Genomic DNA, 72089 nt, shown 5'->3' on the forward strand with positions numbered 1-72089 from the left:
CAAGTATTTGGTTCAGATTCACACCGAAATGACGAAAAGTTGTATTAGTGCCTATTGCACACTAAGTTAAGAAATGTGCATACATTGAGATCACCCCAAGTATGGGTTGGGATTTTGGAAATCCCGTGTGATGCAATGACTCGCGTCAAGAAATAAACAAAATATGAAATATGCATATAATATAATTGTGGAATGTTGGGTATGCCTGAAAGATGGTATATGTTACTAGATTTTCCCCAAAGTTCTGGGTACACCTGAAAGACGGTGTATGTTACTAGATCCAAACAAAGCAAGAATGAAAATTATGCATATATATAAAATAATTAAGGGATTCTGGGTATACCTGAAAGAAGGTATTTGTTATTGGTATCTCGGGATACTGGGTATACCTGACAACGGTATATGTTACTGGTTTCTCAGGGCTCTAAGTACACCTGAAAGATGATGTATGTTACTGGACCCATGGTCTACCTTGGAGAGGCTAGATGATACAAGCTAGGTAGGACAATTTTTATTTTGGTGAGAGCGAGGCGTCTCACCCGATCCTCAGTCATTGGAGTTAGGGGGCCAGGACTACCAATTTGTCTTAGGTGGTAGATCCAAGTCTTTTGCAGAAGTACAGGGTGCATCCTAATTCTAGTCCTTGCCATTGTGGAGTACTCTCTTGATCATGAACTGTTTCCTTTGGATATCCGTACGGCTAGTCACACGGGTTATAAAATAATAGACCCCCGTGTGGTCTCGGTTCGCTACGGTGTCGAATGTCTGTGCATACCTACAATGTAATTGACAAGATGAAACATAATGTTAGTGCATTAAGAAATATCTTTAAGTAGTTGCATACTGCTCGATGTTGAAATTGTTGGAGTAAGTTGTGACTCCTATAGAGCATGATTCAAATCGGTTTTTCCTTTACATGAAAAGTGTGATAACTTATGAACAATGTGTTGAATAGTGATATTTGTGCTTTATGCACACTTTACATGAAATGCTTTAGTTAAGTCAGGTGTACATCTACATTAGTTCCAAAGTTGTTATTACTTATATGAATATGGTTTATGCATATGATAGATCGTGCTTTGATATTAATGGAATATATCATGAGATACTTGACTTTAGTGACCTGTACATTTATCAATTGTTAAATGATTATTAATTCTATCTAAACATGTTACATATATACTTGTATACATGACATTGTGCACATTCATATGGATATTATGCTTCTTAATCAGACATGGTAGTCTGACTCCTTCTGGATTAATATTTTCAGAAAAACTGTATGGCGAGCAATTACGGTCGTCGTTGCAGACAGTGCTATGTGACCATATCTTCTTCGAATGTCTTGAGGATTTCTGACTTGTAATAAATCTTCAAGTTGTAAATGATAACTTGTATTATTTCAATGCAAGAATTTATTTTACTTAAATGCCTTGAGTCTGTGCTATTACTTGTAACCCGCCCAAATAATTTGACTAAGGATTTAATAAAGCTTTTCCGTGTTGTTTAGAAAAAAAAATTTATTCCAAAATTTTAAAGCTAAATATTTGGGGCGTTACACATCAAGTATTGCAATGCATTCAAATAGAGGTTTGTATTACAAGATTTTGCTCACTAGCTTGAGAATTCTTCCTCGTCACTTGTTTGACTTTCATATTCTTCTTCTTCTTCTTCATTGTTTACCCATCCACTTGATATATCATTTGGATCACATTCTTCTATGAATGTTTCATCGGCCAATGGAGATATTACATGCATATCATGCGCAACATCGTGACCATAAGCAAAGTCATAGATATCATCTGATTGATAGTAATCACTGTCTTCAGCTAATTTGTCTTCCTGTAACTGATCATACTCAGGGTATAGTTTGGACTTCACCTTGCAAACTGCACACCATTCATTTCTATATGACTTTTTTATACTCAGATATGAAGTATAATAAACTTGTTGAGCTTGCGAGGCTAATATGAATGGTTCATATGTTCCAAACCTTGATTTATGATTCACCTCCACAATGTATGTAGCTTTGTCGAGTCTTGTTGCAGTTGGATCAAACCAATGACACTTGAATAAAGTTACCCTATTATTTATGCCTAAGTAAGTCAACTCCATTATTTCCGGTATAACATCATAGTAATCATGTTCATTTTCACCGTATCTGCTACCCTTGACACACACGCCACTATTCATCGTTGATTTGTTTATACCCTAATCTTTTGTATGGAATCGATAACCATTTATGATGTACCCGTTGTAGCATTGCACAACTTTGGTCAAACCATTTTCTAAATCACATATTCCTTGATCTTTAACATCACCATGGTGGACCTACGCAAAGACATAAACAATGATTGTGATCACGGCCAATTAAGTAACTTAGTATTGTTTACAAGTACAAGATTTATGTTAGCGTCTTTACCAACTGTTTCAACCACTCCACAAACTTAGTTTCACGTTCTTTTTGTACTTCTGCATCAGTGAGATGTAAAACTTTTTTTTGCAACTCCAGATCAAATCGTCTGCAAACCACAAATACTTATATTACCGAACCATGTATGCACGTATAGAACATAAAAGAATTTATAATTATATTGCGTCTACATATACTTACTCGATGTATGGGTCGATCGCTGAGCAATTAAAAAGAATATAGATGTGTGTTGCGTCTTGCTCTTGATCTGTCAAGAGCCTTGATCGGCAACTACCAAATGCATGCCCAAGTGGTTGAAATATCGACAGCTTGTCAGTTACAGTTACTTGTTCTCCATCATCGTTACAGGGCAGGCATGTGTAACGTGTTGAAATGTGAGGTTCAAAGTACATAGATGAGAAATTTGAAATCTCTTCTAAAGTGTACGCCTCACAAATAGAGCCTTCTACTCTTGCTTTATTACAAACCTTTTTTTTTGAGGTCGAACATGCATTTGGCAAAAATATACATTTCAAATTTTAAATATCTGTCATTAAAGAGACAAATATAAAAAAACATATACCTTTCAAATATGTACATCCATCAATATTTCACAGGGCCACCAACCCTTAGTTCATATGACAAATGTATGATCAAATATTCCATAACATTGAAAAATGCTGGTGGAAATATCTTTTCTAGCAGACAAACTGTGGTGATGACAGAGTCCTCGAGATTCTTTACATCAGATACTACGACTTCCGATGCACACAATGCTCTAAAAAATCCACTCAACTCAGACAATACCCCCCATATAGGTTTGTCTAACATATCATGGAATGCCAGGGGTATCAATCATTGCATAAAGATATAACAATCATGGCTCTTCAACCCATATAATTGTCCATCGTCAATCTTCACAGCCCGAGCAATGTTAGAGACATATCCATCTGGAAATCTCAATTGTCTCAACTATTGACATACATGTTTTATTTGATCAGATCCAAGCACGTACTTTGCCTTTGGTTTCAGTACTTTGCCATTATACTCTTTGAGTTCCAATTCTGGTCTTTTACATATTACTTTTAAATCCATACGGGCCTTCGGATTATCCTTCATTTTTCCTTTAACATTCATTACTGTATTGAACACATTATCAAACACATTTTTCTCCACATGCATCACATCCAAATTATGTCGTATCAATAGGGTCGGCCAATACAGTAGTTCCCCAAAAATAGATTTCTTCGTCCAATTGTAATCCTTCCCAAATTCACAGAAGGGTGTAGGACTGCGGGCATTTGTTAATACATCTGGAAAGTATCACAATCTTCTTAGAATCTCTATGCCAGACAATCTTGTGGATGAACCTTCTATTTCAGTTGTGCCTGCTTTAAACACATTATTTTGTCGTCGAAACGGATAGTCGCTGGGTAGAAATCGACGATGACACTCAAACCAGTAAGACTTCCTTCCATGCGTCAATCTAAAAGCTTTGAAATCCTCCATGCAGTACGAACATGCCAACTTTCTATGTGTGCTCCAACCAGATAGCATACTATATGCAGAGAAGTCACTGATTGTTCATAGAACAACGACCTTCATGTTGAAATTTTGTTTTTTGTGGGCTTCATACGTGGTAACATCGTCATCCCACAGTACTTTTAGTTCATCAATCAATGACCTTAAATATACATCAAGATTTTGGCCAGGTGAGGTCAGACTAGAGATCACTAGAGATAAGAAAAGATTTGGACGTTTCATACACAACCTTGGTGGAAGGTTGTATGGAGTTACAAATACTGGCCAACATGAGTATGAAGTTGATCTACCCCCAAATGGATTAAATCCATCTGTACATAGACCGAGTCTAACATTTCGCATTTCCATTGCGAAGTTTTGATGAGTACGATCAAAGTGCTTCCAAGCTTCAGCGTCAATAGGATGTGTGATCTTGTTTTCATCGTGTCGAACTTTATTTGCATGTCATCTCATGTGTTTAGTTGTCCTTGAAGACATATATAATTGTTGCAATCTATGAGTGATAGGAAAGTAGCGGAGCGACTTGTATGAAACTTTCTTTGATCTCGTGCTACCATTGCCTCTTGTCTTTGGCTTGAACCGAAGATGCCCACATGACAGGCATGATATGTTGTTTTCTTGATCCTTGAAATACAACATACAATGATTTGGACAAACATCAATCTTTTTGTACCCCATACCTAGAGCGTTGACCATAACTTTCACACGATAGAAATTTTGTGACAATTTCTCATTTTTAGGCAACATACTCTTCACAATCATGCACAAACGGTCAAAACATGATTGACTCAAATTATACTCGGACTTCAAATTCATTAGTTGAAGAACTGCAAACAAGATAGTGTGACTCTCGCAACCGTTCAAAAGTGACTCATCAACATCTCTAAGTAAATCATAAAATTTACTAGCTGCATCCTTTGGTAATTCTTTATCTACGACAGTTCTTACATCACTAGGACTCATAGCAGAACCCAGTTCTGTTCCTGCGGCATCAAATATCAAATCCATATATGGATTATCGTGCACCACATTCACATGTGCATCAAAATTGTTTCTAAATTCTTCTCCATGAAACGTCCAATTCTGATAATCACTCACAAAACCCTTCCTGTATAGGTGATGTCTAACGCCATGAGGTTCTACAAATCGATTATTCTTACAAATCTTGCAGGGACACCTAATCCGACCTATGAGATCCACTGTACTGACACTTGCCGTTGCAAATTCAATAAAACTTTCAACACCATCCATATATTCGTGCGATAACTCATTATTCACTATCCTACGGTACATCTATTCACGGTTTGCAGTCATTTTCTTATGATGTTACGAATAATAACCTAACCAATTAAAAGAGAACCATCAAAATGCTTTGATAAAGAAAATATCAAATTTATCATGCAATATATGATGTCATACAATAACAAGAATTATGATGCATGCATTGATAACTTAATATTTTCATGTGCAAACTATTAATGACACAATACAATCATTTGAAGCATGCTTTCATTATACAATTTCACATGGAAGCCATAATCAAATTGAAAGTAACTACATACAAGCATGGATACAATTACATCAAACATTACAATACATCGTAATCATTCATATCAAACAAATGGCAAACATGTACCTCCATCAAACACACTTCAATATTCCACTAACTACTACCATGCCTAGCATGGACTCCGTACTCCAAAAATAAGAACACTTCCGTATTCATACATTAAAATCATGCTCAGCATGATCTCCGAACTCCAACAAAGCAACCCTAAATATCAACAACTAAGTGAGTGTGTCAGCAATAAAGTGTTACATCTAATAAATTAAATAACATATGATACGCTTGAATCACTTACTCACCACGGGTATTTATCCGATTTGCAATTTTTTTGTCACTTACTTACCACGGGTGGGTGAGCACAAGCTGGTTCCATTGAGAAATCTGCACAAAAAAAACACTGTTTTAAAATTAAGTCACAAAAAAAAATGAGTCAAATGAAAATATTTTGCATAGGCCTTGAGAAGCCCAATACGCAATGACCTACCGAAACCGCAGGGGGTCGACCCCCTGCAGGAACACAGGGGGTCGACCCCTTGTCGGAAATTGCAGGGGGTCGACCCCCTGCCGAAACATAGGAGGTTGACCCCCTGCGTTTCGGCAGGGGAGTCGACCCTCTACCGGAACATAGGGGGTTAACCTCATGCCTGTTCCGGCAAGGGATCGACCCCCTGTCTGTTCTGGCAGGGGGTGAACCCTCTGCGGGAACAGGTAGGGGGTCGACCCCCTGCCTTTCCGGCAAGGGGTTAACCCCCTGCAGGAACAGGCAGGGGGTCGACCCCCTGTCGAAAAAAGCATGGGGGTCGACCCCCTGCCGGAAAACGCAGGGGGGAGGGGGGGGACCCCCTTAATACCTGTCTCCGGGCGGCGGGGCCTGCAGACGACGGACGGTGGGGCCGACGAACGACGGGAGCGTGAGTAACGAAAGAAGAAAAGGAAAAGAGGTCTGGGATTAGGTTTATGCGACAATTCGCGATGGCTTGGCGACTGATTAATTCCGTCGCTAAGCTATCGTAAATCAAATTTACGAACATAGCGACGAAATATATTCTGTCGCCAATTCCGTCACTAATTAGCAACGGAAAATAGTTCTTCGCAAATGACGTCGCTAAATGTTGCGTCCGTTACGACAAAATATTTTGTCGCAAAATCCGTCACTAATTAGCAACGGTTTTTGCGACGGGATATCTTTCGTCGCTATGTTCCTAAATTTCATTGATTATAGCGACGGATGTTTTTCTCTCGTTAATCCGTCGCTAACTAGCGACGGAATTATTCTGTCACGAAATTCCGTCATTAACAACCTATTTGCTTGTAGTGCACGATGATAGTTTCAGTATATAGCAGTCGCCTCACGGCGATAGACTGTCGAAAAAATAGTCACCTCACGGTGTCTGTCGTCATTGACCTGTGACTTACGTCGCCCCACGGTGACCATCGCAGTCGACTGTCAGCGCAAAAATTGCCAACAGGCCCAAGCCTGTAGATACGCCGAAAAAATGCTTGAACCACGCGCAACGAAAGTGTGGTAGGCTCATAACCCAATGTTGGTGTATCTGCAGAATCAAACACAGAAAGCAGACCTGAAGACGCCATGGTGTGCGAGTGTGGATGCTCGATGTGTTTTCCTTAGTCGGTTGACGCCCACGATGAGCCTAGGCCTTAACCTTATGTAGAATTTGGGTAGGCTAATAGCTATGAATGTCTCATCATCTTCATGACAGCCTACTCTCTTATATAACTGGAGAAAAAGACACTTATGTGAATGTGGTCTCTCCACACTCACATAACTCCTACCCACTAACTCTCCATTATGTGGCTTAGTAAGAGTCTCACTAATGATGTCAAACTGGATCACCTAATGAGTTGAACCCAGATCCGTTATGTCCAACAAAATAGTGATTATTGGTCATGCGTATCATATTCAGCACTACAAAAGAAACAATTTGAAAAGCAACGCCCTCTATCATTTTGGACGGAACAACAACACATAAATCTTCCTGTCATAAAGTTACTGATTCCAGGGGAGTGGTTGGAATGGAAAGAAGTTTTGAAGAATAGGACACTTTATTAGCTGACATTTGAAACTGTTGGCATTTAAAAATCACACCAATGTGTTGAGGTGCCATCCAATTGATGACCACAGTTTTTTGTGCCCAATCTATTTTGCTTTAACATGATTTCAACATAGAGCTTTTATTAAATGATAGTTCATAGATTGGGAACCAAATCATGCATCACGTTTGAGCATCTTTGTTTTCTACTGTTGTTAAACAAATAGTGAGGGGTGCCCTACGGCTTGGTGATAATAAGGGGTACCCAACCAAAAGTAGTGTATGTTGCAACCATATTCGTTGCTTGCACCAACCAAGCATTCCCTCTGTTCCCTTTTCATCCTAGGACAGGCATGAGCTTGGGTATCACAGCGATGCTTGATGCCTTGGGGACCATATTAATGGTTTAGGTGGATGATGAGTTCGGTGTGAAAAATGGTTGTAGTTTTATTTATCCCAATGTGGGGCATGGATAGAACTACAAAATCCAACCATTTAAGAGCGGATTGAGTAAAATGGCGTTTCACAAGGTTGAAATAAAATGCCAATACAGGACATGACACCTGTACTCGTTCTGCTGGTGATCAGTTCCTCTAGGCAAGATAGGTGGCACTTTCATAAGGATGTCCATGGATCGGATTTTCTGATATTCAACTGGATCTAACTGCATTTAGTCAGATTTTTAAGCACAAAACATATTTGATTGTAATCAGATTCAGATATGGTTTTGAATTTTGCTATTGAATCAGACCGATAAGCGGATTTGATGGATATTTTCATCCAATTACTTGTAAAAATTCAGACATGATGTGAGCTTTTCTCCATCTGAATTCTAATCTCCGATTAGCCTGAATATGGTATTTCGCCGTATCCGGACTGAATCCAAACCGTTTACATGCCTACACTTTCATGTTGACCTTTTACATAAAACATTTTATCTGATCTGCTTCCCAACCATTCTGCCTTTAGTAGAAAGACAAGGGGTTTTCACTTGGTACCAGCATGAGGGCCGATCAGGTGCAATTGCATTGCACAAAAAAATGTGATGCTCCACTGCCTGGCTGCATAACACCTGTCCAACTCGGACTATGGGACCCACGAACATTAGCCATTCTTGGCACATTTTGTGGGACCCAGCAACACGCATCGTGCAAAGAGATGTGGTGTCACATTGAATTTGTGCAATGGCATTGCACCTGATTCCAACTTGGATACGTGTTAAAATGCCATATCACCCAGAATTTCCTGCTGCCTCCGAGAAGTGTTGTATAAATCTGAAAGTCCATGAGATAACAGATCTTTTGGAGTGCCTACAACTACCCAAATCTGGTCTTTCGTGTGCCATCCAAACACCCTCATTAGGAACCTCATAAAAGAGAACAAAAGGAAGCAGGGTAAGCAAGAAAGAACCTTTAAAAGGCGCTTTTGACATAGCAAAGTTATGCGGAGAATACAAAGAATTCATGTGAAACTTTACAATTTGTCTGGGCTGCACCAAATCTTGAATGAATGGAAAAGCATGTTTAGGTAGCAAGGCACATATAATTCCTCTCTTGGCTATTTACATATATGATCGTGGACCACGAATCACAGACGTGAAGAAACACCAACTACCAAATTGTGACCATGGCTTGGCCGCCTTCAAGGTCTCTTCTTCCTCTGGGTCTCTTCCTCTTTCTTTACCTGGTTCAATCATTTCCTTTAACACACTACCCTGTTTCTCAAAATGAATATGATCGCGTCGACGGATCGATATCGATCCTTGGCATCGCAATGAACGCGACGATCGGTAAGGTTCAAACGGCGATCAACTCGATCTATGGCTTCATGCCATTGTCAGTGGATCAAAGAGAGCAAACTGCAGTGAGGGATTGCATAGAGCTTCTTGACCTCTCAGCCCAAGAACTCACTTGGTCTTTGTCAAAACTGAACACATTGCACTCTAGGTCTTCATCAGCAGATGTGGTCTCATGGCTGAGTGCTGCATTAGGCAACCAAGATACGTGCCTAGAAGGCTTCATGGGCACACGCAGCCAAGTAGGGGAGTACATAAAGGGGCACTTGGACCATATAACACTAGTAGTAGGTAGTATGTTAGCAATGGTGCGTAATGTGCACAGCCTGCCTATAGAACCGGCCACCTGGGTCAATTTCTCGACCGTCGACCATGGTTTTCCGGCCTGGTTTCATGCCGATGACCGGCAGTTCTTCCGCATGGGACCGAAGCAAAATGTTGATGCCGTGGTTGCGATGGATGGTAACGGGAATTACACCTCTATCATGGAAGCCATAGATGCTGCTCCTAACCATAGTGCTAGGAAGTATGTGATTCATGTGAAGCGTGGGGTGTATAGAGAATATGTGCAGATAAAGAAGAAGAAGACCAACATAGTCTTGATTGGCGAGGGGAGGGGAGTCACAGTTATCTCTGGAAACAGGAACTTCTTGCAGGGATTCACCACCTTCCGCAGTGCCACATTTGGTAATCTCTCTCTCTCTCTCTCTCACAATTGAGCTCATCAAAATGTTGGATTTGGGTTCACCCTTGCGGCTTAAAAATTGGATCCGGATTTGGATCATTCACGATCCAGATTTTATCAAATCTAGTTCAACCATGATATTAATGTGTCAACTTTATACTTTGTTAATTCTAAAAGTACCGCTGATTCTATCCATCTGGCAGTGTGATATCATGGAACTTGATTTATGGGTTTGATCCTGATTCGTACTCACGGGCTTTCTTCCCGGGTTGGCCTGGGTAGGGATCCAAACCCATTCACAGACATGGCACAGACGAGCCGTTTCCTCTTTGCAGTTCTTCCTCCTTTCTTCTTTTGAGATGAATCCGTTTGTCATCGTCTGCAGCTATCTCGGGAGCAGGCTTCGTAGCCCGAGACATCACGTTCCGAAACACGGCCGGGCCACAGAGTGGCCAAGCCGTGGCCCTGCGGGTCGACTCGGACCGGTCGGCCTTCTTCGGGTGCAGCATAGAGGGCTACCAGGACACACTCTACTCCCACTCCCTCCGCCAATTCTACCGCGAATGCTTCATCTACGGCACCGTCGACTTCATCTTCGGCAACGGTGCGGCCGTCTTCCAGAACTGCAACATCTACGCTCGGAAGCCGCTTCCCAACCAGAAGATCTCCATCACCGCACAGGGACGTAAGGACGCTAATCAGAATACTGGCTTTGTCATACACAACTCCTGGATCCACCCGACTTCGGACCTAGCCCCGGTCGTCTCGAATTACCCGGCCTACCTGGGCCGACCTTGGAAACCGTATGCCCGGACAGTCTTCATGCAGACCTTCATGGGCAACCTCATCCAGCCTGAAGGGTGGCTCGAGTGGGTTGACCACGCTTATGATGCCACGGTCTACTATGGGGAGTATGAGAACCATGGACCGGGTTCGAACCTTAGAGGCCGGGTCAAGTGGCAGGGTTTTCACGTGCTTGGATCCGAGTTGCAGGCGAGAGCTTTCACCGTCGGTACTTTTATCGATGGAAGTGCATGGCTGCCCCAGACCGGTGTGCCGTTCTTGGCCGGGCTCCACAGTTGAAGGATTAGCATTTAACAGCTTATTTAATTGTATCTAATTTGTTGAATATTGTTGTTAGTTTTGGAATTGGCCTGATGTAAACCCAATCTTTTGTGTCTAAATTAATGGTGATTTCTCTTGGTAGAGTAATTAATTAGGCGTGGATGTTATTTGTGGGGGAGGTAAAGATGATACGGACGACTAGACCATGCCAACGCTCAAGGTAGGTTAGGCCAGCCCAGCCTAACTAGACCACAACAAGTTATATAAGGCTGGGAAAGACCACAGTAAGTCAGTTATATCCAGGGGTGTCAACAGTCAGGTTTGGCTGGGACCCAGGTAGAACCAGACCTGGTCCTGATTTTCGGGTATGATATTGGGTCCGGATCCAGGTCTAATCAGACCCAGACTAAGAGAAACCATACCCGGCCCAGATAAGAACTACATGAACCAGACCAGGTAAAACAATATTTTTTATCATTTTTACATTGAAATTTTTTGGGTCTTAATCGAAATTCAGGTCGGGGCCAGGTCTGGTATAAAATTTCACAAACTATACCCGGATCCATGTATTAATCGAACCTGATTCGGGTCTTAATCAGGTCTTCTTATTTATCACCATATCCAGACCCTATAAGGTTTGGTACGGGTCAGGTCCAGGTAAAACTGACCGTTGACACCCCTAGTTATATCCCACGAGAACTTTGATCTCTCTCTCTCTCTCTCTCTCTCTCTCTCTCTCTCTCTCTCTCTCTTCACCCTTGCCCTCTGTCACCGACCTCCAACGCCGGCTCTTCCTTCGACCAGGGTCACCGTCGTTAGAGTTTGGAGGCCGACTTTCGTTTTGGGTAGTTCGCCCTCCTTCTCTCTCTCTCCATATATATATATATATATATATATATATATATATATATATATATATATATATATATATATATATATATATATATATATATATATATATATATATATATATATATATGTCTCTCTCTCGCGACCTCCTTTCCAATGCACCTCATTGCCCTGGGGCCACCATCGTCAGAGAGAGACCCCTGCAATGATCGTCCCTTGCCGGAGAGATCCATTATTGAAGATTATTGAACCCCCGCTCACGCCAGACCTCCTCCACGGATTACCATTGTCGGAGTTTGACCCGCCAGAGAGAGAGAGCGGAACCCTACTTTCCCCTTTCCTCGCTATACATCCTCTTTGCCCGTTGCGCCCTCTCTCAACTGTTGCTCCTCCATTGCCAGACCACCGTCATCCTTCTCAAATACAGCTACCTGTGAACCATCTTCCTCAAAACCCTCGCACCTTCTCCTATCCACCTGATCCCTTTACCACCATCTTCCTCGAAACCCTCTAACACTGAAAAGGATGACTCCCATACCTAAAGAAAAATCATCGGGTGGCAGAGTTCAGGTTTTGATCGAGAGGGGTTTAAGCGACGGGGTTTGATCGTCAGGTTTCGGTAGTTCTTGATCGATAGGGGTATGAGCGAAGGGTCGACAGGGTTCTACAATGAGCATCCATTGTTTCCCTCATGACAAAGAAGAGACATATGAAAGAGGCATTGAAGATGAAATAGTCCACCCCAACCTTCCCTCTTTGGCACTTGGGCCATCAACGCTGCTGCAACTTAAGCGCATCCAACATCGCCATCTCCGATCGGTTGGGCACGTCAAACACCGTCGGAGGCCCTAGCCTGTGCTGAGTTTCGTCGGAGGAGCTAAGCACCGATAGAGTCCCCAACCCTCATAGGTGTGCCTCTTTCTCTCTCTCTCTCGAGCTCCCCTCTCTTTTCCTCTCTGCAACCCCAACACCAGGGGATCAGGATGCAAAGATGGAGGCTTCGACCTCTCGTAGTATCTGCGTTCTGTTTGGTTGATCGTCTTCCTCAATGGAGCTTCTTTCCACTCTTCGACTAGGCTTAATGAGCGATTCCTTCTTCCCAGCGGTGGATTGATCATCTGATCGTCTATCGACGTTCTTCCATGACAATCAGAGCATCTGCCTTCGGAATTAGGACTTCGGGCTCCATTGTTTCCTTTCATGGTTTGTTGTTAGCACAAGTCCATGTTTTTTCCCATCTCTCTCTCTCATCTCTTTCCCTTTTTTAGAGATTTGTAGGCCCCACCATCGATGCTCTTATTTATCTAGATGTTCGTGGTTTTGTTATGCACCCCTCATCGAGCTTTTTCTGGGGGCTTGCTTCTGATCTCTCGTTGAGGGTCAATGAGTGAGCCCTCAATTTCATTAAGGAGGTTGTCAATGACTGGGGTGCAGCCTTTGTGCTACTTCGGTGGGGATTCGATGTTGTCCTGCCTTTCAGACTCAAATATCGGTTCTTCTCTAAGCTTTCAGAGATCCTCTGATCTTACTTAGATGTGGGCTCCCTTCGTATTTTGGGCATCAGGCATTTTCTACTAGCGATTAGACGGGAGCCTCTAGAATCGTGCTCTGCTAAGGCGATGCTTGTTTTGCTTTTCTTCATCCGTGAGCTTCCGGAATGGGTTGCTGATCGGGGATGGTAGCAGGTCTCATCTTCTTGGCAAAGCTCCTTCCAAGTTGTTCTCTCCAGATCTCAGTTGAGTCATGCTAGGCTGAGGGATTGGTGGTGTGCTACTTGTTTCTCTCTGGACTTTTAGAAACACCTTGATTATCATAAGTGTGGCTCATCTTTTCTCTCTCGTCGTCACCCAGTCTAGAAGCAAAGGCGATTAAGCACCTCATATCCCTATTCATCGGGGAAGACTCTTGTCACTCAAGATTTTTATGGGTTGGGGTGTCATCCTACAAGTCAAAATTCTAAATGGCGTCCCTGACAATTATTCTTCTGGCCGTGGGTGCAGATTGGCGATCTTCAGAAGCCAGTGAATTCATTTTATACAGTCAAGATTGGATCTATCTAGGTCCTGGTCCGACTGCAACATTTCGGGTTTTATTTTCCATTGTATGCTCTGGTTATGCTAGCCCCATCTCCGACGTATGATGGCATCTCTCAGCCGTCGAAAGTTCTGCCAGGGGTGCCCCCCCAAAAATCTCGCTCTGCCATCAATGTTTCATCTCTTGGAAATTTGTCGCTCATTATTTCTTTTGTATGGAGCTCGGTGTCTGATTCTTATTGCACTGATTCCTGAGGTAGATTGGCAGCGCTATTGGGTAGGCATGCTCGTAAGGAGCATAGGATGATTTTGCCTTCATCGTCATCAAAAGTTCTGCCAAGAGTGGGCCCACATAAATTTGGCCTTGCTAGCAATGTTTTCTCTCCTGGAGTTCATTTACTCATTATTTCTCATGCTCGGGGCTTGGTGTCTGCTTCTAATTGTGCCTCTTCTCGTAATAGCTTAGAGGCACGGTTGGGCACGCTTGTGTGTGGTGGGCAAAGAACAATTTTGCCATCGTCCCTCATTATTTTTCCCTTCAGACGTTTTGATTATTTGGTTATCAATCTTTTTGCGTTTAATGCCAGAACCAACCTAGCAATCAGATGCATGGTGCTTGGCTTTTCAATTTCGCGTCATCTTCCTTTATCACATTATGTCTTTGAGGTTTTTTCTTCTGCCCCAACTTTTGATCTTTCGCCAAACAGTGTTTCATTCGGTAGTCCAGCGTGGGGTCAGGTTAGCCACTTGTTTACGCCTTTGCTTCGGCAGCGTTCCAATCCACAACCCCTGGGTGTTGAGGTTGTCGACGTTGCTGGATATCTCTCTCCTTATCGCAGTTGCAAGCTATATCTGCTGGCATGGATTCTATGATTTCAACTATCTCTGCTATTATTGGGGACTCTCTTTGCCACTTCGATGGAACAGACTGTGAGCAGATGGGCATTTTCAATGGTCACTAGAGGTCGTTTGTTAGTGTCGGGAGTGTTCAACAAATCATAAATGGTCAGCGAAAAAGTAGGAGGTCTTCCTCAATTGTTTCGGCTATCGATGTTAGGTATCTAAGAAGGTCATCTCGGTCCCACCAGCCCCAGGTTTTTCCAGATTTTGTGCCATAAAAACTGTTTATTGGAATATTAGGGGCCTGAATTGTCCCACGAAATGCCTGTTTTTGGCTAATTGGGTTAGGGAGGAGAAGCCCGACTTGCTTGCTTGCTTTATGTGAAACTAAAATGGAAGTCATCCCCTTCGCGATCACCACTAGCATCTGGCAGGGAGCTGATCATTTCTTTAAGCCTGCGGTCAACCATGCGGGAGGTATCCTTATCTTGAGGAAGCAGTCTTTAAATTTATCTCAGCTGGACATGGGTATTTTAACTTTGTCTGTTGCTTTCAATTTGCAGGCAGTTGGTAGAAGGGTCGTGGTTTCAGTTGTTTATGGCCCTAATCTAACTGCCATGAGACCCGCATTCTAGGATGACTTAGATAGGGTCATTGTTTCTAGCGCGGAGTGTCACCTTCTTATGGGGGATTTCACTTGTTTGCTATATATTCATGACTCTAATAACCTTGTCATTCCTAATCCCTCTGTGTGAGGTTTCCAAGACTTTGTTCATCGGTATCTCCTATACCCTATCCCTTTAATCAGGGAGCATTTCTCTTGGTCGAATAGGTGGTCTCGCCCGTATTGTCGGGTTCTTGACAGGGTTTTTGTCACTCCTAATTTACTGGACTTCATTCCCGACGTTAAGTATGCGTTGCTTGCTCCCTCAATCTCGGACCATGAGCAAATCATCACTCATTGGGGGGATGACTTTAAATCCACCAGGAGCTTTGTGTTTGAAGAATGGTGGCTCTAGGAGCTAGATTTTCACATGGTTATTGCTATTTCTTGGAACAAACCTTCTGATGAGCATTGGGCGGCTCTCTGGGTCCAAAAGAAGCTTTCTCGTCTAGCTAAGGATATCAAGGTCTGGCTTCATAGTCATAATATAGAGAGATTTCAGCAAATGGCTGCATGGGATCATGAGATTTCTGCGTTGTATCAGTCTATGTCTTCCTCTGACTCTCTCTGATTTGCAACTTCTCAGTTTTCAGGTCAAGTCCTTAGAGTTAACTATGTTCTTGAAAAGCTGAAGGGTCAAAGAGGAAATTCATTGGAAACAGAGATCTAGGGTGAAATGGCTTGCGACTGGTGATAGCAACACTAAATTTTTTCACTCATATGCTGCCCATCGTCATAGGAGGAAGATTGTTCCTTTCATCTTTATTGGGGGTGTTCCCTATCTCAATCAGCATGTTAATCAGGCAGTCACGCTGTATTTTAAGGCTTTATATTATGCTTTGTTTGCTGCGAAGGGTGTCATTGGTAATGTCCTAGTTGGGTCGATTCAGCATGAACAAGCTAGATTTATGCAAAGGAGGTTCTCTGAAGATGAGATTTTTAGGGCCATTAAGGATCTATTAGGTTGGAAAGCACCTGGTATTGACGACTTTCATGTCGACTTTTTCAGAATCTTTTGGGATTGTGTTGAGTTAGACGTGGTGAGCATGTTTGACGAGTTCTATCGTAACTCCAGATTGCCTTATCATTTTCGCGTAGCTATTATTTTGCTTATTCCAAAAGACGATGGGGCCACTGATATTTCTCGGTTCTGACCGATCTTGGTTATGAGTGCTCTCTATTGGATGTTTGCCAAGGTTTTGACAAATTGGATGAAATCGGTGGCTCACCAAATTTTTTAAGACTCTCAGTTTGCCTTCATCCGTAATAAGAGGGTCCAGCACTCGATCATCATGGCGTCCAAGGTTGTTCATTCCTTGCAGCATAGCAGTCAGCTGTATTTTGTCCTTAAATTAGATTTTCACAAAACTTTTGATTTCGTGCATTAACCCTTCTTATTTCAAACGTTATCAAATTTTGGTATTGGTCATCATTTTTCTGGTTGTGTGAGGGAGCTAGTCTCAAATGCCTGGGCCATGTTAAATATCAATGGTGTTAGAGGAGACCGGTTCAAGTTGGGGTGAGGTCTGCGGCAAGGGTGCCCTCTCTCGCCTTTGTTGTTCAATGTGATTGTTGAGGGTCTTGTGGCCTTGATTAAGAGGGCCGCGACATCACGATTCATTGATCCTTTGCAGGTTCCGGACTTCCCTAGTCATATTCTTACTTATTCTGATAATATGATCATTTTTTGTCGTGTAAATGTTCAACAGATGCTTAGGTTCAAGCTTATCCTTCATTTCTTCCTCTCTCTATTTGGGTTTTCTCTGAATGAGAACAAATGCTCTCTTACTATGTTCAATGTTCAGTTCACTATGCTTGCAGCTGGGAGGAGGATTTATAATTACATTATTTCTGAGTTGTCTATAATGTACCTGGGCTTGCCGTTACAAGTGAAGTGTCTCTCTTCTGCTGCATGGGCTCTGACGCTTCAAAAAGTGAAGTGCAAATTACTATTGTGGCAGTCGTCTTATCTCTCTATTGCTGGCCGTATGACTTTTGTCAAACATATTTTTTCCACTATTCCAGATTTTTTCATGTCTATGTTTGTGATGCCTGTGAGAGTGGAGAAGCAGCTGACGTGCTTGCTGGCAGGTTTTCTATGGTTTGGGTGTCAACTCAAGGGTAAACACAACTTGATTAGTTGGTGTTTGGTGGTCTTACCTTGGCATATGGTTGGCTTAGGCGCTCATGCGCCCAGACTGCAGAGCATTGTTCTTATCGCCAAGCAATGTTGGCTAGCCCTCCAACCAGATAACCCTTGTGCTCGTTTGCTTCTTACTAAATATGGGGCTCCTGCTCTTATCCCAATTCGCTTGGGAACCCGGGGTTTGACATTCTCGCACTTGCATAAATTATGGTTGAGGGCTTTAGCCTTCTTCAGAGACCATTTTGAGGACTCCAAAAAATTTGGTCATTAGTTGCACTGGGCGCTGGCGCCAAGCAGGGAGTTTCTCACCTCCAAAGTCTATAGATCGTTGCTCTTCCCGAGGGCTGATTGGTTGCCCGAGAGTGTGCTTTGTGCGAAGGAACATTCTCCCCATTCTTGGGTCCTGGCTTGGTTAATTTTGCACGATAGGATTCAGACCTACAGTAATTTAAAGAAGTGAGGCCTTCAACTCTCGAGTTAGTGTGTGCTTTGTCAAACTGCGAAAGAATCTACATTTCACTTGTTCTGGTCTTGCCTAATATTTGTGGAACTCTTTAACAGAACCTAGAGGCATCCAGAAGTGTTTGTTAAGGAGGAGTTCTTTGCACTCGATCTGATTTTGGGCCCGGTTTGTATTAGACATAACACAAGGTGGAGGTTGATCTGGCAGACATGGTTGCTTACCTCTTTGTGGTTTGTTTGGATGGCACACAACAATGCTCATTTTTGTCAAATTCTAGTTAACATCCATTATCTGGTGCATAAAATTTTGGTGAATGTTTATGCGATCCTGTGTATGCATCTTAGGGATCTCCCGCTCCCTCCTATTGACGCTCTCCCTCTTTTGCCGCCCTCTAGGCCAGCGGCGCCCGTTTTGTTTGTCTGATTCATGGGTTCAACATTTTGTTCATGAGTGGTAATGTTGTACTTCTTTGCTCTCTCTCTCTCTCTCTCTCTTTGTGTGTGTGTATAGACCCCACTTAACTTCTAAACATGGTACAACTTAAATGAGTCCATATTAAACAAAGTTGAAGTTTGGATCCAGTTTCAGATAGAATATCTGTAATCCAAACTTGATTGAGTATGAACTATCCACTTATATAGATATCAATATCCAACACATACCATTGCTTAAAAATGATATATGGGTCCAATGGGTATCATTACTTAAAAACAATATATGGATCCAATAGGTTTGGATACAGAGTCAAACATAATACGAAGTCTGGATATGGCTTGACTCCAACTCTCATAGTGTAAAACTAGCACGGCAAATTGGACTATCTCCCCTTTATATAGTATGAAACAAACACCAATAAGTACTCCATGGGATTTAAAACACTATGATTCATTTTCATATGCAATTTACTTTCATATATGAAAACGGATCCTTATTTCCAAACCTTTATGGGATAACTCTATAAAGTAGGAATTACAAGCAGCAAGCAAAAGTAGTCCCTTAGTTATGCCGTTTAGTTGCCTACATAGGGCAACTCTATTAGCATGATAGAAGGATCATGAAGATTTAGTGGAAGTTCGTTTGAAATGGTCCAACCCGAACTTCCAATTAACACATGAAGATGGATCAGATCTCTCTAAGAATCGATGTTGTTGGAAACCGATTTGGGCTGAGTCGAGCCCAAACCCCTTCGATTTTTTGGTTAATTATTTTAATTTTCGAGAATTTTTTCATTTAAAACACATGAAAGGAATATTGATGACATTTTAAAAATATGCCAACTTTATTCCCATATTTTTCAAAGTGGCCTAAGCTGAAAAGTGATGATATTTACCCTAAAACAAATTTAAATGTTTCTTTATTATGAATTTCAATAATTCTAACATCTTATAGCTGACATTTTTGAAATTTTCTGATTTTTGTTAAAAATCATTGTTCAAATGGTCCGATTCAAGTCGATTCGATTTGACTTGATTCAGTCCTATTTTCCATTTTTTTTTAAAACAGATTCTGACAATATTGCTAAAACAGAAGGAATTGCCTTGTATGATATCAAGGATTTTAAATTACCCGAAGCCCAAACTTTTGGACAATCGGCATCTTGTTCTAATTAGACGTGAGCAGATTTTACTGATATTTAAAGAACAAAATTTTTCAATTTTCTAGCTACATTTCGAGTGCAAAAAAATTGAAAGAGTGAGATTTATGACTGTGGTTCGAAATTAGTAGGGCTAACAAGTTATTAGCTTAATGGAATACCAACAAGTAACATTATGAGAGAGAGAGAGTGTGTGTGTGTCATACATAGGGGTGTCAATGGATCGGGTTTGACCCGGATCCAACCCGTACCAAACCCTATAGAGTCAGTGTTTGGTGATAAATAAGGAGGTCCGATTTGAATCCCGGTCAGACTTGGACCAGATTTTCAGGTATGGTATCGGGTCTGAACCTGGGTCTAATTGGATCTACTGTAAGAGATATACCCAGACCCCATGAACCAGACCTGGACCATATCCGGTAAAATAATATTTTTTATCAATTTTACATTGAAAAATTGTGAGTCTTAATGGAAACTTGCGTCGGCCGCGAGTCTGGAATAAAATTTTACAAGCCATAACCGGGTCCATGTATTAATCTGACCTTCAGATCCATATCCGGGTCTTAATCGAGTCTTCTTATTTGTCACCATACCCAGATCCTATAGGGTTTGGTTTGGATTGGGTCTGGGTAAACCCGACCAGTTGACACCCCTACTCCAACCCAAATGGAACACAAACATGTAAGCCTGGCCCTGCCTGCCAGCACTTGCTTCCTATAGATAGAGGGAAGCAAACAACTCCGGCGAAGAGGACACACCCTCCTGCTACCGACACCTACCACTGGAGTTAATCCAGGATGTATGTTAATCCCACATGGAACGGAGGTCGGATCAGGTGCAATCACATTGCACACCAACAGTGTACCGCTGCACCGGACTTATCAGCTGTGGGGGCGAACATTGAGACGGTGTGCAATGTGTAGTGACTGTAGTCTATGGGATGAAATGATCTTGGCTGTCCATTGTGTCCTGTGACGCAAATGCCACCAAAAGGGGAAAAAATCAAAACAAGAGATATGAAGAGACAGGTTTCATGTTCTCTACGATGCAACCTTTGTCTGTTCTGTCTCTTCATCATTTGGTCTTGCTTGGATTTGGATTAGACATCCGACCAACTTTGAACTCATTTTAACTTGATGTTGGTTATTTATCCCAGATCAAGATATAGGGGTCACCGATATGTACATTCGTACAAAATGGTATAAGGAAAAAAGGGATATTGATAACAATCACTCTTGGGCGTGTTTGATAGCACTGCAGAGAAAAGTTGAGCCCCCAGGGGTCGGACTCTTTTTCTCAAGAACACCCCTCCCCCAAACTGGTGGAGTATTTTTTGCCCGTTTGATGACCACCCAAAGGGCTCATGTCAAAACATGCAAAAAACTCACTGGGAAGCTTTTTTCGACACCATCAAACGCACCCTTAAGGCATGTTTGGAAGCTAGAAAATGGTAGGAAAACTGCAAGAAAAAAAATGACAACTTTTCCAACAATTTCAAACCCTAGAAAAATTTTGAAAAAAAAGTTTTTCTAAAAAGTCTGATTTTTTTACTATCAAAATTTCTTTTTGATGAGGGCAACATCCGCCCACAACACATCTCATCCCATGGACTGCCACAAAAAGAGCTTACTTCATCTTCATCTTCATCTTTCATCTTCCTTCCACTTACTATGGTTTCTACGTCTCTCTCTCTCTCTGGTATGCTTGAACCACCTTTCTCTCTCACTAAGATAGAGCTGATCAACTTTCTCTCTCTCATTTTTTTTACATTTTTCATTCAATTTTTCTCATGCTAGACAAACAAGTAAAAATTTGTCATATCAAAACTTATCATAAGCAAACATTTCTTCAGGTGAGAATTTTCTTGCTTTCAAATGTACCCTTGATGAATATCTATCCCAAACTGATAGGAACTTACCCGTTTGTGGCCCTACTTCAGGACAAGAAAGATCATTACTTGCTTTCCACAGTTCTATATCTCTTGATTAAGATGCTTGATCTGAAATCAGATTTGATTATATTTGCAACGACAAGGATATGTCCATTTTATTTGATACATATCTGAATCTGATCTGAACCTGGCCCATTTGATTTCCTACCCAAAGACAAGAAAAATCATGCTCTATTGCTTTCTACAGTTTTCCTCGCCCCCAAAAAACAAAAAAGTCCATACAAAACATTCAAGAAAACTATTTGAAATGAAAAAAAAAATCAGGAATTTCCAAAAAATAGCATAAAATCAAAGCTACTCATCTATAAGGGTTCCACACACCGAACTAGGTGGGTTAACTTAAAAAGTTCATGAGTTCAATGCTGGGGTGTGTATTCTTAGCCCCCATGGTTGAAGCAAACAGAAAACTATCCTTGATGGGCAGGGGGAGTACTAATGGAGTTTTACACTACAAATGCCGAAATAAGGCCACTGTCAAAGTGGCACCTCTCGGTCCGTGACGAGACGTCTGAACCAATGTTATCAGTATCGGAAGAAAATCGATACGATACTAATCTGAATTGTCTATTTTTTAATAAATATAAAAAAATGTTTAAAATGATTTTTCAATGCTATTTTAATATTATTTTAAAGTTTTTAACACATGTCACGTTCTGATGAAAACAAAATATTTTCCATCCTATTCAGAACGATTCACTTGAGAATCGGTATCGGCCCCCGATTCACCTGAATCGTTGGCCAAACGATTCAGGGCCGATACCGATAGTGACAACATTGGTCCGAACCATAACGGTGGTTTTCTTCTTGTTAAGGCTCTGCTTGTCTGGTAGGAGCAGCTATTGCACGTCACCTTGTGTTGGGACGTTGCATGTTCAAAACCTTATAACTGCTAGGGGCCTGCCAAACCCCAGCTTGACTATCAAAAGAAGTAAAATAAAATAAAGAGGGCTAAGGTGAATCAACAAGAATGTTGATGCGTTAATCGAGCCAGAACTTTGTGTTGGGATGAAGAAATTGATTTTCATACCAAAAATAGAAAACAGATCATCCAATTTTTTGAGAAAAAAAAATCAGATTTTTCCACAACAAGAGAACAAAATCATGCAAATGCCAATGCAATTTGCACTTAGAGGCATTCAGAGTCTTCATACTACTGATTTGTGTAAGAATATGGCATATGAGGACCCAAAATTTTGTCTTAGAGTTGCATGTGAATTTCATCTCTTTTCCATGAAATCCGGTTTCAAGATACTCCAAGCATCAAATGAGATTTTTGTCATCATGATTGAATCCACATTGGGAGGTGGCCAGTAAAGACAACATGGTTGGTATCTAAAGACTAGAGGTAAAAGCAAATATCTTGAAGAATTCCTACAAATATAAAATATCTGGGTACACAATTCAAATAAAAAAAACCATCACTAAAGGGTGAAAAGTGAGAGAAACCTCATGTTGGTTTGACTACATAGATATAATTGGTTGGTTTACAAAATAATGAAACAAACACCATGCACAGTCAAAAATATGGTTTTTGGGAAAACCATGAGATTTTTTTTTGGATTTATAACCCGAAGAAACCGCACCGACAAGAATACCTGGTCGCGTTGGCTCAGCTTGCCATACTTATGATCGTCATGCCGGCAGCATAAAACTCCGAGGCTAGGATCCCTACCCCGGGGTCTATGCTACGCATTGGCTTACACAGTGGGGCAATGCCATGGGAATCGAACCTTGACTGCCCATCTAGCAGTCAAGGCCCCCACTCCAGTACGCCAAACCCGCATGGGGTTGGAAAAGGTTGAGATATTTTCGAAAATTTCATTTTTTCCCAAAAAATATAAAGAAAATGTTGATACATATAAAAATATAATAGACTTATAAATAAAGCAAGATATTAAGAACCTTTTTTTCATGTGCTAAACATTGTTCAAAAAATTATTTTCAAAATAAGCATTTTTTGTTTTAAAATTTTGGGGTTTTCAGCATAATATGGGCCATTGAAAATGTTGTGTTCAAATCACGATATTTTCAAACTATCGGAATATTCTTTTGCTATGCATTATAGTTCTTTCTCTGACGGAAAAGGTTGGCTTTCAAAGAAAAATTCAGTCAAATGGTAGAGGTTTTTTTCCATAAGCTCACCTGATTGAGAGCACAGTGACAAATATCGTGTGATTTACTAAATTCTCGTAATAATACCGTGAGAAATTGCCTGAAAGTTTAAAACAACAATTTCTAGCAAGATTTTCAAAATATCGCAAGATTTATGAAAAAACATAAATACCGTGATTTAAACATGATATTTATGTTTTAAATGGCTATTTATTATAAAAAAAACCATGTATTTTTATTTTAAAATAATTTCTATTAATATTTTCTTATAAAAAAAGTATTTTTTAATTGCCAAGATTTTGACGAAAAATGCAAAATTTATGAAAATTTTTCAATATCTCACTAGTTTTTGAAAAACTAGATTTTGCCGAAAAAAACGTTTGTCACTATGATTGAGAGTTGAGAGGCACTAATTGAAGTCAAAAGAATACCACAACTTAACACCCTTGTTGAGTGCCGTAATTATCTCTTTAAAAATGGTCAACCTTCATCATCTATCGGTTAAAACCAAACCCATTTTCTATAACATTTTTTAGGTCTTCTTGAGATGAGGACACTGAGTTACAGTGGCCGTGTCACAAGTCAGTCAAATGGAGCTGTCTACAGTCTTCAAAATCAAAGAAAAAAGTTTATCATCAGGGGACTGGGCGAGTACAGACTGGACTTGGTGTAACCTATACAACAAGCATCCGTGATGTTTTGGAAATAGCACAATTTTATTGGTATATTTTCAAAGCCAATATATTTTGAAAAATATTGCAATTTTTGTCATGAAATTAACACGAAAAAAAACATTCTTTTATGTTTACAGTTTTTTTGCAATTATATATATATATATATATATATGTGTGTGTGTGTGTGTTTTGATGAGTCATTAGAATATGAGAACTGAAAATACTATAACTAATGTGTGAACCACAATTTTATGGATTTTTTTGTTCTTTTCTCTTGAATGTAACTGTAGGGATACGATCTACATGCTGGGTTTTATAAGAACCCGCTCTTGAATCATCCCAGATTTTTTTTAAGGCTCTAAAATCAATGGCTCATAATAATCATAAATATTCAAGCATTCAAAAATCACATTTTTTTTTATCGAAAATGCACTAACTGTCTATTCCTAGCAAATTCATCAAGCCAAGCACATCCACATAATTGAATTTACAAAAAAATTTGTTGAAAATGCCCATATTTATAGTTCTCATAATCTAGGGATTCATGTTTTGATATCTCTATTTGTTGTATATGCCGATGTGTTCTTGGGATTTTTGCAGAAAATTGTTAAATTTATTTCGAGAATTACTTGAGAACAGGATTTGAATTTGAGACATTGGTCTAAGCTTGAATGATAAGATTGTCAGTAGGGATAACCAAGCAAACCAGTCTTAGCATCGGGTTACACGCACCGGAGACAAAGAGGGAGCCCGTGGCTTGTACGACACGGCCTTCCACCGTATGTAGAGTAGGAAAATAGGCACTACAGAGTTTTTTTTAGACGAAGCACTAGGAGTCAAAATCAAGTTCTTGTGTGACACTGGGACCGACATTGTGAATTTTTGTTATCTATTTATTATATATGATGATCTTTTCTTCAATACTTGTAAAAATATAGTGATTTTATCGCTATATTTTCATGATCGATTGTATATAAATAGGAGTTTATATTTGGTATATTCAACACTATAGTTTAAATCTTGCAATGAGAGTTGTTTTAACACAATCTAACCGATGTGTCAAACATGCTCAATTTAGTAGGAATCAGATCATGTTTTTTTGATGAAAAAATGAGTTTATGAGTTAAAAAAATTTGATGCATTCATAACCATTGATTTTTGGATCATCGAAAAAAACATGTATACATGTTACATTTAAGTGATACAAAAGCTGGTTCTCGATAAAGAAAACTTGTAGATTGTAGATCACATTTATGGTTTTAAATGTGAAAAAACAAACAAACAAGGAGGTTTCGCCCCCATTTGCTCTGTGGTTTGCACCTACAAATGACTAGCAAATCTAAACTAGTTGTGTTTATTTAATCTTACAAAAATAACTAAAATACTTTTAAAAGGATAGTACTTTTAGAAATGTATGGCAACTTTTTTGGACATTACAAGTCTTTTGAATACAAAGGAAATTGAAAAGTAAAAAACCTTTTAAAAAATAACTTTATGAATTCATAAAATTTACCTTTTTAACCTCAAAAACTAACCATATATTTTCAAAAACATTATTTTTTAAGAGTATTTTAGTCATTTTAATATAGTGAATTCATTTAATGTTAAATACAATTAATTTAATGTTATATTGTGTGTGTGTGCGTGTGTGTGTGTGTGTGTGAGAGAGAGAGAGAGAGAGAGTAATATGTATCTTTCAAACCATTTATTTTATACTCGGTCTTGGACCTCTTTAAAAAATATATTTATACACTTTTTTGGTTTAACCTAGATGTGTTTATTATTGCTTATTTACTAAAAACAATGCTTTGGATCAAATCGATTTAACAAGAATTTTTGATTTTTTGTTAATCAGGTTTTGAGTGCAATATATATCGATGATTTTTTCATTGAGATAAAAACACATCTAAACATAAACTGGACTGGATACCATACTTGAAAATCTAGTCCAAGTCCTTTTCTACTTGGATCCAAATCAAACCCGACCCGTTGTCACCCTTACTTAAAACATGGAGATTTTGGAAATAAAACTTTTATGACTTCCAAAATATAGTAGTATATTCGTCCATTTTCTACTAAATTTTTCTCTGTTAAGATAAAACAAAACGGAACGGACAAAAAGAACAACATAATATCTTTTAAGGTATTAAAAAAGAGAGAGGGGTGATTCACACGTGATTATCACCACAAAAATAAATAAAACATTTGATGTTAAAAAATCCTGTTCGATCAAGAAGAATTCATCATAGAAAATGCAATAAACATTTGTGTAAAATTTTTACACGAGGGGAATGGTATTCTTCACATTTTTCCTAACGGAAATATGAGTTTCAACAAACACTATAAACTTTAGACATAGCGACAAATCATTAAATAATACCAAATGATAGATTACATAATTATATATTTATTTTGAGAGAGAGAGAGAGAGCAGTTTAATGGTACTATTGGAGCAAGCATTACGGGTCGGATCCGGTATAGCAGTTAGGACCCGGTTCAGGATCCGACCCATTGACAACATGTTTGGTAGGGGCTCTGGTCAGGCTGAGAGCCGGGGATGGGAGAAAATCTTTAGCTTTTCCATGTGCCCATTGCAGAGTGGCACATGCCTACCACTTTAGCTCAGACCCCCAAAAAAAGCAAAAAGAAAAAAAAAATCTCAATATACAAACGGTCAAATCTGCGCAATGCCTTGTCAAAAGGTGAAGACATTTTCTACACTTATTTATTATTTTAAAAAGCTATTTTTCTATTTCTCGCCAATTTTTCATTTTTATTTTATCCTTCCCTTTTACTGCCCAATTCCGTAACTGACAACCAAGGCCATTGGATCCTATCTCTCTCAATCTCAGCCGTCCATCTTCCATTCTCCCTCTCCTTCTCTGACCCTGATAAGTATTTACAATATTTATTGTGGGATAAGGATCACGTGATAGTATGATACCTATAAGTATCCAAACTTGCAAGGACAAATATTCCCTCCAACAAGGCACATTGGTCATTAATGCTAACTCATGTGTACCTTTTTGTCATTTGGTTGGTGGGTCCCACTATTCCCAAGGGTATGGGGATCTTCGGGTCGAGCTATGAGTCTGACCCATTTGACTCGGTCCAGCTCCCAAGACAGCCAATTGCTTAAATCTTATCTAGTTGGGGCTCGAGGCAACTTGGTTGTCTCAACTAATACTTGGAAGAACCGGTTTGAGTCCCCATGCAGTGAGATTAAACGGGGCGGGTCTGAAGCGACCCGAGGTCCTATATCACACATGGGATGGGAGGCTTGTTTACATAGTTAGGATAGGAAGGTCTAACTTCTAAGAGTCACCATTTACGTTGAGTCGAGGTTCGAAAGGGTTCAATCAGTGGTTTGACTATATATAATAAGTCAAGGACGTGTTGCTCTTGATGGACCAGGTTCGAGTGCCAATGCTTTATGATTAGATTGGATGGGTCTGCACCAACCCGAGTTCTTCAAGCATTGTTTGCATAGTCAGCATGGTAAACGAGCCCCCAAAGGGTCAGGTCAGTGGTTTGACCGATCAAGGATGTGTAGGTCTTGCATATGAAACCACGTCTACATTGGTCAGTCAAGTCAACCATGGATTTGTTTGGACTTTGGTGTTCATAATTCTATAACCATTGAAGTTTTGGCTAAACCGGCCTAGCCAACTTGACTCTCACTTGATCCCATTGACCAAAAGTGACCCGAGTACAGCTGAGGGAGCCTGTCAAAGCAGTAGTAGTTAGAACTTCCATTTCCTTTACAGAGAAAAAGCTGCCAGAGAGTAAAAATAAGTTTCCCTTTTCACAATAAGATTTGTTTTTGCAGCTAACAAAGGGTTTAGGTTTAGCCAGGAGACATGTCAGGGGTGGTTTTTGGGGAATTAAAAAAGTGGAAGAGATCAGAGGGGAGATTAACTGCTTATAAATACCACCCTTGATTCTTGCAGTTTGGAGGCACAGGGTTAGTTGGTTTCTGTTGCTCTGGGCATTTGTCTCCTTTGTCTTCTCTCTTTCCCCATCCCCTTCTTTTTTTTTTGGTTTTCAGAGATGGCCTTCATCCTTACCTTATTTTGCATCTTACTCTCTCTTTCTTCCTCCCTAGCTGTGTACTCTTTTCATGTTCCTTCTCACTCCCACGATGCTCATCACTCAGCCCCTACTCATGACTACAGAGATGCACTCTCTAAATCCATCCTCTTCTTTGAGGGCCAGAGGTCAGGAAGGCTTCCAAGGGACCAGAGGATGTCATGGAGGAGGGACTCTGCCCTCTCTGATGGCTCACTCATGCATGTAAGGACTTTCTCTTTAGACTGTCTTTTTTATTTTTCTGTATGACTGTTTTTCTGTTCTAACTGGGTTTATTGCTAAAATGGTGGAATGCAGGTGGACTTAATTGGGGGATACTATGATGCAGGGGACAATGTGAAGTTTGGCTTCCCAATGGCCTTCACCACCACCATGCTTTCATGGAGTGTGCTAGAGTTTGGTGGGTTGATGGGTCATGAGTTGCAGAATGCAAGGGCTGCCATCAAATGGGCTACTGACTACTTGCTCAAAGCTACCGCTCACCCAGACACCATCTATGTCCAGGCTAGTTTCTTCTCTTGCTCTGTGTTGTTTTAGAAAAAAAGTTCCATTTTGCTATGTATTATACTAAGTTTTGGGGTGGCGGTAAAGGATTCATTTTGCTCTGTATTATACTAAGTTTTGGAGTGGTGGTTTTAGGTGGGTGACCCTAACAAGGACCATGCCTGCTGGGAGAGGCCTGAAGACATGGACACACCAAGAACAGTGTACAAGATAGATAGCCAACACCCTGGTTCGGATGTGGCAGCAGAAACCGCTGCTGCTCTTGCCTCTGCTTCACTGGTGTTTAAGACCTGTGACCCTTCTTACTCATCCATTCTTCTTAAGGCTGCTATAAGAGTGTTTGATTTTTCTGATAAGCACAGGGGCTCTTATAGCAGTGTTCTACAGCAGGCTGTTTGCCCATTTTATTGCTCCTATTCTGGATATCAGGTTCACATATTTTCCTCTGTTTTTATCTTCTGTTATTTTATGTTTGTGTCGTGACTCTTCCTCCTTTGAACCCAAAATATCTGCCTGGTGATCTTCTTTTTCATTGTTTGGCTGAAGGATGAACTATTGTGGGGAGCTGCTTGGCTGCACAAAGCAACCAGAAACTCTGCATACCTAAAATATATACAAGTGAATGGCCAGATTCTTGGTGCAGATGAGACCGACAACACATTTGGTTGGGATAACAAGCATGTTGGGGCTAGGATACTCCTTTCCAAAGTACAATTCTTTGATTCACATAAAAAAACATAAGTTTTTGTTTGCCCCATTACTGGTCCTGCTTAAACCCCTGATCTTAATACTTTGTTTATTTTTTTATTGTGGTTACATTTATGAAGGCATTTTTGGTACAAAAAGTGCAATCCCTCCATGATTACAAAGGGCATGCTGATAACTACATATGCTCTCTTCTCCCTGGCACCTCATTCTCTCAAGCCCAATACACTCCAGGTACCCTTCCCGTCTCTCTCTCTCTCTCTGTTTCTTTTTGGAGTTGGGGCTCAACGGCTAGTTTTATTGGTTCTGCATTTGGGGTGTGTAGGAGGGCTGCTGTACAAAATGAGTGATAGCAACATGCAGTATGTGACGTCTACTTCATTTCTGCTGCTCACCTACGCCAAATACCTAACGTTTTCTGGGTCGGTTGTCAACTGTGGTGGGATGAGGGTTACTCCTCAAAGACTCAGAGCCATTGCAAAGAGACAGGTAAGACCACAACAAAAAAATATTTGGTGACCTTCATTTCTATACAAAAGCATTTTTTAGGGTTTGTTTTTGTTGGTCATAGATGGTCTTTCTTTGTAATGACCATCTTATCCCAAGATTCTTCTTCGGTTCTTCCCTCGCTTCTAGGAGAATAGTTTGCTTACTTTGAGAGAAAAAAAAGGTAAAGAGGTGAATGGAGAGAGTGCAGGCCATACACAAACGCAGTCATCATATATGTATGGCGCCTTTCTTTGAGTTTTGTGGGTTTTTATTTTTTAAGTTTTGTTGGGTGTTGCTGATATTAAAATACTGTTTCTCAAAATAAATTTAATCGTTTTCTTTTAATTTTTTTCCTCTTTCCAATTTCATATTTCCCTTTTTCTTTTTAGTAAAGCATGCAATATACACCTTTTTCACCTTTTTTTTTCTTTTTTCACTTTGCATGGGAAGATAAAAAAATCGAAACTGATTTTTGCAGTTGATTATGGAAAGGATGACCACTATGGGTTGGAGCACAGCTGCCAATGTCTTGAGATCTTTGAAAATATCCTAAAAAATCTTGGGATATTTTGCCTGCCGTTATAACCGGCCAAAATATAGCAATATTTTGATATAACATGGTTTATCCTTGTATTTATATTTTCATTTATTATGTACCGAAAAATTGTTTTTTTTTTGTTTGTTCATATTTTTTAGTATTTTATTTCTTTTAGAAACAGTTTGCTAACTTATAAATGATTCAATTTTAGCCGATATATCGCTACTAAAAAGCATGAGAAATATAATTTTTTTTTAATTTCTCATGAGATATTGGCTGCAGTTATTTTTACGTTTAAAACTTTTCCTTCACGAATCAGGCTTAAAGAAGCCTGGTCAAGACTCGATTCTGAGTGCAGTAAGACTCACTGAGAGTTTGAGTCTGAGACTCAGAAAAGTCTCTTTCCGAGCCCAGTCAACAGTCAAACTTTCAACTATTGCCCTGGCCACCGTGATGATGATTCTTTGATGACATACGTTGCAGGTTGACTATCTACTAGGGACGAACCCACTGGGAATGTCTTACATGGTGGGCTATGGTCTGAAGTACCCGGAGAGGATCCACCACCGCGGCTCGTCCCTGCCTTCTATCGCGGCGCACCCTCAGTTCATCCCTTGTGGCACAGGGTTCACAGCCATGCACTCGGGCGCACCCAACCCAAACCTCCTAGTAGGTGCAGTCATCGGCGGGCCCGACCTTCATGACCAGTTCCCTGATCAGCGAAGCGATTACGAGCAATCCGAGCCCGCCACATATATAAACGCACCTCTAGTTGGTGCCTTGGCCTACTTGGCTCATTCAGCTGGCCAGATTTGACTTCACTTTGGCTAGTTCTCTTTTGTTACTGTGTCTTCTAATGGTGTGCCTCAATAGCCTTAGGTGTGAAAAACTGGGCCTGCAAAGTGCTGGACCCCAGTGCTAGAGCATATTTGATATGTTATATAGATGATTGCTTGTTTGTGAGTTAGACCAGGTGCAAGTAAGTGTGTGTAGTAGAGTGAGTACACCTTTGGTTGAAGTGGAAAGAAAAACTTGTTCTAGTGAGAGATTGTAACTACTTTCTTGATATACATATTTGGTTTCATCATATGATGTGTGTTCCCTTTGTTTTTGTTACTCTTTTTGTGATGTTTGTTATACGAGCCCATGATCATATGATAGATAGCAAAACCCTGTTTAAAACACATATTTGTCAATAAAACTTGGAAAACAAAATAATAAAATTCCATCTTTTTCAACAAATCGACAAAAAGCTCATTCATTTGAGACATTTCTTTTCTCTTTTCTTTTTTCTTTTGAAAGTCTAGCTGGGTTAGGCAGATCCCTACCAGATAACTCTTAAGCCCCAAGTGGGAGAGGCATTCGAACCTGGGCCTTCAGCTTGGCACAGGACCCCGCTTACCACTTGGGATACCACCTCGGTGGTGTTTGAGAGACATTTCTAACAAGAAAAAAAAAAACTTAGAAAAACATTATAACCAAAAAGATAATAAAATAATAAGTTTTGCATTACTTTTCTTCAAAAAAACAAAGAAACAAATTTTAAAAGGTATTAAAAATAGGAAATGCAAACTTGAAATATAAAAAAGAGTTTTTTCCAAAAATATCATGATATTATCGCAATATTATTATGATAATATCGCAATATTTTTGAAAATATCATGAAAATATTCTCGATATTATCAGCCACCTTGAAATAGCCGATATTAAAGCAATAGTTTCAAAATATCACCGATATAGGTGACACTGCCCCGTTGGTAAAACCCTTGAGGTCCCTTCTGTCCATTGGAGACTACACTCTGCTTGGCCTTAGCGTAGCATGCTCTGTTAATTTGGCAGCATTCACAGTTAGGGATGGCAGTGGATGGGGGGGGGGGGGGGCGGGGGACAAGGTCTCCACCCCTGCCCCGTTTCAAAATCTGAACCTTCACCCCCGCCTCTATCCCCACACGGGGATGAATTCTAACCTCCACCCCCGCCTCCATCCCCGTTTCATATCCTCCATCCCCGGTCCAAACGGGGGTGAGGCGGGGTGGGGCCCGTTTCCCCTCGGTCTATAGTCATTCCTTAAAGAATTGGGGGTGGGGCGGGCATTGGGACAGGGACGGGGAAGGGCGGGGGAAAGCGTAAGTCCATCCCTGCCTCCATCCCCGCACGGGGATAGATTTTAACCTTCATCCCCGCCTCCATCCCTGTTTCATGCCCTTCATCCCCAGTCCAAACGGGATGAGGCGGGGCCCCAGTATCCCCCGGTCCACTGCCATCCCTATTCACAGGTCGCCACTATCAGATAAGCAAAGCCCTTAGAGATTTCAATCCCACAGTTTTTATCCCGTTCTGTCCACTGGAGACAAAACTCAGCTTGACCTTATGGAAGGGATGTCCCCCATGGGATTTGAATTTGTGACACTATGTTAATTTGGCAGCATTCACAAGTCACGGGATGACCAGAGTCCTTAGGGATTTCAATCCCATAGTTATTATGCCCTAGCTTGATTTGGAGAAAAATTCTTTTATATAGGTTCATTTCATGTCATGACCCTCTTTTTATAAAAATCAAAATTTAGTTAAACCCATCTATATTGCTTAGGTATGCAAAAGGATCGGTTTCGGATCAACTAAACACATGGGCAAATCAGATCCAAATCGGGCCGGAACAGCTAAAGATCACAACTCCAATACTGGATCGGGCCCATTTGCATTCCTAATATTGCTTGCCAATTTTTTTAAACTCTTTTATTTTTTCTGTTTTATGCTGTTCTTTTTCATTGGAAAGCCTTTAAAATCATATATTCAGTATTTAACGACTTTTTGCCATTTCACCTATTAATAAATATGCCCATGATAGCCTAAAATGTAGGCTATCTGTTGGTGATCTTGGACATGCACTAAAACATGTCACATCCCCATTGAAAGCTGTGATCTTTTGGAAAGAAATGAGAGGTTTTGATTTTGAGAATGTCAATGAGTTACAGTCAGTCAAGGTTAGATGGCAAGAGGGTACTGAGTAGGGCCAGGAAAAAAGCTGTGCGATCATGGCTTGGCTCATGTTCGTCTCGTAAAGAGCTCGTTCAAACTTGTAAAATAGGCTCGACAAGCTGAATATGAACAACCGGTACTCAGCTTGGCTTGACTCGTATAAGCTGGTTAGGTAGTAAGAAATGTATTTTTGATATATTTTTTTATGATCTTATTTCTTCCAACTCTAAAACAATGTATTTTTTCTATAAACAAGTCAGCTTGTTTAACTCAGGCTGATTATAAGCTCGACCTTTGCCGCTCACCACAAGAATGAGCTAAGCTTGAACACTTCAGACTCGTCCCGTGCAGCTCGTTTACCAGCCCTGCTACTGAGCAGAGACAAGGTAACAAATACTGTATTCTGTTGATTGAAATAAAATAAAGAAACAGAGCACCTCAACTTCATGATTAGGCAAAGAGTGAAACTGGCCTGAAAATAAGCCATACTAGGGATGGCAGTGGAACGGGGGAAGCGGTGCCCCACCCGCCCCGTTTGGACCAGGGATGAAGGGTATGAAACGGGGATGGAGGCAGGGACGAAGGTTAAAATTCATCCCCCTTCGGGGATGGACGTGCACTTTTCCCCGCCACGATCCTCGCCCCAACCACTTTCCCCCGCAATATCCCCGCCCACCCCGCCTCATCCCCGTTTGAACCGGGGATGGAGGACATTGAAACGGGGATGAAGGCGGGGGTGGAGGATAAAATCCATCCCCGCCGGGGATGGAGGCGGGGGTGGAGGATAAAATCTTGAGGCAGGGCGGGGGTGGAGACCTTGTCCCCCGCCCCGCCCCACTGCCATCCCTAAGCCATACATCGCATACATTCTTTTTTTATATATTGGATAGGCCTACGGTGCAATCACAATCTATACTTCAATCACTTTTGATATGGGGCCATCTTTTCACATGGAATGCAGGAGTCATTGTATCTGGATTGTCCATGCTCAGCATAGGACCAAAGCAAGGAAATAGATCTCACTTTTTAGGACATCTTTCAATAAAGTCAGGGGGTGCCCTCTTTTTGAAGTAGGCAGCATGACCTGTCCAGCATAAAAGCTGGTTTCAGACTGTACCCAATTGATCATATCATGCCACATGATCATTTATTTTTTTAAAGGCAAGCTGGGGTTAGGCAGACCCCTATCAGTTATACAACTATACTATTGGGGTTTGAACCTGCAATGTCCCAACACAAGGTGACATGCACTGGCCGCTCCTACCAGACAAGTGGAGCCCCCATTGGTATCATGCCACATGATCATGCTCATAAAGACTTTTACACATATTAAGGGTATTCAAGGAATCTGAGGGGAAAATGGAAGGGGAGCTTTAGGAAAAACCAGGCAAACTCCTACATATGTCAGATGAAAATTGCAGGGGCGCAGCCAAGGGCGGATTGGGGGTAAGGAGGGGATGGTGCCCCTCTTAAAGTTTTGAAAATTTCAACATAGGAGATCAACGCAAAATAAAAAATAAAATAAAATAAAAAATTCATTATAACTAATTTAAGCAAAACAAACTCAAAACACATAAAAATTAAAGTGAAAATAAATTTACAGCACAACAAATCACGGGAAGAAGGTACTTGCAATTTCACTAATTCAAGAAACAAACATAGTTAAACCTACAACTAAATTCCACATACAATTTCCCAGATTTAACAAAATAAAACATTTCCACAAAAAATTAGTAACATCTTCCCCAATTTAACTACAGAAAATTGACATAAAATAAGTGCATTACTCTGAATTTGATCAAAGTCAAACAAAAGTCAAACCGAGATTAAACTTTTTTAACTATACTAATTACTAGGACAATTGCATTCACTATCCCCGATTCAAGTAACAAACACAACTAAAACCGAGATTTGGTCCGATCTTCAACATTTCTCACCAAAACACTAACCCTAAAACCACAAAATTGCCCCAAAAATTAAATTGCGCAATCAGAAAATTTTTATTTTGCGTTGATCTCCTAAATTTTTATTTTAGGTTGTCTCCTTCTTCTTTCCAAACTTCTTTTTTCAAAAGGCTTGATAGAGTTTTGATTTTCAGGTTTTTTTTTTTTAATTTGACTAATGTATTGTTGGGGTTTAGGTTTTTGATGTAGTTTTTTTTTTGGAATTAATATGAATGTATAGTTAGGTATTTTTGTGTTTTATTTTTCAACTAGCATTAGGCATGAGTAATGAACACTTAATTTTAGTTAGAATATCAGAATTTTTTTCAATTAGCTTAAATTTATGATTTTTTTAGACTTTGGGTATTGATTAGGATTTTTCAAATGACTTGAATATGAATGTAATTAGTGTTTTAATGTATTTTTGTACTATTTTCTTTTTTATTATCATTAAGCATGATTCCATTAATGAAAACTTAATTTTGGTTATCAAATCCTTAAATCTTTATTTTTTTTTAAGAATTTAATTTAATTTTTTTTTGGTTTGTCAAATGACACAAATATTCAATTTGGTGTTTTGTTTTTTTTAGTTAGCATATTTATGAATGATGTTTGATATGATTTAGGGTTTTGATTTGGTGTTTCTATATTGACATAAACAAATAGTATACGATTTTATGGTTTTTGTGTGTTTTTTAATTACCATTAGGCATGAATGGATGAATATTGCACAATTTGATTTTGGTTAGAATATTAAGCTTTTTTATTAATTAACATAAATCATAATTTTTGATGTTTAGCGTCATAAAAAAATACAAAATGGTTGCATAAAGGAATATTACGATAACAAATGAACTAGCTCAAACAATATTCTTGTGCATTGTTCAGGGCAATTTCTCAGCGGAATTTTTTCCAAAGTGTCTCAAAAGGTGGGTTTTCTCAGAAAATTTTCAGAATTTTTAAAAATTGAAAAATATAAAGAATAATAAAAAACAACAAAAAATAACAAGTGTTGTATTATTTTTAAAAAATGGTTAAAATATAAAAGAAACAAAAAAAAATTATATTTAAAATTTTAAAAATATTGCATTAATATGTGTTCTGATGATATTTTCACATTCTTTTCAGCTGCCATGAAAAAAAATTAATATCATAGTATTTTAAAAAAATATCAGCAATACGGGTGACTGGTTGAAACCGTTGTTGTCCATGTATCCAATTGCTTCAGTTCATTTATATCTTAGCACTAATAGCTATTCCAGGGAATGCAACGGCAGTAAATGAAAACTACTGCAGTCACTTGGGTGTCCACACATCTCATTCAATTTTATTGTATTTTTAGTACATAAAGGCACATTTGACACATTAAATTACTGTCAACAGTTGAGGCCATGCAAGAATTAAGGATAGTGCCCCTTGACATGGTCCCATAATTACAGGGCCTATGTACACTTCCATATATAAAGGTATGTAATTTTTCATGAAGGCAACGGTTTTCTTTTGTTTTTTTTCCTTTGAAAATCTAACAATTAATAATTAAAGGTGCAGCACTCACATCATGAATGGATAAAACAAAGCATGTTTCTCCAATAATTAATGAATAAAAGAGGTGCACAGAGTGGATGGATGTTGAGCAGAGTCATGTGGGTACAGACAGATTGGAACATGCAACTCTGTTTGTACAAAACTCATCAAACAATGTACAGAGAGGATGGGTGTTGAGCAGTCATGTGAGTACAGAGAGATTGGAACATGCAACTCTGTGTGTGCCAAACTCGAACAATGTACAAGGGAGACAAAGAAACATTCATCTCTTCACCATTGGTTCACTAGGAATAATCCTGACCCTTTCTGTTCCCTTGCTGCCATTCAATGATAGAATTGAATATTCCCTTCTTGGAGTGACAGTGGTGATCATTCTTTCCAGCAAATGGGGTGTCAGACTGAGGCAGAGACTCTTATTGCAAAAGAAAAGTTACAATTATGCTCTTTTAAATTGCATGCAACCAATGAACTCAATCTCCTCTCCTCAATATGGTCCCCAAATTTCATGCCAATGGCTACATCTGCATGGGCACACATCTTATCAATTGTTGTGTTTTTTGAGCCCAAGCACAAGAAAAGTGCATCTTATCAATTGATGTGGCTTTTGGGTCCAAACACACAAAAAGTACTTGATTCAGATTCAATCTTCAAACAGGAAACACTGAAATACCAAATGTACGCCGGATAACAAAACGCACACATGACACAAGAATTTACCTGATTTGGCGAAACCCTTACTTTTCAAGGCACATTGATTTTATATAATTTTGATAAATTTGAACATTGGATGCAGCTGGATAGTTTGACTTGTGGGGAGCTGAAAACATTTTCAAAGAACTTGAGAAAATTAATCTCCAAACAAAACTTAGCTATGGTTGCCTACCACTTACAACCAAGTAAAGAAGTGGCTAACAAAGTCAGTATACATCTACACATATAGACCATCATGAGTCTGCTTGAATCTTGTCATCACATCTTGAGCCTGCACTGCTTTAGAACACTTCTCTGTTAGATCATTTTTCGGATCACACAGTTTCGCAATCAACATCATGATATAAAACATGATATAAATCAGCATATAAATCATGATAATATAAATCGTGGGATGAAATTGAAAATGCAACTTTGAGTACGGTTTACAATTGCTTCTAGCCGTATGCCATTATGAGTACCATACTGAGAATAATTTGGACAGATGTTTCACAAGAAAAGAATGATTAAACAAAGAAGAAGATAGCCCCAAGGGGTTTGGTGTAGTGGTAGGGGGCGTTGGCCACTAGACAGGTAGTCAGGGTTCCCTTCCCATGGCCATCAGCCCCTTGCATATAAGAAGGGCATTATGTGTCTTTCTCGTGCCAAAGCACCGCAACTCCGTGAGGACAAGGGTGTGCCATGAGTTTACACCACTGGAAAAGCAACTGTAAGTACGGCAGGCATAGCAAGCACGACTAGGTCTCTGATCTGGGAGAGGTGGTTTCCCAGTTCCTCAGCAAAAAAAAAAAAAAAAGATGACACTGACCCAACGTTGTGAAAAAAAAATCCAAATCAAGAGGAAAAAAGGAACCAATGGTCAGAATGTCTTCAAAACAAATTACTCTTAAGCAAAAATGGCACATACAGCTAAAGAAGCCAAAAACTATTGATGAAATATATTACATGTACAAGATGAATAGCTATGGTTTTCAAGAAGAGATGAGCAAACAGAAGTTCAACAGGAGGAATATAACCACCAAAGCAGGAGTACCAATTGATATGAATGGAGATGCACGTAGGTAGAATTTTGGTAACTAATTGCACTTGGGTATGTCAAAAAGTTGGAAGACATACCCAATTGAGTTGAAGATACAGATGGGGTACACTCCTCAGTCATCACAGAATTGGAGGCTTTTGGTGTATGACATTAGAAATGGCTATTGCAATATAAAAACATCAAAGATAGCTGGCGAAAGAAAAGAACAGAATAGGCTTTGCAAAGAAACAAAACAAAGAGAAATTAAAAGCATATAAATATTTCCTTGTAGAGAAGATACTTTTCAAAAAACACAAACCAAAATCAAATTATTTAGGAAAAAATGACCGATTTCATGCCCAATCAATGTAGGAACAAAACCCTAAGAAAACTCTGATTTCTCTGTCAATGATAGTTATTCGTTCTTGAATTTCTTACCTTTTCTTAGAAAACATATGACTCTTTCATGAATTTCTTACCTTTTCTTCGAAAACATATGATTCTTTAGTGATTTTCTTACCTTTTCTTAGAAAACATAACATTTTTTGAATGGTAACAAAATGAGATTTTCAACTGCAGATTTATTGCCGAGTTGCCAGGCAACCAACCAACTTAAATTGGTGAGAATCTAACATGCAAGTGAACTGGTGAATACATGGAGAGTGCATTATTTCAGGGAATGCAACTGCAGTAAATGAAAGCTACTCCAATCACTTGGGTGTCTAAACATCTCATTCAATTTATTGTACTTTAAGTACATAAAGGCACATTTGACACATTAAATTACTGTCAACAGTTGAGGCCATGCAAGAATTAAGGATAGTGCCCCTTGACATGGTCCCATAATTACAGGGCCTATGCACACTTCCATACATAAAGTAAAGTAGTTTTTCGTGAAGGCAACGGCTTTCTTTCTTTTTTCTTTGAAAATCAAACAATTAATAATTAAAGGTGCAGCACTCACATCATGATGGGATAAAAGAAGGCATGTTTCGCCAATAATTAATGAATAAAAAAGGTGTGCACAGAGTGGATGGATGTTGAGCAGAGTCATTGTGGGTACAGACGGATTAGAACATGCAACTCTGTTTGTACAGAACTCATCAATGTACAGAGAGGATGGGTGTTGAGCAGTCATGTGAGTTCAGAGAAATTGGAACATGCAACTCTGTGTGTGCCAAACTCAACCAATGTACAAGGGAGACAAAGAAGCATTCATCTCTTCACCATTGGTTCACTAGGAATAATCTTGACCCTTTCTGTTCCCTTGCTGCCATTCAATGATAAAATTGAATATTCCCTTCTTGGAGTGACATTGGTGATCATTCTTTCCAGCAAATGGGGTGTCAGACTGAGGCAGAGACTTTTCTTGCAAAAGAAAAGTTACAATTATGCTCTTTTAAATTGCATGCAACCCATGAACTCAATCTCCTCTCCTCAATATGGTCCCCAAATTTCATTCCAATGGCTACATCTTATTTTTCAAGGCACATTGATTTTATATAATTTTGATAAATTTGAACATTGCATGCAGATGGATAGTTTGAGTAGTGTGGAGCTGAAAACATTTTCAAAGAAGTTGAAAAAATTAATCTCCAAACAAAACTTAGCTATGGTTGCCTACCACCTACAACCAAATAAAGAAGTGACTAACCAAGTCAGTATACATGTACACTATAGACCTTCATGAGTCTGCTTGAATCTTGTCATCGCATCTTGAGCCTGCACTGCTTTAGAAGACTTCTCTTGATCCACGGTAAGCACACAACACTTCAAATGATAAAAAAAAAAGTCTTTATCAATTCGTGGGATGAAATTGAAAATGCAACTTTGAGTACGGTTTACAATTGCTTCTAGCCGTATGCCATTATGAGTACCATACTGAGAATAATTTGGACAGATGTTTCCAAGAAGAAAAGAATGATTAAACAAAGAAGAAGATTGCCCCTTGTAGTGGGAGGGAGCGTTGGCCACTGGACAGGTAGTCAGTGTTCCATTTCCATGGGCATCAGCTCCTTGGGCAAGGGCATTATGTCATCTGTTCGGGCCAAAGCAAGGCTACTCCCTGGGGAAAGGGGTGTGTCACGAGTTTACACAGCCTGGAAAGCGACCTTAAGTACAGCAGTCATAGCCAGCACGACTAGGTCTCTGATCTGGAGGATGTGGTTTCCCCTTTACTCAGGAAAAAAAAAAAGATGACACTGACCCAACGTTTTGATAACAAAAACCAAATGAAGAGGCAAAAAGGAACCAATATTGGCCATAATATCTTTAAGCCAAATTAAACTAAGCAAAAAATGACACATGCAGCTAAAGATGCCAAAATCTATTGATGAAAGATATTACATGTACAAGATGAATAGCTTTTCAAGAAGAGATGAGAAAACAGAAGTTCAACAGGGGGAATATACCCGCCAAAGCACTAGTACCAATTGATATGAATTGAGCTGCACATAGAAAGAATTTTGCTCACTAATTGCACTTGGGTATGTCATATACCTCATGAGGGGAATGAAAACCTACCCACTAAGAAATATTTATCAGATGTTTTGTGTGTTTTCAAAATTCTATGCACTTGTTTTTAGGGATGGCAGTGGACCCCAAGGAAACAGGGCCCCGCACCACCTTGCCCCGTTTGGACCGGGGATGGACGACATGAAACGGGAATGAACGTTAAAATCAAAACCCATACAGGGATGGAGGCAGAGATGGACTTAAGCTTTCCCTCACCCCGCCCCGCCCCGTCCCCAATACTTCTTTAGGGATGTCAATGGACCAAGGAAAAAAGGGGTCTCCGCCCCGCCTCGCCCCATTTGGGCCAGAGATGGTTGACATGAAATGGGGATGGAGGGTGGGATTTTGAGATGGGGCGGGATCTCCACCCCAACCCCCGCCCCACTCCATTGCCATTCCTACTTGTTTTTTCAATATTTACAAATGTGATCTATGCACTTGTTTTTGTCTGTATCAGTTCTTGGATCATTTGATTCAAATGTATGGATATGTTTTTATTATGTTTCAAAAATCAACCGCCTACAATTTCATAAATTTTTGAGGCTCCAAATACCATTTTTTTCATCCAAAATGCATGATCCAAATGTTGATTTCTAGTAAATCAATCATACTGAATACATCTGGAAGGTCAGAATTTCTAAAAAAACACCGAAAATCTGATGCATGTTTCTTATTGGGTAGGTCTGGGAGATTTTCTATTGGGTAGGTTTTCATTTCCCCCTCTTCAGGTATGTCAAAAAGTTGAAGACAACCAATTGAGTTTAAGATACAGATGGGGGTACACTCCTCACAGAATTGGAGGCTTTTGGTGTATGCCATTAGAAATGGCTATTGCAATATAAAAACATCAAAGATCGCTGGCGAAAATAACAGAATAGGCTTTGCAAAGAAACAAAACAAAGAGAAATTAAAAGCATATGAATATTTCCTGGTAGAGAAGAAATTTTTCAAAAAATACAAACCCAAATCAAATTATTTAGGAAAAAATGACCGATTTCATGCCCAATCAATGTAGGAACAAAACCCTAAAAAAACTCTGTTTTTTCTAGCAATGTTAGTTCTTTCATGATTTTCTTACCTTTTCTTCGAAAACATGTGATTCTTTCATGATTTTCTTACCTTTTCTTCGAAAACATAAACATGTTTTTTGAATGGTGAGAAAATGCGATTTTCAACAGATGATTTATTGAGAGTTGCAAGGCAACAAACCTGATAAAATTGGTGAGAATCAAACATTCAAGTGAACTCGTGAATACATGGAGAGTGCATCTTCCTTGCTCTTTGCTGTAAAACCACAGTGTTTTCATAGTGGGACACGATCAAGTGCCTAAATTTAGTCAGAGAGCAGACTTGTTGGGGATAACATTTGGTAATGGCTACATGAAGTCCAAACACCATTTTTTTTTTTATTTTTTTAGTTGTTTTACATGAAACTAACCTTACTGATGTGATCTATACGTTTTTCTTATTATGAATTGGCTCTAAGATTGCCCCATTACGGCACATAGGTACGTTTTTATGAGGCTTTAATTTTTTTTTCAATGACCTACAATGTGTGATATTTCTCGGGTTATAAAATCATAATTTTTCTTCAAAAAAAACATGATCTAAAAGCAGGTTCCCATAATTTTGAACATGCTGAATCCATCTATGTAGTCAGATTGGACCAAAACAACCAATGTCATAGAGATCCAAAGGCGTTTGTATGTAATGACGCTATTACCAAATGTTATCCCGGCTTGATATTGTGCTATTACAAGTTACAATTTATGCCATGAATAGTTAGCACGATATTAGGTACAACACTAAGTTCCCAATCTTGATATGCCATACAAAATGGTCACATCCTAATATATTTATAAGTAGACATATATGTACTCAAACAGTACAGTTGATCATGACAGCTTCATTTTCAGGTAAGGGTCAATAGTTGCTACAATCGATTGTACCTGCAATCGACTACGCAAAGTCCAAACCATCTAATATATATATATATATATATATATATATATATATATATATATATATATATATATATATATATATATATATAGCTGGCTCCTACTTTTTTGATAAGTCTAACATCAGGCACCTCTCAGTGGAGACTGCTCGGGCACCAATGGCACCTCCATCCTCCGCGTCGTCGTCCAGCCCGATGCCTCCTGCAAGTTCTCCCCCGTGAACCCTGGCTACGCCGCCTGCCTTGACCGCTCCTCCCGGCGGTGCCCCTCGGCAGTCTCCACCGCTTGTCTCGCCTCTCCCTCGCCGAATCCCGTCTCCACTACGACCCTCGCCGGATCCCGTCTCCAGCCGTGACTGGCTCGCTGCGGAAGAGCGTCCTGACGCCGGTTCTGTACAAAAAAATTTGCTCCTTGCCGGAGAATGCACCGACAGCGAGCAAAATTTTTTTAATTTTTTTTTTTAAATTTAACGATGGATATTAGCCATCGCTAATTTAAAATAGCGAAGGACTCGCGATGGATCATATCCATCGCTAATCCGTCGCAAATTAGCGGCGGATAAGTTGTGGCACTACTTAGCGTCGAAAAAATCACGATGAAAGTTATCCGTCGCTAAACAATTTAGCGACGGACTAGCGACGGATTTAGGTTGTCGCTAATCCACAGGTTTCTTGTAGTGTTAGATTGAGTCAAAATGCTTATATTGTAGGGAAAAAACTCAACCCTTAATCAATATAAAATACCCAACCAACCAATGAAGAAAAAAAGAAGAAATTTACTAATAATTCACTTGTTCAAACCTAAGTACAAGTCCAACACATATATAGGCATTAGGGCCCTTTCTACATAATTTCAATGGCTTTTGGCCTTCTTTTCATAGGCCCGAATGCAAGTTACGAAAATCTGTTTTTTTTCACAAAGAAAACTAAGGTCCCCTATCAGTTATACTACCATATACCATTGGGATTCGAACTTGCAATGTCCCAACACAAGGTGACGTGCACTAACTGCCTCGTTAGTTTACAAAAATCTATTTTTAAGCACTCACTAATTACTAACTATTGCACATGACTCTTCACGTACCAACTTTTCACATTCCTATTTATCCCTACAAGAACACTTCTCATATTAACCTTTCACATCAAGCCCCCATCAAATTCATTATTCATTAAATAAACTTGTGTGTTCATGCTACCCATAGATAACTATATAAATACCAACTTTACCCTTAAAATATATATATAAGATAAATTAACCAAAATGCCCCAAACACATAATAAGAAGATAAAATTGATCTTTGACTAAGACCCAATCACACACTACTATTCAACACTCTCCCTTAGTGCATGCCTGCAAATCAATCACACAAAGGCTTGATCAGAATGCTTCAAACTTTACTTTTGGCAATGCTTTTATGAATATGTCAGCAACCGTGAATAAGTATATTGCATTATTTATAAAATCAAGAATCCATAATTTACATATACTCACATGAACTTCGGTTAGCATGCGACCTTTCTTACAGTATGACCCTTCTCTCTTCCATCGTTTTCCTTATCTTTCTCTTTTTCTTTGTACTCTCCCTTACGTGACTTGCTCTATATTGCCATACGTAAAAATTCATATACTGGGTCACGTCTAAGGGGAACTTTCAATGGATATGTGCTTCCATATCCAAATCTATAAAGTAAAAAAGTTGTGCTACATGAATTACATTAAGGATCATAAATTCATGTTTTCATATAAATCAAATTGAATCAATATATTACTTTTCGTATTTCCAACAAAACTATTATGCCAACTAAGTTTTTTTTTCCTGCTTCTCCTAAGTTAGACTTGCATATAGGTATGCAAGTCTAACTACTCTCAGGAAAAGTCATCAATACAATCAAAGTCTTGCATAAGTTGAACATAAGATGCATGGACCATCTTCTCACCAGTGTCGATGAAAGGCACAAGTGCCAAGAAAATATAGCAGTAATGCCCTTAACTACTTATGTAGTTTATGGCCATTCCCTCTCACACAAGGCAACTTTCCCTTTAGTCTCCTCACTTTGTTGTTGTCATGTCTTCCTCACTCATAGCAACTTCAGTCTTCATCTTTAAATGCATCATCAATTGCTCCCGATAAAACTTTACGTTCATACTTGATTTTTTCAAACATTATTGCATTTACTGGTTCCCTGTGACACTTTAATCCTGTGATGCATGCCACATCTTCTAAGGTGATGGTCATTTCAAATCCAGAGAATTGAAAAGTGTTCAAAGCACGATTCTAAAACTTCATCATGGAATCTATGCGACTATGGCCAATAGTCCATGTTGAAACCTTTAAGAATCGTCGAAAGTGCATTTGATCCAATAGGTCCTTTTGCTCTTTCGATAGCGTCATGAACCACTCGTGTACTTGAAACCAATAGAACCAATATGTCAAACATTATAGATCCTCTGCTATTTGTGGTTGCGGATCTCGCAATGATAATAAAATTTGTATATAATCAATCACATATCATTGATTACAACATTAAAATTGATTCATTTTAGTTTACTAGTTACAACTGCATATATTAATTAATAAACAATTGATTAACTATTGCATACACATCAATAATTGAATATATGATAATGAATTACAATATATAATTAGTTATCTTACAAATATGTTTCACACAAACTCATATATTACAATTTAATTATTGAATATAACATTAAAACACAGTTCATTTTAGTTTACTAGTTACAACTGCACACATCAATAAATAATTGATCGACTATTATATACACATTAATCAATGAATATATAATAATGAATTACAATATATAACTAACTCTCTTTCAAGCATACTCTACACAAACTCATATATCATAATTTAATTATTAAATATAATATTAAAATTTATTTATTTTAGTTTACTAGTTACAACTACACACATCAACAAATAATTGATCCACTATTGCATATATATCAATAATTAAATACATGATAATGAATTGCAATATATAACTAGTTTTCTTACAAAAATGTTTCATACATGCTCACATATCATAATTTAATCATTGAATATAACATTAAAATTGATTCATTTTAGTTTATTAGTTATAATTATACACATAAATAAATAATTGTTCCATTATTGCATATACATCAACAAATTTAGAAAGTACTTGTCCATGAGCATTAGACCTTGTGATCCATTGCGACCTCTTTATGGAAGAATGCACTTCCTCCTTTATGAGATGATATTTTCCCTCTTCCTTTTCTACCCTCTTATCATTGTTATCTTCCATTGTGACAAAAGTTTAAAATGACAATTTCTCGGCAGTGAATTTCTTGGGAGATTTTTAACTTTTTGAATATTTCTCAAGTTTTTTTTGGCAAAATCTGGGGAACAAATTAAAAAATCAAATGAATTCTTAAAAAATCTAAAAAAGTAAAACAAAACAAATAAAATAAACTAACTAAATTTTATATACAAAAAATATAAAATCTATTTTCAATCCCACTAACCATATCTAAAAACTATCAAACATCAAATAAGTATCAAGCATGTACATCAAATGTACTTCCATTCAAATAACTATCAAGCATCAACTAAATCATCATACATTAAGTATCAATAATCAAGTATAAAAAATAATACAAAAACAAAATGACCATAAGTTCATGAAAAAACAAACATCATAATAATTCAAATTTATACAAAAACAAATATTCACTTGCTACTAACTAAGAAATCAAAAGTAGAATCAAAAGTGTCTTCATCAATTCCTTGGTCGTCAATGCTTTCAGCCTCCTCTTCCTCATCTTCTATTTCCTCTTCTTCATTCCTTTCTTTAATTGAGTCATATGCAAATGCATCAATGTCATCATATACAATGGGCCAAGAATCTTTTGATTCTTTTCCAATTGAAGTCTTCTGCATGTGCATGTTTATGCGCAAATAAACTAATCAGTAAGAGTTGTTGGCTCAAGACGATTTTTCTTTTTGGTATGCGATGCTACAAATGCATTCTAATTTCTTTCACATGCAGATGCACTACATGGTTGACTAAGTATTTTAATTGATATATTTTGCAAAATAGGAACATTTACTCAACTCATTTCCCACCATATCCCTAATGAAAATAAAAGCAAGTAATGAAAAATTGATAATATATTTTAAAATAAAAAAATTTACAAAATTAAAATTAAAATTGAAACTTACGTGGGTGCAGTACGAAGAAGAGATATTGTAATTTGATTAAAGATCTTTGGATCTTTTGAATGATAATAAGTCAATTCTGAAGCAAGTTCATCCTTTTTATTTTTCTTATCCACCATCTTTTTCATTATTTTCTTCAATCCTTCCATGATTTCATTGTTTATCTTCACAAGACTATTATAAAAAAGTTATGAATTTAAATACCCAACAACAACATATAAGTCACTTCTCAAGTTGACCTCCTATTTACTATCAATGATGTCTCATATTCATAGATACTTATCTGCTCGATATTTATAAAAACTTTTTATTTCTTCTTTAACACGATTTATATCTTCATACAAGTAACATATGGTAGAACCATCCCCATCTACCATCCTCTAAAGTTTTATAAGTGGCTCTGTTATTGATATTATTTCTCTTCAATTTTTTCAAAACTTCTCTCCTTGTATAATATCAGTTATATCTTTTTTTCTCCTCCTTTCTTAACCTTTTCTAGATTTTTTCATTCAGAAGAAGCAGCCAAAAACCTCAACTTATCTTTTATTTTTAATATAGGTTGTAAACATAAAAAATTAGTAGCAAAACAAGTAACCCCGGGTCTTTGTATATCTTTATCATTTGTATAATTTCTCATAAGTTACAAAATTGATTATGATTTATACATGAAGCTTCTAATCTTTTTTGCATCTAATAATGTTTGAGAGAAATTAGGAAATCTATCACAATCTTTAAGCATTAAATCAATACAGTGTGCATCACAAGATGATGTAAAAATATGAGGGTATCTTACTTCCACTGCAGCCCTTGCTTTCAAGTAATTTGAGTCATTATCTGTCACAAATTGAACTACTTTGTCTGATCCAATTTCTTCAATAGTAGTTGATATATACTCCTCAATATATTCACCAGTTTTTTGCCCTTTAGCACATTTAGATTTCAAAAATATTGTGCCTTTAGGGCATGAAGCCAAAATATTTATGTGTGAACAATTTTTCTTATATGTCCATATATCAGACATTAAAATACATCCTGATATCGACCATGCCTTTTTGACCTCATCAATAAACGGTGAAAGGTAGGGACACATACTTTAGGTTGAAAAGTAGGATTTTTATGCAGTGAGATCCATGGTAACATGTGGTGATTGATAGATATGCAATTTTCTCCTTGAGCTTCTTGGAGTTTTTGTCAAACCCGAATCTCATAGCACAATTTTCATGAGTGTGATATACATTTCTTAATTTCCTTGGATTTGCATATGATTGAGACTCAAAAGACTAGTTACATATAAAATATCTGAATTCTAAATTGATACTTAACATGATTATCTGGTTGAAAAGAAAAGTTGAACTACACATCTCTCTCTACTATGTAATATTACTCCAGAAACCTTCAATGATATATCACATTCTTTGTTCACTGTAGGGCCAAGTGCAACAATTCCATTTAACTAATCTTTTCACCTTTAGTTTTTGAACAGCAAAATGCCTCTAGTTACATGAATTAGAAAATCAAAATTAAAGATTTACTGAAGAAACTAATCTCTTCAGTTTCATGAATTAGAAAATCAAATTAAAGATTTGCTGAAAGTCTTGACTTCATGGCTACTATTGGCGCAAATTTGGTTCCACTTGATTATGTCAGGGAATAAACAGAGATAAGAATGGGTCATGTAGAAAAATCCCTATAAGGAATCATAGTGGGCAATGCTAGATGAAACTTTATTTGTATTGTATTGTCCCACATGATCTGTTGAATGATGCAATTATTCTTTCTGATTTTCTGAATGTTTCTAACTACTTCAGCTTAAACATAATCGGAAATCATATGAGGGATATGTTCCAATGGAATGCAAAAGCTACTTAAAGATGATGAAAAGGTTATGTAACCAAGACTTTTTACTCTCTTCTTTTGTTGGGAAAGCACACGTCTGTGAGGATGCTAGTTTATTTTGTGGTCTTACTTATTCTCTTCACTACATCTCACTGTTTTCTTGATGAGTGGGGAGATCATGTATTTGCAAGCAGCTGCAGATCGGGTATCATGAAACATAGAATTACTTGGTCTGGTTTAATGCATAGTATTGCCAACAAAACCTGCTAATCTAGGATTAGTATATTTATAAATGTAGATGGGTTCAATCTGAATATGGTTGTTATGTGAACATGATTACTACATCGATATATATTTTAGCTATTATTAACTAAACCAATGTGAGGATATGTTTATACAGAGTTATATCCGAGGAGATATATATGATCAGAAACACCTTTTGTTTTTTATGTGCAAGCTAGGTAATGCCTTTTATATTAAAAAACTGGCAGTTATATTGGTTTGGTTTGCTGTTCTTAATTGCTTTGTTACATTTATTTTTCATCATTTAGGCATTGTATCTGAAATAGGTCATTATGATGGTAGAGACATGACAGTTTTGTGAGCTTGCCACTTGCTACTATTTTTCTGTGATGTGGATGTCTTCATTTTGCCTATTGATCATCTATTATGGAATATTTCAATTACAAGGAAAGCATCCGCTGTGTTATCCATACATGGTTACTTGGCAAAATGGAACAAGAATGTGAAATAATTTTATGAATATGAAGTAGCCTTATAATAAATAAAATATTTAAGCTAAAATTAAGTTTTACCAAGTGCCTCTATAAGAATCTTTGGCTTAAGTGTTTTCAGCCTCTGCACTGTCTCTACAAAATGGCCACTACCTTGATCGAGCAAATCATCTCTGTCAACACTAGTTATCACCACATAGTCTAATCCCCATGATGCTATTGCTTCAGCAACATTGGCAGACACATCAGGATCGGGAGGAGGTGGTGTCCTTGACGTCTTTACATTAAAAAATCTAAAAAGATAAGATGTTGGAACTCAGATTGATTGCACTCTTAGATGCTCAGTACTGCCTAAAGTGGTTGAACCAAGCAAATCCACAAAAACAATACATAAGTAAAACCAATATGGTTTCACCAGTATCACATAAAAGTTAATCCCTTGTGATAGCAATTCTGAAGAAAGCCTCTGATTGGCTCATACAAAAAGGAATTACTAAATTGATATGGCAAAGCATTCTCAAAGGTTTAGATTAACATAAGAGATAAAGTCTGTATAAACATTTTTGTTACTATAGCAAATTCATATTTGATGGAAAACCAAGATATAAGGATCTCCAACCAGAGAAAACAGGATGAGAAAAGCGAAGGGAGGTGGGAGTGGTTTGTACAATTTGTGAAACAGAACAAAAGTTCATAAACTGAGCCATTTCCATGCACGGAAGGAATGAATTACAAAATTATTGGGAATTGTCAACATGAAAAGGTTTGTTGCTGAATAAAGCATAAAAGCTGGATTTGAAATTGATTAGAAAAAAAAAAGCAAACTGTACCTTTTCTTCAATATTCTAAGCAAAAGGAAGAACCAAATGTGAGAACTGAATAAAAATTAGTCAATGATGCTTTAGATTAAACCAATGGACCAGAAACTTAGAGTAAACAATAAACAACCGACAAAAACCAAAGAGCCCAAAGAGAAACATCGCATTCCCCTGAAACAGGATAAGATCCTGTGGCAATCTCATAGGGCCAATCATAGAACAAGCCGAAGGGTATTTGTCTTGCTGAGATCAGGCCCTAAGACAGAAAAAGAAAAGACAGTTTTTTGTTTTTGCAAAGGGTAGGGGGGGAGAGGGTAGGGGTGAAAAAAAATGGATACTTTGATGTAGTGATGTAAGCCCTTTTGTTTTTGCAAAGCCGAGATGAAAACCACAGTTTTTTGTTAGTTGAAAGGTATAATCAGTTGACCTGTGCCCTTTTTTGCAAGGGCATCAGGTGCGCACCAAAAGTATGCCACTGCACCTTTTTTTTCTGCACCCGACTGCCCTCCATCTCACTGTTGGGCTCACAGCTGACAGGCTCTACCCAGAGATGGAGGGCAGTCAGGTGCAGAAGCACACTTTTGGTGTGTACTGTGATCGCTCCTGATCAGCATTCCTTTTTCACAGTGTTCATTGACATCAAACCACAGATCACGCTTGTGTGTCAGGAGATGCACGGAGCTTCGGCATTGTGGCAAGGGATAAGCACCCTGTGTTTGGAACTAGAGACGCCCCTTCAACTTGACATTTCACGAGCTAGGCCCTAGCCAATTGCGCAGAACCCGCTTGGATATGCAATGACATAGGATGAGAAACAAGTCCTCAAACCAGCTCCTTGCTGTCTGTAATGTTGTTTTTTCTTCTTAGGATTGTTGCATTTCTTCCCTCTAAATGCGGCAATATCACTACTTCAGCACAACTTGCTATGGCTGGATCAACTTGCCATTGGGCTTGGCTCGGCTCGTGAGAAGCTTGAATCCAATCAGAAATTGAGCTCGAAGAGTTAAGCCACAAGCCAGCTTGTTTAGGTAAATGAGCAGAGCACAAACATGACAATCTCAACTCGGCTCGTACAGGATCGTTTTACATATTATATACTTATATATTACATATTTTATACATATATTCTATATATTCTATATGTTTTATACATTTATTATATATTTATTAGATGTATTATATATATTTTATATATTATCAAGCTTAAAAAAACACTTACAATAATTTTAAAAAAATATGAGCCAGCAATAGACTATAGAGAATATATTAAAAAACAAGGCATGTAATGAACTAGTACATTTGAATAAGTAATTAATTAAATTGAAACACCACTGATTATAATTATGTGTTAAAGAATAAACAAATATTGAAGTCCATCCTCTTCATTAACCTAGAAGGAGCTTGTTGTCGAACTCGACCCCACTTTTCCTAACAAATTTGTTCCAACTCAAGCGAGCCCAACTGAGAAGGGCACAGATGTGGCAGGCAACCACACATCACCTTGCACAAAGTTGGCCACTGTGAAGTTGGTGGCGTCACTTGAACTCATGATATGATATCCAGGCCATGTCACCCTGTTGCTAGTGTCTGCTCCTGGTCCCGTATTGTTGTACTCCCCATAGTACAACGTGCTCAGGCCAAAATCACCGGACCATGGTGCCCAACCAGAAGGATCAATCACACTGTCAATGAAGGACTCCATGTAAAGAGTTCTTGAGTAGTTCTTCCATGGCCTACCAAGAAATGACTTGATCTGGCCATTGGCAGATAGGTCTGGGGTAGCCAGTATGGAGCAGTTTATGATGGAGGTGCCTGTGTTCTGATTAGGGTCTGTTCTGCCTTGTGCTGTGAACATGTTCTGTTGGCCAGCCATGGGCAGCCTGGCATAGAGGTTGCAGCTTTGGAAGACGACGGCAGCGTTGCCGAAGATGAAATCGACGGTTCCGTAGATGTCGCATTCTCGGTAGAATTGACGGAGGGAGTGCGTGTAGAGTGTGTCTTGATAGCCCTCGAAGCTACAACGATAGAATGTGGAGAGATCAGCATCATTCCTCACCGCCACTGCCTGATGTTTGTCTGGCCCAGCCGTGTTCTGCACTGTTAAGTCCATGGCTACAAAGTTTGGTCCAACTGCAGCTGCACAAAGTTGAAATTTGGTATTAGATTACGGCACTGAAGTCATGCAAGGTAGATGTGAAATTTAAGTAAGAATATGGGAACCAATTAAGTTTAACTCCAGAGATAGAGATGGTTATCTCAAATATGGATGACTAATTTACCTGATTTCTACAAATCAACGGTGGTCTTTGACCAATTGAGGACCCCAATTGGATCTAGAATCACATAAGTCAAAGCCATCCTTATATTTGGCCCTTCTTTACCATCCATCTTGAAATGTACCGCTCAAACTAGCAGTGAATTTTCCTTGTATTTGAATCTGTGGAGCCGTGTTTTTTGGCCTAGCCGACTATGGTGATTGGAATCTCTCTCTCTCTCTCTCTCTCTCTTGCACGCACGCATACAGGGAGCGGCCCATCCAATATATGATCATATTCAATATCAACAAAATTTTGTGAACATAAAATTAGACGAATCTTTAGGGCCACGAGTCGGGGTTGCCCACATGGACAGTCCGAGTGCTTACGAAGGCGTTGACATGAGGGCATCGGATCAAACCCCAATTCTGCACGAGTGTGTCCATAGTTTAGGCCATCCAAGGCAGGGTGATCATTAGCTCCACCCGGGGTTTACCTCGCTACGAGGTGGGTCCATTAAGTGGCCCAGTTCTCGGCGAGGGTTTCTCGTCATAAAAAAAGAAAAAGAAAAGAAACGAGACGAATCTGAGAGATAGGAGACGGAACCGATAATAAGGGTTAAGTAGAAAGCGTGTAAGGTGGCGATATCTTCTTTCCATCATGCCAATATGACCAAAAATTGGTGATATTGAATATGACAAGATTTCCTATCGACGGCAACGTACTCTGCATAACAAGCACCACAGCCTCAGAACCAAACCGGTCTCATTTGGACCATCTCATTACCCAATATACATATTTTCGGATTAGACAGTAAAAGGTCCATCCGAGATGGGCGCAGGAGAATGGTCTAAGAGCCATGTACCCATGTTTCCTAAATCCACCAAAGCCAGCTAATGCTTTTTTTGTTTTGTTTTTTGTTTTTTTAACACCTGTCGCCAGCACATTCTAGATAATCCTTATCAGATATCAATCCAAAGAAGATGAAGATGAAGAAGAAGGAAACTTGATAGAGAGCTTACCAAAAGTTGCAGAGTTGAAGGTGGTGAAGCCATCTACCACACTGCGGTTACCGGTGATGATCGTCTTGTTGATGCCATCCCCCAACATCATCAGATTCTTCTTCTTCTTGTCTATATTAACATGCTCTTCATAAACACCGGCCTTGACGTAGATCACGTAGTAGCCAATGCTGGGTAGCGTGTTATTCGGGGCGGCAGCGATGGCATCGGCCGATGGTGGTGTAATTTCCACTACCATCTTGAGCAACCGTGACGATGGACTTCACCAGCACACTGCCAGTGTCAAGAGCCATCCTCCTATTGAGCCGGAAGATATCTCGATTCACCCAGTTGGGGAAACCGCCTCGCCCAACCCTCAAATCGTCGAGCAGCTTGCGATGGGGCTTGGGAGACCTCCTGGTCCTGGTTTTAGGAGCCCAGGAGTGGGTGAACATGGCTAGGGACACACTATAAAGTTGAGACCCATTCGCAAGTGGTTCATAGAGTGAGTTCTTGCTTCTTAAGAAGGAAACCTGGGTGAGCCCATCGTAGCACGTCTGTTGGTTCGTGACTGTAGCACTGAGTAGGGTCTGGACCGTGTCACCCTGCGAATCTTGTAGGGTGGTCGTGTCGCTCGATTGGAGGGTGCTCAGGGAGGTCACCAAGAAGTCATTGTTGAGTTGGGAGAGGAACAAGCAATCCTTGAGCGCGCCTATTACTGGTTCAGTGAGTGTGGCGTTGTCCCTTATGGTTTGGTCTATGAGGGACCAAAGCATCGCCGACTGGTCCAGCGACTTCTTGACGAGGTACCGGCCGTAGCCGTAGAGGTTGGAGCGCGTCTGAGGAGGTATGAGGGACTTGCAGAAGGAAGGGTTGGTGGTGACATTGCAGGCATTGGATGGGGCAACTTGGTTGGGGTCGGTCTGTGAGAAGGAAAAGGGGATGAAGGTGGTGAAGAAAATAATGGTTGTGAGGAGAGGGAAGAAGGTGGTGAAAGGAGTCATATTGGAACCTTTAAAGAGATGATTCTCTAGCTCTTCTCTTTTAGTTGGTGAGTGTGTGAGAGAAGTTGAAGGGGAGGTGTGATTATATATAGGCTTAAGTGTACATAGGAATTATCATAAGGCTTTGGACGTCTTCTGCGTCAACCTCGTAAACCGCGTGATCTCTCTCTCTTCGATTATTGCACTTCAAGACGTCTTAATCTTGTTATTCCAATTCAACTGGTTAGAGTTATTACTCTTCTACATAACTCTTGTAATATTCTTGAAAAAAAACAAGCTAAAGTTGCTGTAGTCTTACATGATAAGGCAGAGAAAGATAAACCACCAAATTGTTTTGCCCGATATTCCAAGAAAAAAGAATCTCATGTGTTCAGACATCTTTTGAGTGAGATTATCCTGTGGACTATCCATATAAAATGATGTCTTTAGCCTTTGGATTGAAAAGCCGTGCTTTGCCTATTTTATTATGCTATGAGCTTATTACATATCTCGCGAAAATACCTTGAGAAATTACCCGAAAGTTAAAAACGGTAATTCTGATGAGTTTTGCATCAAAAACATAAATATCATGTTTTAAAAAACGATATTATCTTTTTATAGGCTATTTATTGTGAAAATTTGTGTGGTTTTTTTAAATATTGCTTGTTTATATTTTCTTATAAAAATATTTTAATATTTTGAATTTATTTTTATTGCAAAAATTTTGCTGAAATTTATGAGATTTAAAAAAAAATCATTTTCTCTTGAGTTTTCACTATGGCTGTGGGGCAGTTAATCCAAATGAGTTCCCTATTTGATTATTTCATTCAAGATTGGGTCCTGAAATTTTGTTGAGAAAACGTGGGACTTTTTTTGGAAAGATTGGGAATGCTTAGAATCTAAATGGGGTTTACCTAAGGCTGTACTGGCTGCAAAATGAATCGAGCTGCTCGCAGCTCGAGTCCATGCATCTGGCTTGTTTGAACTCATCAAGTGAGTGTTTGAAGAAGAACTACAAAGAGCTGGCTGTCATTTTTTTTATATTTACACGTAGAAATCACCCTCAGGATCAGAGACCTAGCTGCGCTGGCTCTACCTGTTGTACTTATGATCACTATCCTAGCAGCGTAAAAAGGAGTAAGCCCACAGAATTTTACACCGTCACAACAGTGATAGTAAGTGCAACAGGCAAAGCCAGCGTGGCTGGGTCTCTAATCCTGAGGGTGGTTTATCTGTGTAAATATTAAAAAAACACCATTTTGCTCGCTCATGCACAGCCTAACTATGAACAAGCCAAGCTTGAACATCTCATTTACCAGCCCTAACTGTCTGTGTAAGCCCAACTTGACTACTAGACAATAAGAAAATTTTAAAGGAAAGGGGGAGTACCGTCCAACCAAAGGAAGGTACAGACAGTCTAAAATCACTTTTAAAAATTATTTTTAAAAGCATTTTTTTGACAAATCTGACAGTATTGATGTGATCTTCATTAACAAAAACCTAATAATTGACTCTAATTGACTCTAATTGACTACTTTTTTTTATGCAATTTAAATTGGATTTTTAGGATATATAAGACTTCAAAGTTTTCAATTCATTGATTTTTAGCACATTATAAAATCCTACACATACTTCGAAAATATATACTACCAGAGTTGGTTCTTAGTTTTTTTTTTACCATGGAGATCACAGCTATAATATCATATTTGCCAAAAAAACACCTTTAAAATCTGGTTTGGACGGTTTGTGTATATATATATATATAGTAAAACAAGATGATTCCTTGTTTGGGATAGCAATGATTGTGGCTATGTTCAGGCAACAAATCAAGCAACTCCAGTTCAAGTTCCTTCATGCGTCTTCTTCAAGGTTCAAAAGGGAACTGGGTCCGATCCAGCTGGTATACTAGAAGTCGTGAATATACAGGATGGTTCCTTGTTTGGGTTAGCATTGATTGTGGCTATGTTCAGGCAACAAATCAAGCAACTCCAGTCCAAGTTCCTTCACGCGTCTTCTTCACGGTTCAAAAGGGAACTGGGTCTGATCCAGTTGGTATACTAGAAGTCGTGAATATACTCTTAGTGACAATTGGATTAGATCCCAAAGAATGTTTTTTTGATGCATTATAAAAAGTTTCCCACTTTGGGATGCAACAATCAGGCAAACCTCTGTGGTGGAGCAGACCCCTCGAGTTAGTCAGGTAGTATAGGCACGGCTCTAATTCGGGCCTAAACCAAGTGGGTCAGGACTAGGGGTGTCAACGGGCCTGGTTTACCCGGATCCGACCCAAACCAAACCCTATAGGGTCCAAGTATAGTGATAAATATGAATACACCATTAAGACCTGGGTCCGGACCTGAAGGTTTGATTAATACATGGACTCAGGTATAGTTTGTGAAATTCTATACCAGATACTTGACCTGAATTCCGATTAGGACCCAAAATTTTTTAATGTAAACTTGAAAAAAACATGGTTCTACCAGGTTTGGTTCATGTAGTTCTTATCAGGTCCGGTTATGATTTTTCTTATAGTGGACCCGATTAGACCTGTGTGCAGACTCGATACCATACCCGAAAATCTAGTCTAAATCTGGTTTCACCTGTGTCCGAACAAAACCCGACCCATATATTGACACCCTTAATCAAGACCCATGAGCCAAATCAGTCTAGTCCCCCCACACCAGAGCCGGACCTGTTAAGAGGCCAATGAGACTTGGGCCTCAAGGCCCCTGGGCCAAAAAAAATTTTAGGGGCCCATTTTTAATAGGGATTCCATTTTCAACAGGTGCCCCAAAAAAATTGGAGGCGCTGCCCTCGAACTCTTACTATTAATAGGGGCTCAAAAAAATTCCGAGGCCATGCCCCCCAACTCCTGCTATTAATAGGGGGCCTATTTTTAGGGAGCCCATTTTTAATAGGGGCTCAAAAAAATTCGAGGCCCTATCCCCAGAACTCCTACTATTAATTAGGGGGCCCATTTTTTCCCTCCGCCTCAGGCCCCATAAAACACAGGTACGGCCCTGCCCCACACCTCTGGTTTTCCATAAAATCTAAACACCATGAAACATGGGTTATAACCCACAAAGTCTGATGTAACCAATAACTAACTGTTTATAAAACTTTAGGCTCTACTAAGGAACCTGTGTTGGAGGGAGTTGCAAGGAACCGGGGACATAAAACTATTGGAATTTAAGGGAAATGGATTTGGGAGACGTTGTGGACTCTCTCTTTTGGTTGGAAGCATAAACAACTCCTTCAAGGGTTCGGGCTTGTAACTACTATTGATTCTTTAGGCCTAAGCTCGGCCTTAAATGGGCTGCAGCCTAGCTCGGCCCATTATATATACATATATATATATATATATATATATATATATATATATATATATATATATATATATATATTACGTGTATATACATGTATAGAAATGGGTCCATGCTAAATGAAATATGTTAAATGAAACATGCTAAATGGGTTTTTCTGCTCTTTCGGTATTTTTATCGCAGTTCTGACTTGATAAATGTGTTGGGCATGGTCGACTTAATAGGAATCCACACCTTGATCATATATTTTTTTATTAAAAAAATGATATTTGGAGCATTCAAAAGTGATGCAGAGCATTTAGATAGTCGCGAAGAGCAAAGACCCAATCTGAATTGCACGACCCGCGACTCCATTTCAAAAAAACAACCTCGTTTCGGGTCCATTTTGGACCGAGGAGTATTTTGGTTATTTACCATTTAATTTCTTGCAAATTTTAATTCAATAATCTCAAAAACTTTATTTTAATTTTATGATTCCATTTTTTTGTATATTCGAATCAATTCTGCAATTTTCTTTTTTATATATATATTTAGGTGTCAGATCTTATGGATTTGAATAGTTTTGTTGTCTAGTAGGATTATTTTAGGGCACTAGAGGGTGTATGGGGTATTGGGGTAGATTTTATTTTTTTAAAAATTTTATTTTACTCTAAAATGGTTTGAGATCCATTTGCATGAATTTGATCTTAGACTAAATGCAATTTGTCTTAAATTGATCTATATTGGCCCCCCCATGGCTGGACCAATATGGACCCCATTTGAACTTGTTTAACCAAAGTCAAGAGGAGTGTAACTTGACTTTCTATTGGTGCAGATGAAGGTAGACTTAAAGTCACTCTAAGCCTAAGTCACCTCCAAGGTGGCCAATAGGAGGACACCTCCTTCTTGACCATCCAAAAGAAATTATTTCAAATTTAGCCTTCTCATTAGCCACTAAGGAGGTGGCCTCCAACATGACTAATGAGAGGCTATGCTACCATTCTTCCTCCCTTAAAAGAGTCCAGGAAAAAGGAGGAGGAGTCTTCTTTCTTAGCTAAAAAAGTTTGTTGAAGAAAAAACATAGTAGATCTTTCCTAGTTGTCTTATACATTGGGACATTTTGTTTAAGCTTGTTACAACTCGACCGTTTGCAAACCATAGCTGTGTCTGGGTGTGAACTAGAGTTGTGTGTGAACATGTTCGTGTGTCCATAGTAGTTGTTCAAAATCTTTACCAAGCGTTATGGCTACTTCCTTGTCCTTTGTACCCTTGTCAAGTTAGAAGGGAATATATTTTTTGTTATTCATGTTTATGTGAATCTTGATACTTTGCTAGAAATTTATCTTGTGACTTTTAATTAGGTTTGATTAAACTTGCCTCAGTTTGAACTAGTTATACATATTGTTTGATCTAAGAGATTATCTTCTGCTAGCTTGTTTGATATTTGTGGCATGTTTATAATCCTTGCTTAGTCTAACCAAAGTTGGGATAAGGTGGAAGGGATTTGGCATTAGATAATATACATGTAGAAGCGTTGTGTATGCAGGTTGATCAGTAAACCCCTAACATTAAAATTTGGATTAAACTAAATGTATTGTTGAATCATGTAACATCATTCGGTTCTGTGATTGTCTGTGTATCAAACACAAACGCACAAATTGAATCATAACTTTTAATTTGCTTCATAAAAATTATCGTGTAATAGCATGTTAGAAAGCTAACATTTGTGGCTACAACTTATAAGTTTAGAGAATTTTCTGATTCATTCGATTTGGCTGTCAAAACGGGTCTATAACTGAGAAAATAGTCATTCAAGTGACTGTCAGGAACATAAGAGTCTGACCCCTTGTTTGGTTTATAGCAGAGTAATCCGAACTCCAATTCAAGTGATTTTTGTTGCTTTGATTTGATAATTAAATTTTCTATAATTTTCATATTAAATAAATTTGTTGAATCAATTGTCTTCATGGTCCAAAGTGTCTTGGAATAGACGGAACAATCTCAAGAGTAACTGTACAGAATTGTACCAGACTGTCATTTTGCTCGGGTCATATCGAAGTTATACGACGCTCGATTTGAGTGATTTTAGTTTTTCTGGTTTCAAAACTTAATTTTCTACAACTTTTGTTTTTAGATTATTCACTGAATTCATAGAGAACAGTTATGTTTTGACTTGTCCAAACTGGATAGTTACAACAGACTTACCTGTGAACATCGATCCATTAGTTTGGTGTTCGGTCTATATCTTGAACATCAGTGGTCGGATTTGTGAGTTTTTAGATTCATTGAAAAGGAGGGTTTGTTATGTAAAGTTACACATTTTCATACTTGGTCAATTTAAAATTTTTGAAAAAATTGGTTAAGTATAGGAGAAAATTGATGGACATCCCATATTAGAAAAGGGATAATGAAGTTTGGGTTTGGCTTAGATCCTATCGCCAAGGTCGATATGAGCCAACAAAAAGGTACTAAGGAGTTTTATTGTTGACCTTTAAATTCAAGCAAATTTTGGGTTAAAATCATAAAAAATCTGGAAACGAGATTCAAAATATATGTCATTGGATATGCCTCAGAATATTGAGTCCAACGATAATTTATTTGTCCCAATCCAAGCTACAGTTGGCCCAAAAATCATTTTTTTCAAAAAGGGAACGCCTCTACGAGCTGGGTCCGAATTTGGATCAGCCTGGATCCAATGCTTTTGATCCAAATTAACATGGATCTGGCCTTTGCCTAGGACCCATATTAATTAGGATTTGATCCAACTCAGGATCCAAATGAGGTTTGAATATAGATTTGGATCTTGAATCTGGATCCAGATCCAAACTCATATCTAATAATGATATAGTTGTAAATTCGTTCTTTATATTAAATTTAAAGTTAAATTAAAGGTAAAAAGGCCTCAAGAGAGATGAGATACCCTTTGAAAGCTTCTGGATGCTTATTTAGTAAGAAATAAGTCATAAATAATTAATTTATTATTTAATGAATATCAATTCCGAATTTCAAAACTTACCTTTTGGCTAAAATCTACCTTGACCTTAAAGTAAGAAGAGAAAAAGGTATGCCATGGTATAAAAGTCGGGGAAAGATTTGAACCAAAAAAGAAGGAAGGTTAGAGTAAAAATAGGGAAAGTAGAAAAAGGTGCAGATAGAATGAAAACTCTATCTCCAACCCCTAAAGAGAAAAACCCTAGAGGGTCTCTCATATTTTAAAGAAAGAAAAAAAAGAGAGGAGAGAAAGATAGAGAGAGCGAGAGAGTGAAAGAGAAAGGGAGAAGAAAAGGAAGGAGTAAGAAGACCTCTATCCTTCCATGAAAGCAAAGCATTTTTGGGTTCTCTTCAAATCTCGAAAAAGGTATGGGTTCATCTTTTTTGATTCGAGTAGGAGGAAAGAGCTTAAATCTGATTTAAGCCATATTTTCTATATAAATCATGAATCTTGTCTGGTTTTCTCATGGTTAACATAAGAAAAATTGACGAATACATAAGGATCTAGTTGTATTTTGATTCTTGGGATTGATGCTTATACGATCAATGCCTTATTTCTAAAACCATGCATATTATACGTAAGTATATGCATATTTTAGTTGTATGTGCATTTATAGATCACATACATATATACACCTATGTATATATATATTGACAGATCTGTCCCTTGCAATGGTGGACAAATCTGTGCAGAACTGAAGGGGTGTTCTATGTTGAATACAAGAAAAAAAAACTTAAATTTTATTTGTGTATGCTCGGTGGTCCGGGACAAGCTGGACAAACGGGAAAAACCTGGCTCAGTATACCTACTGTCAAGTCCAGACAGATTTGTTAATTGTCTGAGTGGACAGATCTGTACAGGGCTATCACGAGGAATTTATTTTTTTTACTCTAATCCCAAATCCCTTGTTTTAAGAAGAAAAGTATAATAATATATATATATATATATATATATATATGTATGTATTTAAAAAAAACCTGTGGGATAGGACGGATGACCATCTAGTCCCAGTCAGGGCAGTCAGATGGGATAAGATAATTTGTTGTCTGGTCCCAGGCAACTGTCCAGTACAAGACTGGACATTTGTCCTTGTAAAGAAAAGAGTATAATGGGTATATATATGTAAGTACTTACATATATGTATATATATATATATATATATATATATATATATATATATATATATATATATATATATATATATATATATATATATATATATATATATATATATATATATATATATATATATATATATATATATATATATATATATATGCTTGTATGTATATAGATGGGTCATGATTGCGGAGTTTAAATATGAATGCAGAAATTTTACTTGGATGCAGAGTTTTAATATGAATGCAAAATTTGCACATGAGTGGATAATTTGCATACGACTACAAAATTTTTATATGAATACCAAGTTGCACATGAATGCAGAAATTTCACTTGGCTGCAGAGTTTTAATATGAGTACAAAATTTGCATATGACTGCATAGTTTTTATATGAATACCAAGTTGCACATGAATGCAAAATTTAAATATGAATACAAAAAATTCACTTAGTTGCAGAGTTTTAATATGAATGCAGAATTTGCATGAGTGCAGAATTTGTATATAACTGCAAAGTTTTCATATGAATACCAAGTTGCACATGAATGCAGAGTTTAAATATGAATGCAGAAATTTCACTCGGCTGCAAAGTTTTAATATGAATGCAGAGTTTGCATATGAGTGCAGAATATGCACATGACTGTAGATTTTCATGTGAATATCAAGGTGCACACATGAGTTCAGAAATTTTGTAGGGCTGCAACTTTTATATGAATACCAAGTTTACATGCAAATGCAGATTTTCACATGAATATCGAATTTGACATGAATGCAAAATTTCACATAAGTGCAGATTTACATGTGAGGGCAAAATTATTTATATAGTTGTTTGTGTTATGCTTATGCTGGAATTTTAATTCAAGTACTTATGAAGTATTGGTTATTCGAAACCTTTAAATATCGCTACATAATTATATAGAAACATGTGCATAACTTGATAGTGGCATGATTCCTCACTTGTATATTGTTATGAGTGTTTGCATGGTTAGTAGAGATAATGCATGTAAGGATTTGCATATGTGACATTCTTGTTATGACTTTGAACCTAAATGCATTCGATGATCAATAGTGGATCATCGTAGACTGTAAGAATCTTGGGGTTGCTCCTTATTTAAATGTTTATATGCATAAAAAAAAATGTATGTTGATTTGATGACTTGTGATAAATTACATTGTTGCATAGGAAAGTGGGCTGAGGTACCGCAATGAGCTTTCGCATGCTGACTTGCGAAACAAATGTTTAATTTTTGCATGTTGAATTGCAAAACAAAGAAATGAAATAAATCATAACTTTAAATGGAAAGATAAACATGAAAACAATGTAATTACTGCCTTCCTGGATGTCCCTTCTTTTGTGGGTAGGAGTCCTAGACTACGGTTTTGGGGAACCGTGAGGATACAACAACTTCGTTTGCGTTTATGCCCCTGAACCCAACTAGGTGGTTCACCTCTCGGCCACGGTTTTAGGGAGATTCCGCCAGTTTGCCTGGGGGTAGTGTGTAGAACACAACTGTTGTTATTGGTATACCAAGAAAGTAGCATTAGTGGATGTTGATTTCCCTAATGTCCTGACATTATATGCTAAATTCTAATGTTTCGATAGAGGGTGCTGAATCCCAAAGTCGGTCGAGGGCCAAGTAGGAAACCCAATATGAAAATACAAATTGAGTAATAAATGACAACAGGAGATTCAACTTGAACTCAAGATTTTTTTTTTTACCCGTTTCGAGTATCTGTGGGTTATGCTAATAAAAAGAGAAACACAAAATGATGTGCATTATTAGGGACATACATGTAAGAAGAGAATCATGATAATAACTTAATAAGTTATTCATGCATGTGCATTGAATCCATGCAATTTACTGTTTCACATTAGATCATGCACATGTATTGCTTTCTGAATATGATATATCCTGTTTTACAACTGCTATTTTTAGAATGCATAAATGATGTACTGAAACATGAAATAGTTGTATGTTTACTTTAAAAATATCGCTTGAATCTAATTTAGGTTCTTTCTACTTATTTGAATTGATAGAGAAATTCGTATGCAGGATTTTATATTCTGACACCCTGTTTCTGGTGTTTTTTCACAGCCTCAGAGTCTCAGTGATGAGACTTGCTACTTCAGAGAGATTACGAGGATTGCACGACTGTTGGACAATATTTTGTTTGGACAGAGGGCTCTACTTTTTGGGATACATTATTTTATTATTATTGTTATTCATGTTCTCAACCTTTAGACCTTATGAAATTATTTAAATAAAGATGTTTGGTTTTTAGAGATGGTAGTATACGATCCCTTGTAGTTATGGTGTGGTTACGACTGTAAAGGCCCTCGTGTTTCTAGAAATATTTCGTAATGTTTAAAAAAAAATACCACTTTTTAACGGGCATGAGTTGGGGTCGTTACATGTTATCTAAAAAAGCTCCTTTGGCATTGTCCTTCAGTTTGAAGTGCAATACGGCTCAAAAAACCCTTCATTGAAAACTATCAGTTTTTAAACTACCCAGTTTAGCTTTTGCGCATCAAGATCCATTTGGATCTTGAATTATTGATCGGCACTTTGCCCGATCCACATAAAAAAGTTTACAAAGATTTTAGACCATTGATTTTTTTAATGTTATAAAAACCCACCCATGGTTCATAATCAAACACTACAAGAGCTAATCTCTATAAAAACAAGTACATAGATCACATATGTACAGTCATAATTTAAAAAAAAAAACTTGAAGAGACATTTAGAACGTTTCATTTAGCACACACACACACACACACACACACACACACACACATATATATATATATATATATATATATATATATATATATATATATATATATATATATATATATATATATATATATATATATATATATATATATATGAGTAATGTGTTCCTTAGGCCCCCTTTTTTGTTAGGCCTCGTTAGACTCCTTCAAAAATCGTAGTTTAAGTATTTTTTTCTCACGTCTAACACCGTAGATGTGATTTATAGGTTTTGTTTAGTGGGAACCAGCTTTTGAATTATCGAAATCTGATGTTTTTTCAGTGATCCAAAATCAATCGCTATGAAGATACCAGTTTTTCCCGGTTAATAAAATTATGTTTTTTTTTCGTCAAAAATACATGATCAAAGAGTCCATTCCCATTAAATAGATCATGCTAAATACATCTAATGGTTCAGATCTATCATAAAACACTTAAAACCAATAGGTTTTGAATGGGATATAAAGAGAAATGGGGCCTAATATGTTCAGCTCTCAATATATATATATATATATATATATATATATATATATATATATATATATATATATATAATGTGTATATACATATTTATATTACGTATATATAACATAAAAATATTGGATTTGCATAGGTAAAATAGGTGAATATCAAATTTACGAAGGTAAATATGGTGTAAAAATTTCGAACCATGAAAAAATTCAAAAACCCACCAGAATCCTTGTGATTCAAGGAACTACAAATACCTCCTCTTTTGAAAAGGAGTTTAAATGGGTATTTTGGAGGAGTTGGAGTCCGCTGATTTTCAGACAAAAATCAAGATGATGTTTATGTCGGTAGACTTATCCAAAATAGGATAATAAGAGTTTTGACTAGTTGGGCATGGTGGAGCTACACCTTCCACGACTCTAGATGTGCATGGCACGTCCGTAATGTCCTGTGAAAGTTGGAAGTTCGCAACACTCTCAGATGAGTACCGCAGGCTGAGCCAGTGTGATCAGGTCTTCCATTATATATATATATTTTTTCAGTAATAAATCGAAAAAAGAAAACAAAATAGCAATTTTTTTTAATGAAATTTAAGTTTTTGGTCATAGACAAGCATAGGTTGAAGACATGAAGATTATTAAGAGGGCAACTTGGTCATTTTTAAAATGTTGGAGTTCGGCGTTGTTGGGTATGGTCGAAGTTTTTCGGGGGTTTGACTTTGCTTTCACAACCTGTCGTTTGTGTCCTTGCCTGTATGAATCGACGGGTTTGGGAGTCAACACGAACTGCGGCCTCTTTTTTTTCTCTTTCTCTCTCTCTAAAAGAAGACACATTCGGACATGTACTTATTTAATTATTTAATACATAAAATGTATGGTTAATAAATCTAATATAAAAAGCATCCTTATTAACAATAACTTTTAAACTATTAAAATTATATTAAAAAATACTGTGTGTCATGTCCACGTGTCCCATCATATTCCCTATGAACGGAGCCCCAAAAAGCGTGTCCTGTGACAGTTTTAAACAAGAATAAATGAGCATTGGCATTGGACGATGAACTCGACCAGACCAATGCCGAATAGGTCTGGACAATAGGCTCATAGTAGATCCGGATCTGAATCCAAATATTGGGTAAATGGTTTCAAACTGCATATTCAGATCTGAGTTAGATCCAATGTGATAGAATTAAATTAGGATCCGATTTTACAAAGGTTTTACATGCAAAAGGTGCAACTGTATAAAACCTGGTTCTACAAAGGTTTTACAAATGCTGGGTGAGATTGAGTTTTATAGGATCCGCTCTCCAGTTTCAGACTTACATGATCAGACTTTTTCAGATGTGGGTCAGTACTTCCAATCAGATACTGATTCAAAGTAGAACCAGGTTTGATACATTTACACCTTTTGCATGTAAAAACCTTTGTAAAATGGGATCCGAATTTAATTCTATCACATTAGATCTAACTCAGATCTGAATATGCAGATTGAAACCATTTACCCAAATTTGCACCTGAATCTTATTTTAAGATCCAAATGCTAGAAAAACTTGTCAGATTAGGATGGGAAGTCCGACCAAATCGGAGGGCAGATCAGGTGCAATCACATTGCATATCAAAAGTTTGCCCTGCACCCGACTTAGTTGCAGCATCGCGGCTGTGGAGCCCAACAGTGTAATAGAGGGCACTCAGATTCTGCAGTACACTCTTTTTTTAAAGGCAAGCTGGGGTTAATTAGGCAGATCCCCTACCAGTTATACAACTATACCATTTGGTTTTGAACCTGCAACGTCCCAACACAAGGTGACGTACATTAGCTGCTCCTACCAGACAAGCGGAGCTCCTGTTGGTACAGCGGTACACTTTTAGTGTGCAATGTGATTGCCAAATCTATTCAATTCCCATTCTCTTCGACAGCCCTACTTCAAAACTCGTTCGAAAGAATCGAAGCCAACTCATGTCTGGTTCAAGCTCAGCTAAGATCGACTCAGGTAGGACTTAAAAACCCGAATTATAGCCCATGTGATAGATATATTGCCCCTCTGGTAGCATTCTATTCTTTCATTATCTAATCCAAAAGCCAAACTGTGGAGTTAAGTGTAGACCACTTGGTAGACTTTTTTTTTTTCACTAAACCTTTTTAAATATGAGTTGTAACCATAGTAACAAAAGTTTGAAAAAGCAATTTATCGACTAAGAAATTCTTAAAATTTTTATTTTCGAAAAAAGTTGAAAAGGATAATATAATTAATTTTTTCAAAACAAAAGGAGATATACCTAAAAACTAATAAAAAATCAAATAAATTAAAACTTTTTCCCCATGATCTTGCTGAAAATGTTTATATTTTGACATTTATTTAACGATAAACTCACAATAATTTGAAAATATCATGAATCCATTAGAGATTTTTAAATGTTTGCCTAAATTGATATCCCGTTTTTTCGTTATTCTCAAAAATGTTGTCGTATTTGTCACTATGGGTATGATCCAAAAACTATGGGCTGTGAACTGGTAGGACCCCGACCTGATTCTTTATGAAAGGGTCGGGACCCACAAAAATGGGTTCATTGTGTCTGGTTTGTTTGGAACGTCCAGTTGTTTGGGGTATTCCAACCTGCTTCCTGGTCAGACCTGCTAGCTGGGTCAGGATGGGTCTGCTGTATGAAATGTCATTGGATCCAGATTTGGATTCTTGTGGATCCTGATAAGATTAACCTGACTTTTAAGGGTCCCAGTTCCCATCTTATCACGTTGGAGCTTTGTCCTTCTTCTGTACTTAAGAATCCTGATGGTTGATCCAGTGTAGACCAACGTGAATCCACCCCGATTGGACCATGTGCTGCCCTGCGTGCTGGGTGGATGCCAATAGTTCAGGTACCCGATCCAATAATATCTATGTTTGGTAATGAAAAAGGAGATTCAATTAAGAATTCAGTTCAGATGTAAAAGATCCAATTATTATATTGAGTAAGATATGGGCTATTTTAACACCAGACTTGGGACCCAAGCTTCGGCATCAAATGCTAGCCAAGAGGGAGGAACACGTCCAAGAGACCATCAGCAGTACCCAAACGGATCACACAATGGTCTACGTCTGTCCGCGATAGTGACAGCAGCGCACACACCTTCATGCGGCCACCAAGGAGAGTGACAAGATTGGGTTCTCTAATTGCACATACCTAACTAAATTTCACACACCTTCGTGCGGCCACCAAGGAGAGTGACAAGGTTGGGTTCTCTAATTGCACATACCCAACTAAATTTCAATACTTATAATCAGGAGGTACTCCTTTTCTTATCAAGATAACAAATTCAATCATTTTGAATATTACCTTTCATTGCCTTTTATCAAAATATTTGTGGACTTATCATAGTGTACGTACAACCAAAAGTATAAAAAAGAAGCAAATTCTGAAGAAACAGCAATACCACACAAGAAACTATTTACGTGGTTCGGTTCTGGAATAGAACCTACGTCCACGGTAGAACACGTTTATCCTCCTTCTATTGAACACACAAAAAACTTGATACATGGGAATATGCATTAGATAGCATATTTATATACAAAGAGGCATGATATCTTTCTATGTATATCCTTTTCCAAATCTCTTATCGTTATCCTCATTGACAGAGGTGAATGATTCGTTGGGATTAGGATGTATATCCTGTTTATGATGATCTTGAGCCGTAAGAGGCAACTGTGCTGGCGTAAAATCTTTAACAGAATCTGGATCTTCAATAGGCCCCCTCAAACATGGCCGCCGAAGGAGACCAAGTTTGTTGCGAAGACTGGCAAAGTGATCCTTAGAAAGGGGTTTTGTAAAAATATCAACGAGCTGGAGCCTGGAAGGAACATAACATGTTTCCAAGTTGTTGTTGGCGACTTGTTCCCTCACATAATGATAGTCAATCTGATACCATGAAGAAACAGCAATACCACACAAGAAACTATTTACGTGGTTCGGTTCTGGAATAGAACCTACGTCCACGGTAGAACACGTTTATCCTCCTTCTATTGAACACACAGAAAACTTGATACATGGGAATATGCATTAGATAGCATATTTATATACAAAGAGGCATGATATCTTTCTATGTATATCCTTTTCCAAATCTCTTATCGTTATCCTCATTGACAGAGGTGAATGATTCGTTGGGATTAGGATGTATATCCTGTTTATGATGATCTTGAGCCGTAAGAGGCAACTGTGCTGGCGTAAAATCTTTAACAGAATCTGGATCTTCAATAAATTCATGGGTTTTGTCTATGTTGACATGGTCTTAATTCATTGTGTACAATATTACTAAAATGCGAAGGACAATACGGAGTACACAAAAGATTTTCTTTACACAAAATTTCATCGATAATAGAATACTTTTAACTTCATAATAGAATGAATATGTGTTGGTTCAATCATTATGAATAATGTACCTATTAAATTTTTATGGTATGCCTAAAATGAGATGACTCGTATCCATCGAGTAAACACCAAAATCGGAGACTAACACATTTGGGTTGTCCTCTTTCCTCATACTTGAGTCAAATTCAGCTAAGAAGAGAGCTGCTTCACTCATGAGAGACTCGACATGCCTGAGAGCAGCATAAGATGTCATCTCATTCTTCTTCGCCATCTTCAATCTCATAGAAGAGTGGATCATGTAGAGAGGTTCATCATGTGGTTTCTTTGTGAAAATCATAGAGGCATAAAGAACTTTTTCTTTCTCCTCCTCATTTCTTCTCGCTATGTTGACCTCCATAGACACTAATTGTTGTAGCATTATGTCCAACTCACATTGAAGCTCGCATTCTGGCTAGGCAAAACACAGGACTCTAACACATCTATTTTTCACATTATGAAAATAACTTGACACTGAAGAACATGGTGTTGTTGACAAGTTCCTAAACAATCACGGGGAACTCTAGATATATACCAAGACTATATCCACTTTGAGGCATTGTTGGCCACTATAGACCGTACTGAATTAGAAAACTTGATAGCAATGTTGTGAAAAGCATTGAGGCGTAGCGCGGTGCTCCACCAAAAATAGAGGCGAGGCGTAATGCATAAGCTTAAATTTTTTTTTAAACTTCAAAAAAAAATTTATAAAAAATATCTAAAATTATAAATAAATAAATAAAATGCTTTATTAATGAAGCAACAACTAACAAAAAATAAAAAATCTTAAATAAATACAAAAAAAAAATGAGATTAACATGTAAAAGTAACATTAATGCAACAACTTGATCTAAGTAAGTATCTAAGAAATAAAATATAAGCATTCATTCAATAAAAAATTAACATTAACAACCAAATGCATATTAGCATTAACAATATCATGTCATCATTAGAAAATGCATGGAGAGAAGGGAGAGATCGAGAGACGCAGGGAGAGAGAGAGATGCACATAGAGATCGAGAGTTGAAGGGAGAGCAAGGTGAGAGATGATTGGTAAGCACTTATTCTTCTTCTTCTTCTTTTTTGCCAGAGATGTAGGGAGACCAAGAAAGCTACGAGAGAGATAGCCCAAAAAAAATTAGAGTTATTTAGCCCCAAAATTGAGTCAAATAGGGGTTTTGACTCCCATTTGACTTATAACTGTGAGGTGCACGCCTTATAGCTTGTGCCTCAAAGCAAAAAGACTCTCGCCTTAAGGCGAGGCATGCTTTTTCTACTTTGAGGCATTTTTTCAACAACACTGCTCGGTAGGTTGCACTCTAAAGCAATGCATCTGTACCCGTGTTTGGAAAAAATATGTCATCAGATCCGAATGCACGAATTCGCTTTATCTTAGATTTCAAATGGACAAATTTTGATTTTTTAGAGTTTTCTGAATTTTGGAATTAAATTTGTATTTAAAAATATGATCAATTAACATTTATGATTTATTTTTTATTTTTATTTTTAATATTGTTTTAATCCAAAGTAAGTGATCTGGTCTGATAGCCTGGTAGGATCTCTTTAGGGCTATTGGAGGGTGTCCAAGGTAATATAGGTAATTTTAATTTTTTTATAGACCTGAATTCTCTTTTCTTGGCTCAGGATCCGCTTTCTTTTGGTTCATATATATTCTACCTGAATCTAGATATTTTATCACTATGCGTTTGAATCCTTCAATTCCAAGTTATGGATCCAAAGAATAGCTCATTGGCCAAAAAATAAGTGGATGAAG

General features: G+C 38.1%; 3 protein-coding genes and 1 pseudogene across 4 annotated transcripts; 2 read left to right on the forward strand and 2 right to left on the reverse strand.

Annotated features, from left to right (window-relative positions):
- The first annotated feature begins 9199 nt into the window (after positions 1–9199).
- Positions 9200–11136, forward strand: LOC149844247 (pectinesterase pseudogene; annotated as a pseudogene).
- Positions 11137–23259: 12123 nt separating this feature from the next.
- On the forward strand, positions 23260–31585 carry LOC149844248 (endoglucanase 3-like). 2 transcript variants are annotated; one of them, XM_090002107.1, is made up of 8 exons: positions 23260–23292; positions 28579–28737; positions 28831–29037; positions 29173–29466; positions 29584–29745; positions 29865–29976; positions 30068–30231; positions 31253–31585. In XM_090002107.1, the coding sequence occupies exons 1-8, from the start codon at positions 23284–23286 to the stop codon at positions 31583–31585; spliced, it is 1440 nt and encodes a 479-aa protein (XP_089858233.1). In that variant the 5' UTR covers positions 23260–23283. The 2 variants fall into 2 exon arrangements, with proteins under 2 accessions (XP_089858233.1, XP_089858232.1); XM_090002106.1 differs by lacking the exon at positions 23260–23292 and having other exon boundaries at positions 28495–28737.
- Positions 31586–52431: 20846 nt separating this feature from the next.
- On the reverse strand, positions 52432–54413 carry LOC149844249 (putative pectinesterase/pectinesterase inhibitor 41). Its single transcript, XM_090002108.1, has 2 exons — positions 54308–54413; positions 52432–53166 (listed from the first exon to the last, which is right to left on the reverse strand). Exons 1-2 carry the CDS (start codon positions 54396–54398, stop codon positions 52478–52480), a joined length of 780 nt encoding a protein of 259 aa, XP_089858234.1. The 5' UTR covers positions 54399–54413; the 3' UTR covers positions 52432–52477.
- Positions 54414–54489: 76 nt separating this feature from the next.
- Positions 54490–55290, reverse strand: LOC149844250 (putative pectinesterase/pectinesterase inhibitor 41). Its single transcript, XM_090001062.1, has one exon. It carries the CDS (start codon positions 55288–55290, stop codon positions 54490–54492), a length of 801 nt encoding a protein of 266 aa, XP_089857188.1.
- Positions 55291–72089: the final 16799 nt, after the last annotated feature.

Source organism: Nuphar pumila, chromosome 3 (assembly GCF_984573655.1).
Source record: "Nuphar pumila chromosome 3, dmNupPumi1.hap1.1, whole genome shotgun sequence".
NCBI classification, from domain to species: domain Eukaryota; kingdom Viridiplantae; phylum Streptophyta; class Magnoliopsida; order Nymphaeales; family Nymphaeaceae; genus Nuphar; species Nuphar pumila.

What these genes read in the sequence shown, in the direction of transcription:
- LOC149844248 (XM_090002106.1), top strand. Translation starts at nt 28,495, where the DNA reads ATGGCCTTCATCCTTACCTTATTTTGCATCTTACTCTCTCTTTCTTCC. An exon ending in CAGACACCATCTATGTCCAG is followed by an intron (nt 29,038 to 29,172) that starts GCTAGTTTCTTC and finishes TGGTGGTTTTAG; the next exon opens with GTGGGTGACCCTAACAAGGA. An exon ending in CTAGGATACTCCTTTCCAAA is followed by an intron (nt 29,746 to 29,864) that starts GTACAATTCTTT and finishes ACATTTATGAAG; the next exon opens with GCATTTTTGGTACAAAAAGT.
- LOC149844249 (XM_090002108.1), bottom strand. Translation starts at nt 54,398, where the DNA reads ATGATGTTGGGGGATGGCATCAACAAGACGATCATCACCGGTAACCGC. An exon ending in CTTCAACTCTGCAACTTTTG is followed by an intron (nt 53,167 to 54,307) that starts GTAAGCTCTCTA and finishes AACTTTGTGCAG; the next exon opens with CTGCAGTTGGACCAAACTTT.
- LOC149844250 (XM_090001062.1), bottom strand. Translation starts at nt 55,290, where the DNA reads ATGACTCCTTTCACCACCTTCTTCCCTCTCCTCACAACCATTATTTTC.